The sequence below is a fragment of the Hyperolius riggenbachi genome, chromosome 4, assembly GCF_040937935.1.
Source record: "Hyperolius riggenbachi isolate aHypRig1 chromosome 4, aHypRig1.pri, whole genome shotgun sequence".
Lineage (NCBI taxonomy): Eukaryota > Metazoa > Chordata > Amphibia > Anura > Hyperoliidae > Hyperolius > Hyperolius riggenbachi.
Genome location: NC_090649.1, coordinates 301,144,075 through 301,216,163, shown reverse-complemented (window position 1 = coordinate 301,216,163; position 72,089 = coordinate 301,144,075). Strand labels below are relative to the sequence as shown.

Sequence of the window (72,089 nt, the reverse complement as noted above, 5' to 3'; positions counted from 1 at the left end):
CCACATTGCGATTTTTCTGGTGACTGCTGCCCACATAAGGATTTTCTGGTGACTGCTGCCCACATTAGGATTTTCTGGTGTCTGCTGCCCACATTACGACATTCTGGTGACTGCTGCCCACATGGCGATTTTCTGGTGAACTCTGCCCACATTACGATTTTCTGGCCCACATTACGATTTTCTGGTGAACACTGCCCACGTTACGATTGTCTGGTGAATGCTGTCCACGTTACGATTTTCTGGTGAACGCTGCCCACATTACGATTTTCTGGCCCACATTACGATATTCTGGTGAACGCTGCCCACATTACGATTGTCTAGTGAATGCTGCCCACGTTACAATTTTCTGGTGACTGCTGCTCACGTTACTATTTTCTGATGACTGGTGCCCACATTACGATTTTCTGGTGAACTCTGCCCACATTATGATTTTCTAAAGGCCCACATTACGATTTTCTGGTGAACTCTGCCCACATTACGATTTTCTGGCCCACATTACGATTGTCTGGTAAAATGCTGCCCACTTTACAATTAATTTACAGTGAAACGCTGCCCCATTACGATTATTTGGCACCTATGGGGGGGGGGGGGCCCATCCAAATATTCGCAGGGGGGCCCAGTGATTTCTAGTTACGCCCCTGCTTGCTACATGCAAGGAAACCTGTCACTTCCACTATCTATCTCAGGATTTGGAAAGTGTTTTGTGAACTTAACAAAGACACTCCAGAAAAGGGCTAGATATGGGTCTAAAATTGAACACCCTTAAAGTGAACATCCGGACTAAAAATCGACTCAGCAGCACTGAAAAGGCTTTGTGTTTCTTTAACAGTTTCACAGCATCAGAACTTTGTTTCTCTTATACAAACCTCATTTTTTAGCTGCACAGAAGAAAACTGCCCGGGCTTTTTTCCCTGATGCTGTGCAAAGCATGATGGGATTTCTGATTTTGTTGTTTCTATTTTGGTGCAATATTTTTTTTTTTTTTTTTTTTTTTACATTTTGAATTTGACATTTGAAGCCTAGCGTGTGCAGCTGGGAGGGGTAATCAGGACACAGGATAGTTGGAACTGTGTCTCCTGCTCCTTGTCACCTCCTTTCAACCAAAAAGATGGCTGCCCCCATGACAAAGATGGCAGCCCCCATGAATCACAAACATTTGCCTGTTCTTTTAAAACAGGGTGGGTAAGATATTATATTACCTATCTATTCTAATTAACATAACTAATGTAATTTGATGACAGTATGTTTGTTTAGACCGAAGTTCCCCTTTAAGGTGCAGTTAGCAGCCCTGGGTACATACTTTGATTTTTCCCTTTGCCCTAAATTCTTTGATTAAAAGGTTTATTAAGGCGGTTAAAAGAAAAACAGTGGTGAAGAAACCAACTGTTCCGTCTTGGAACTTGAATGTAGTCCTAAATTATCTTATAGCATTCCCCTTTGAGCCCATGGATCAAATTTCCATTAAGGACTTAACGCTAAAGAGGTGTTTGTTAGTAGCAGTGACTAACGCCAGGCATATTGGGGTAATACAAGCCTTAAGCATTAAGCCACCATTTATGACTATCCAACTGGATAGAATCACTTTTACTTTTAGAATCATAGTTACCTCCAAGTTTTTCTCCAAAAGTTGTCACGGATTTCCATACAGAACAGGAAATGTTTATCCCTTCTATTTGTCCGAATCCTTCAAACCGCAAAGAAGAGAAGTTTAGTTCCCTGGATGTTAGGAAAATGATTTTGTTTTATTTAGATAAAACTGTTGAATGGAGACAGGAGGATAATTTATTCAGTTTCAGGGTGATCGTAAAGGTTTAAAGAGAATCTATATTGTTAAAATCGCACAAAAGTAAACATACCAGTGCGTTAGGGGACATCTCCTATTACCCTCTGTCACAATTTCGCCGCTCCCCGCCGCATTAAAAGTGGTTAAAAACAGTTTTAAAAAGTTTGCTTATAAACAAACAAAATGGCCACCAAAACAGGAAGTAGGTTGATGTACAGTATGTCCACACATAGAAAATACATCCATACACAAGCAGGCTGTATACACCCTTCCTTTTGAATCTCAAGAGATCATTTGTGTTCATTTCCCCCTGCATCTCTCATGCACTGAAGTTTCAGGCTGCTCTTTTCTTCCTGCAAACAGCTTTGCCCTTGTCCGAATTTCCTCAGTATGTGAAAGCCCAGCCAGCTCAGAGGACGATTTATCCAGCTTGTAAAAGATAAGAGAGAAGCTGCCCTAATCTAAATAATAAACAGGCAGTGTGCACAGAGGGGCCTGGAAGGGGGAGTTAATAGCAGAACCACAACACTGAAGAACTTGGCAGCCTTCCAGACACAGGCCGACAAGACTGACAGGGGAAAGATACATTGATTTATTACAGAGGCTGTGATAGCAGACAGTGCTGCAGTAAGCCAGAACACATTAGAATAGCTTTTGGAACTTGTAGGATGATAAAAAACAAGATGCAATTTTTGTTACGGAGTCTCTTTAAGAGCATCCAAGAGTATTCTCAGTAACTGGTTAAAGTTATGTATAAGCAAAGCTTATGAAATAGCAGGTAAGCCAGTTCCTGTAAATGTCAAAGCACACTCCACTAGGGCTGTTTCCTCTTTCTGGGCAGAAAGGAATTCTGCGTCAGTACTCCAAATTTGTAAGGCTGCCACATGGTCCTCTTATGACACCTTAATAAAGCACTACCGTTTGGATTTACCAAGACTTGGGGTTTGGTCGCAAAGTATTGTCTGCGGTAGTCCTGCCCTGAGAAAGGTAATATTCTAACTCTCACTGTTCACCCAGCGTGGAGGCAAGCAGAAGCCAATAGTTACACTTACCGGTAATTGGATTTCTGCGTAGCCTCCACGATGTACCCACCCAAATCTAACGGTAAGTCTCCTACTGAGCCAAGTCTATGCACTGAGGCTAGGTAGGAGGATGTGGCTATTTAAATTGTATCTTGTGCTTCCTGTCCCCTAGGCAGGCAGGGCTATCTCACTGTTCACACATCGTGGCGACTACACAGAAATCCAATTACCGGTAAGTGTAATTATTGGCTTTTTGGTAGTGAGCTAATACAGTAGAATCTCTTTATAGTAAACTCAAGTCACCGGACAAAGTAGTTTACTATTTTAGAAATTTTCTATATTATGTCAAATTTTCTATATTAGACATTGTCATACTCACACATATAAAGTATATGTGTATAGTATTGTATCTAAAATCCCTTAATAACTGGGAGTCATTTTTTTTCTTTTCAGTGCTTCAGTAAGCAAACACAAACCATTTTCAAACTAGATCAAAATGCACAGTGCTCCATATGCAGACAGAGATTTGCATGCAGTAATCGCGCAACAGCTTGCACAAAAGACATAGATCTCACAAGTTTATGCAGGTACAGTACTTAGCTTCTCTGACCACATTTCTATGCAGTCTGGATGATGCTAAAGCGTTTGCAGCCATGCACAAGCAAATCACAGATGGTAGGCAAATAAACCTCATCAGTAAAGATGTATGCATAAGAAATTACAGACAAAATAAATGTATCTTGCTTCCCAACTCTATAACTAGGAAAGAAAGAGCCAGACACATTGTCAGTAAGTGATGTCCGGGATAACCTTGACATGACCCGCAATGGATAGTCACTACTGCCAAGTTCCATCCACACAAGCAAGAGTAAACAAAAAATGTCACAACACACTGATAAGGGAAATCTAGTCCATAAATGGCTACAGCTCTTCTATTAGAACATTGTGTTTCAAAACCTCAGCATACCTTAGACACACCCCTGCCACACCTGCAGCCGTTCCCAATCCATACCGCTGCCTACTCACACCGCGCAGAAATTATGTGAAATATGCAGTTTCCTAATTCAGTACTGGCAGATAAATATGTCAATGAATCGCACAGGTGGTGATTAGAAGTCTTTAGGTGTTTGTTTGTTTTTTAACCCCTATCTTAAAGTAAACCTGAAGCTAAGTAAACTCGGCCAACCTGCAGCCTGATTATCATATGACTTTAGTCTGTTGGATGATAATCAGGCATGTGTACACATGCAAACAACTTGATGAGCAACTGATAGCAGGCGGTTTGATCAATTCATCTGTTGGATCTATGTTGGTCTGATATCATGCAGTTGGTGCGTGTGTACAAGTTGTTTGAAAGACTTGTACTTGTTTTGAATGTGTAATCCGTCAGTCCTCTTGCGTGTGCAGTATATTAATTGAGTTGATTGTTTAGCTGTCTAGGCCTGTTAACATATAGGTCATGTGGTTTGTAATGTGGTTGTGTGCATGTTGGACGTGTGTATGAGCCTTGATTGAGATGAGGCATTAGAAAAAATGATAAATACCTGTGGCTTCCTCCAGACCCCTCCAAGTTTATCGCTTCCTCGCTGTCTTTCTGTGCCGCCTGGATCCTCTGCAATGTGCCCCGGAGAAAGCCCCAAGGTATGTATAATTGTTTTTCTCCTGCCCCATTTTATCTACACTTTAAGCACAAAGCAAAATTCATGCACTCATGTTGCAATAAGTGTGTGCTAAGTCACTAAGTAAAGTATAGCTCAAGGAATATGACCAAAACAGCACCACACCTATTTATAATCAATTATCAGAAAACATTTATTAAACTTCACAAGAGCACCATCATATAAAAACATCTAAAAATACATTGGACATCTCATATCGTAATAATATTGTATCATAAATGTTATGAATTGTATAAACTCTATTGGAGCATAGATATTCAAGTACAAAGATCACCTGGGCAGCTCAATATAAGAGCTGCCGCAGGGATAGAACCCGGGTTCAGATAACCAAATCTCAATTAAAGTGCATACGTGATCCAAAAGTGCATAATCAATATCTCATAACAAGGGGATTTGAAAATATCATACCATAATACATACATAAATCATGTGATAAAGTGCTAGTTGTGCTAAAAATGATCAGCCCCTAAATAAACATGGATGCTGAAGTAAAGTAAAGTGACTTGATGCTGAGACCCACGCAGCAATATTAAGTGGCAGATGGAGCAAGGCTTACGTGACTCGGGTAAGGATGAACCAATCCTTACCCGGGTTCATCCTTACCCGGGTCACGTAAGCCTTGCTCCATCTGCCACTTAATATTGCTGCGTGGGTCTCAGCATCAAGTCACTTTACTTTACTTCAGCATCCATGTTTATTTAGGGGCTGATCATTTTTAGCACAACTAGCACTTTAGCACATGATTTATGTATGTATTATGGTATGATATTTTCAAATCCCCTTGTTATGAGATATTGATTATGCACTTTTGGATCACGTATGCACTTTAATTGAGATTTGGTTATCTGAACCCGGGTTCTATCCCTGCGGCAGCTCTTATATTGAGCTGCCCAGGTGATCTTTGTACTTGAATATCTATGCTCCAATAGAGTTTATACAATTCATAACATATATGATACAATATTATTATGATGAGATGTCCAATGTATTTTTAGATGTTTTTATATGATGGTGCTCTTGTGAAGTTTAATAAATGTTTTCTGATAATTGATTATAAATAGGTGTGGTGCTGTTTTGGTCATATTCCTTGAGCTATACTACACTTTAAGCAGATCATTAAAACAAAAGATGTGCAATCTTGCGCTAACGCAGGTGAGAGGTCAAAGTGGACCGCAGACTGATCACACACTGGCAGCTCCTCAAACACTCGGCTGTGAGCGGACTACTGGAAAAGGAAGCAAAAGACAGGAGGAGCGCTCCGTAGTGTGATACCGTTTAATAAAATGAAAACTGCGCAATAAAAGGTTAACCTCAATTTGCTCTGGGAAGCCATTCCCTTGACTCCTGTTATAAATAGGAGCATAGTGTGCATGCAGGTACGTTAACTGACGAAGGCGTGGACACGCCGAAACACGTCTTGACGTAACCTGCACACAGTCACCCCGAAGGGACACCTGTCATCCATTTACCATCTGGATCCTTGCTGCCGCTGGCCACTGCAGCTTCAGGTTTCGCTTCCAAGAGGGGATGTCCTTTTTATTCTGGGCTATATGCCAATTTTAAATGCCTACTGTTCATACACATCTAGTAAGTGTATCTTTTATTGCGCAGTTTTCATTTTATTAAACGGTATCACACTACGGAGCGCTCCTCCTGTCTTTTGCTTCCTTTTTAAGCAGATAATTGTTTAGTTAGAGAGAAGTCTCTGGATCATGCAGAGGATTCCCTGGTCTTCCGCCACTGCCCAGGAACTTCTAAAGGTTTGCAGATGTCTTAATGCATGAGCGTGGCCGTACTACACCTGTGCAAGAATGGCAACAAGAGGGAGTACATTTGAAATCAGCGCCGGTAGACTTGGGCGCAGGATACAGCCGGTATATGGATGATCCTGCTTCTGCACAAGTCCGGCCGTTTTAATTACTATTCCCCCTCCAGGCCGCCATGGATAGTGGGGGAATGAAATAATTCGGCTTCCAGCGATTGCTGGAGGCCGAGTTATTGTGTTTTTTAAGCAACCTCGGCTCTGCCTTCTGATGTTACTCACTGAGCGCTGCAATAGGAGTGATTCCTATTGAAGTCTATGGAGGCGCCGGCTGCGCCCAAATCTAGCAGCGCTGAAAAGCATTGGTCCGACAAGAGGAGCTTGGTCACAATCACATTTCCAACAAGCTGGTCTAAAAAAAAATTTTTTTTTTGGGGGGGGGGTTCACTCATGATTATGGTGGGGGCCAGGAGGACATGGGAGACCACTTCCCTCTTCTGAGGTAAGTATATGTTTTATTGTATTTTCCCTCGGATACACTTTCATTTTTATTGAATATATTTTTGTGTTGATTGCAGTTTGGTATCGTTCTTATTGATTGTAGTTTTTTTGGTTTGCTTGAATAGACAGAACAGTCTGTCCTCATCAAGCTCTTTTACTCAACTAATGTACTGCCACCGCCCCACGTGTATTTGTTTAACTCAGCCAGGTGCTGTTGTGGAAATATGTGGCTGGTCAATGCTAGCTATAGCAGAAGATTCAAATGGAACGTATTTGTTAATTAAATGGATGTTCTAAAGAAATGAATGCTTACCTGAGGAAAACTTATGCGTGCTCTAACACCAAGTTTTAACCCTAGCAAGTCTGGCTCTGCAAATCTGGCTCAATTGGCTATTCATGAGGCAATGCTCATGCAAATATGCATTTGCTTTCGCACGCCAAACTATGCAGGGTCAAAAAACGAATACCGCAAAGCGGTCGCCCTGCGGGAATTAGTTCATGCCACATTAGCACTATCCAGGAGCGCCACGGGGAGGTTTCCCAATGCCCCCATACAACCGAGGGACAGCGGGGTCCAAGGCACTCTCACCGCCTGGGAACCACAGCAGCACCCCGAAGGGGGAGGCTGGGTGGCGCAGGCGACTCCCCCCCCCCCCCCCCCCCCCCAAGCGTGGCCAGCGCCGGGGGGAGCCGTCGGCTCCAACCTCCCAATATTAAAAACAGGCACTTACCTTAACGTCCATTGCGTTCTGCTACATGCGCATTAACTTGAGGAAGGAGTGACGCATGGGTCACCCCAAGCTTTAGAGCTCAGGGCTGGCTCACACACAACACTCCAGAGGGGGGGGGGGAGGGACAGGTGCAAACCACTCACTCCAGGGCTCACGCCACCAGAGCAAGCCATCTTCCATCTGCCTCCAAAGGATACAACTGCAAAAAATGCTTACCTGAGGAAAATGTATGCGTGCTCTAACACCAAGTTTTAACCCTAGCAAGTCTGGCTCTGCAAATCTGGCTCAATTGGCTATTCATGAGGCAATGCTCATGCAAATATGCATTTGCTTTCGCACGCCAAACTATGCAGGGTCAAAAAACGAATACCGCAAAGCGGTCGCCCTGCGGGAATTAGTTCATGCCACATTAGCACTATCCAGGAGCGCCACGGGGAGGCTTCCCAATGCCCCCATACAACCGGTAGATAAGCATTTTCCCTCAACAAGGCAATGAGCATTTTGAAAAAAGGTAAGCAGTGGCATTCTACATTATTCTGCCGCAAGTTTAATTTAAGAAGCTTACACATTTATTTTGAACTGTGGTTACTGTCTGCTAGTTGTTCTGCATGTCTGAAGCACATTAGGTTTGAAACTGAGACACATATCACTGATAATAGTGCTGGCTCTTGGTCTGAAGGAAAGTCATACTACCATGTATTGGGATATGGCTTCTGAGAGGGTCCAGACTAGTTGATGGCCTGCACTTGCTACAGAAAAGTAAGCAAGACCAGATACCAGCTGAAACCTACTGATACTGCAAAACCATCCCACAACAGAAAACTGGTGCAAGCTCCTCATTCTTGAAGCGTATTACCAGGCAGACAATCAGGGATGCTCATCTGGATATCCAGGTAACCCGGATATCCAAACTTTTTTACACTATCCGATTCGGATTCCAGATTTTTTTTTAAATGGACGCATAATCCGGATATCCGCGGATATTGCCGATATCCGGATCCAAAACCGATTACAAAGAATAAAATCCACCACCCTCCTCCTCCTCCTCATGGATCTTGTCTTCCAGGGATTTGTAGGATGTCAAAAGCAAGCTCACATACATTGGCCAGGAATCGAACCCAGGTCAACTGCATGGAAGGCAGCTATGCTCACCACTATATCACCAACATTACAGGCTGAAGCCAGCCAGTTCACTCATCTCTTCAACTACAAGAAAGGCCCAGGAGTAGTCTTAGCTACCGTAATATCTATGTTACGGCAGGCCCCTTATTACACTTTCTCTTACAGGGCTATGGAAACCGTTTTGTCCATGCGATAAAGCGAGGTGCAAAGTCTGCTCCAAGAAGTTTAGTGCTACTTTTTCCTACAACGAAGCATTCACTGTGTGGCAGCAGAGTGGTGCAGCGGAAGCCGAACTGGATCCAGATATCAGGGTATCCGGATCTGAATCAATTCGGATTTTAAAAAGTACTATCCGATCACCCCTGCAGGCAATAGAAAAATTATTTTCCGAATACAAACTTGGCAACAACACCGGTGTCCTTACTCAGTTAACTTTTTCTCCTAGGAGATAACTTTTCATCTTATCTACAAATTTTTCAGCACCTGGAAACTGAAAAAATAGTTAACCACCCTGGCATTTTATTTCCCCAGGATTACCGTGCAAAAAGGGATTCAATTAATTTCCAATAATTTTCAACCATTTTTTTTTTTTCTTAGCAATCAATTTTTTTTATATTGAATTCATTACAGGTTATTGGATTGAATTCAATTTAAAAAAAAGTTTTTTTCTGAGAGAGGTTGATGATGCTGTGTGACCCTGATGCCATCAACGCCGATCGACGGGGGATATGTGATCGACGGAGGAAAAGCAAAATCCCCCAAGGGACATGGAAGAAGACACCGGGGAAGCTATCGGAGGTACACAACGAGGGATCAGCACGCCAATGGTGAGTATAAGACCCAGATGTATTAGCCAAGTGTAGTTAGCCAAATGTATTAGCCAGATGTGCAGCCAGGTATAGTTAGCCAGATGTTTAGCTAGGTATATAGTGAGCCAGGTATATAGTGAGCCAGATGTTTTGCTAGGTATACAGGTATATAGCGATCCAGATGTTTTGCTAGGTATACAGGTATATAGTGATCCAGATGTTTTGCTAGGTATATAGTGAGCCAGATGTTTGCCAGGTATATAGGAGACATGTGCAGCCAGGTCTAGGGAGCCAGATGTATAGGGAGCCAGGTTTGCAAGTGCCTCTGCCCACCCCATTGCCCCTGATCCCTGTACTCCCCCCTGACTGTGGCTGGGTATCCTTGGCCGGGGACTCCTTCTGTGTGTGTGCGGGGGGGGGGGGATTTCCCTTCTATGCGGGCTGGTGGTGGCCTGCGGGGATCCCCCTTCTGTGGGGGGGGGGGTCCTCTTCTATGGGTGGTGTCTCCTTCATCTGGGGGCTGTGGGTGGCCTCTTCCCCCCCCCCCCCTCCTGATCCTTCGTGCCCTCCCGATCCCCATTCGAGCCCCCCCCCCCCAGTCAGGAGCCATGATCTACTCACCTGAGGGCTTTCTCCTGCGGCGGAAGCGGCGCACTTCCTCCTCCATCGCAAAGTCTTGTGTTCTCTGTAATTCGGCCGTTACGAGGCTTGGTGACATCACCAAGCCTCGTAACTGTAACGACAGAGACTGGGACTTCGCCGATGGAGGAGCGCAGCGCAGGAGAAAGCCCTCAGGTGAGTAGATCGGGGCCCCTGACTGGGGAGGGACGGGGATCGGGGGAAGAGGAGGGAGAGGCAACCCACAGCCCCCATAGAAGGGCACACCCCCCCCCCCCCCACAGAAAGGGGAGTCCCCGACCGGCCACGACCAGCCTGCATAGAGGGGGATCTCCCTCCCACACACACACAGGAGTCCCCGGCCAGCCTGAACAGAAGGGGGACATCCCCTCCCCGACACAGAAGGGACACCCGCCCGCAGAGAAAGGGTGATCCCGCACGCAGCTGAGCACATTCACTGCCCCACTGGCTTCCCAGGGGTTCCCCAGGATGGCTGGATGCTAGTTCTGCACGCTGGGGGTAGCACAGATCCTGGGGAATCCCTCTGATCATTAAAAAGTGCAGCGGGCGGTGCAGAGAAACATGAAATCTCCCTGTCGGCATGGACGAGCTCAGCTCGTCATTACCGCTTTTTGCATGATTTTCCTAGACAAACTCCGCTCATCCATACCGCCATGGAGGCTACGAGGTAATGGCAAACTTGTTTCTGAGTATTCTAATGTGCGCTGGAGACTCAAAAGACATTTTATTGAGAAGGCATGAAAACATCTGCAAAAAAAATCAGAAGACAGAAGCTTAAAGGGAAGGTTCAGGGACTGTTTAAAAAAAATAAAAATCCGCATCCACTTACCTGGGGCTTCCTCCAGCCCGTGGCAGGCAGGAGGTGCCCTCGGCGCCGCTCCGCAGGCTGCCGGTGGTCGACCCGACCTGGCCAGGCCGGCGGCCAGGTCGGGCTCCTTCCGCGTTCCAAAATGCGCCTCACGGCGGCGCGATGACGTCATCGGACGTCGTCCGGGCTTTACTGCGCAGGCTCAGTAGTTCTGAGCCTGCTCAGTAAAGCCCGGAGGACGTCCGATGACGTCAGCGCGCCGCCGTGAGGCGCATTTTGGAACGCGGAAGGAGCCCGACCTGGCCGCCGGCCTGGCCAGGTCGGGTCGGCCACCGGAGACCACCGGCAGCCTGCGGAGCGGCGCCGAGGGCACCTCCTGCCTGCCACGGGCTGGAGGAAGCCCCAGGTAAGTGGATGCGGATTTTTATTTTTTTTTAAACAGTCCCTGAACCTTCCCTTTAATGAATAAAGGCTGAGGTAGGTCTCAGCTTAAGGATCTTTACATGGGACTATTCCCTAAAACTCGTAAAGGAATCTGAGCACCTTTTATGTAAAATAATTTAAAATGCACTCCCACTAAGGGAAGATTGTGAATGATGAGTGCCTTGGAGAGGAGGGGGCAGCATTTAACTTGCCTACAAGGGGGGCTCTTTAGCCCCTTTCTCCACAAGGGCATCCATCTTGCAGCTGTCCATGCCATAATGCTGTGGTTCAAAGTGCCCACGATGTCCAGTGGGTCCCAGGCTGCTGGTGCATGATGGGAGATGTAGTCATTGATGTCTTTACATCTTCCAACCGGAAGATATAGTGACTATCTTTACCAGCATGCACCAGCGAACACACTGGCTGCTGGGGATGTGCTGTACATTGTGGGCACTTTGATTTAAACGGCAGCATTTAAAAGCTGAAAGACTGATGGCCTCGTAGAAGCACACATAATTTACAAACCTGCCTTAGATTGGTCTTAAAGGGGAACTGAAGTAAGAGGTATACGGAGGCTGCCATATTTATTTCCTTTTAATCAATACCAGTTGCCTGGCAGCCCTACTGGTCTATTTCTCTGCAGTATCTGAATAACACCAGAAACAAGCATGCAGCTAGTCTTGTCAGATCAGACTTATAAGTCTGAACCACTGAAACACCTGATCTGCTGCATGCTTGTTCAGGGGCTATGGCTAATAGTATTAGAGGAAGAGGATCAGCAGGGCTGCCAGGCAACTGGTATTGCTTAAAAGGAAATAAACATGGCAGCCTCCATATACCTCTCTCTTCAGCTCCCCTTTAAAGGATGCTAGATGCAAATCAACCTAGAGAGATGGGGGGAGAACGCATACAGTATACTTTCATCTATCCTGGTGCCTACCGATACCCCCGTTCTCCTCTCTGTCCCCGTGTTTTACCTAAATGCCCCTCCGGAAGCCTCTTCCGGGTTGCCGAAGTCCGGCACTACTGCACAGAGCTAGCAAGAGCTACTAAAATCACGAGCGCTTAGAAAACCAGCCAGTGTGAACCAGCCCTTACAGATTTAAAATGCATCTGAGTAGTTAATATCGCAGCTTTCGTTACCCTCTAATTAAAGTTGTCCTTTAAAGAGCACCTCCAGCCAAAAAAAGGTTTGAATGGCAATACATGTATGTAGTCTACGCACTGTGTACAGTTAGATGAACAAATAGTTTACAATCTGGTATATCGTAGTGGATAGAACAGTCCCACATTTATAACTATCGTAGAATTTCTTTCTTTCTTCTCACGCAGAAGCCTTGCTAAAGTACACTCTCAGCATTGGGTCCTCCCCTTCAAACTGGTTCCCCCACATCTACCCCTCCCTACCCTGTTCTCTGCCTTCTTGAATCAAATTGAATCTCTTTTCACAGTGTTTAGAAGACAGGAGACAGCAGAAAAGCTGCAGCCTGTTATCCTGTCTGTTTGCTATAATTCTTATTTCAGATGTCTGTCTGCCTGCCTAGATTTATATGGATCAGGTTTATCATTAGACTTTGGACGTGAAGGATAAACAGACTGTAGATTGGTGCAGATCTTTTAGTCATTAAATATTATTAGATTAAGTTTACATTTCTATTGACGGTCACTTTAGAATTTTCAAAAGTAAGCTCAAATTGCAACCATGCCAATTCTGTTTGGAGTACATATTTCCCTGACACCCTTACCTTACAGCACAAGTAACTGTTGTTGTTTTTCATTTTAAACACTTGAACTAATGCAGTAACTGACAGCAAACTTTGACAATCATTTCTGTTTGGGGCACTGTGGAATGGCATTGTTTTGATGGTCCTCAAAAACTGTAAGCAAGCTAAAATAACATTTTCATGATTTTTTTTTTCTTTAAAGGACATCCGAGGTGAAAATAAATAATGAGATAAACAATTGTATCCATTCTGCTTATTCTAAAAATGACTTTTTTTTAATTATCCCACAGTTGTCTTTTATATTTAAATCTACTTTTTAAGTTTTTACAGTTTCATTGCCTCTTCTCAATGACACATTCATTGAAGTATGGCAAAGCTAAAATCTATGAACTATTGACCCTTTTTTATCTTTTTTCTGCTCTCAGAAGCCATTTACAGCCAGGAAAGTGTTTATTGGCTGCAGTTCCTCATTAGTGAGGGTTACACTGTAGTCTGTCCCGACCCAAACAGAAACTGTCACTTGCATCTGTTTTGATTCCCTTTGTGTGAGGCACACTCCAGAAGACCCAATCTGTATAGCAATATTACTCCACACTGATTCAGAAACCTCCACAGGCAGGTCAACTCAATGAAATAACACTCCAAATGTAATCCAACGTACCTTTACTTGCATTTAAAGCATACAGGAATGTTTTTCAGAGCTTTTTCATATGTAAAAAGACGATGCGATTGCAAGGTACATACAGGATTACCTCACCAACTGACTCCAATCTATAACAGAATGATCTAGAAAGTAGCTGCTGAGCAGGGAGTGACAGTTGGGATAACCTAACTAGCTAAATCTAGCAAGGGAACTGGAATATACTAATGTAGAAAAAATATAAACAATGTTTAATAACATATAGAGAGGCTTTTGTGACGGCACACCTGATTTTTAACTCTTTCAGCTGGAGAAAGAAAAAAAGGAACCCAGCATAGCAATTTGTGTGCTTGGCACTGTACATACACAAGTCTATCTCATCATGTCACGTGTCACCTCGGATGTCCTTTAACCTCCTTGCCGGTTATCCCGAGCTCAGCTCGGGGTAACCTGCGCAGGAGGATTTCTCAGGCACCGCTGGGCCAATTTGCATAATTTTTTTTTGTTACATGCAGCTAGCACTTTGCTAGCTGCTTGTAACATTCGATCGCCGCCGCTACCCGCCGATTCGCCACTACCCGCCGCGCCGAGATGCCCCCCCCCGCCCCAGACCCCTGCGCAGCCTGGCCAATCAGTGCCAGGCAGCACTAAGGGGTGGATCGGTATTCCCTGTGACGTCATCCCGCCCCGTCGCCATGGCGACCGGCGAAGCCCTGCAGGAAATCCCGTTCTGAACGGGATTCGCCACTACCCGCCGCGCCGAGATGCCCCCCCCCCGCCCCAGACCCCTGCGCAGCCTGGCCAATCAGTGCCAGGCAGCACTAAGGGGTGGATCGGTATTCCCTGTGACGTCATCCCGCCCCGTCGCCATGGCGACCGGCGAAGCCCTGCAGGAAATCCCGTTCTGAACGGGATTTCCTGCTTACTCTGATCGCCAAAGGCGATCGGAGTGGGGGGGGGGGTGCTGTCGCTCAGCGGCTATCATGTATCGAGCCCTGGGCTCGCTACATGATTTAAAAAAAAAAAATTAAAACAAAGTTCTGCGCTGCCTCCTTGCGAGAATTAGACCGGCAAGGAGGTTAAAGGGAATGTGATGTGAGAGTGATATGAAGGCTTTATTCCTTTTAACAATGCAAGTTGACTGACTATCCCTTTGCTCCTGTGTCTTTTAGTCATAGACTTTGAATACGCCTACAGATCAGGTGCTCTGACTCAAGTCTGACTGAATTAGCCACATGCTTGTTTCAGGCTTGTGACTCAAACACTACTGATGCCAGAAGATCAGCAGGGCTGCTAGGCAACTGGTATTGTTTATTAGGCTGATATGGCAGCCTCCATATCACAATCACCTCAGGTTCACTTTAAGAGTGGTTAGTGGGTAGTGTAGGGTCTATTTCCACTAGGATATTATATTTTGCATATGTTTTTCCCATATTCGAATCTTAATGTGAATATTCTTATGCGGCTAACAATCATTACATAAGAATATGATGTATGGTCCATAAATCTGCAGCATGCAAGCCATAGTTTCTTTGCATCGCATCACTTCCAAAAATTAAAGGGGAACTGAAGAGAGAGGTATATGGAGGCTGTCATGTTTATTTCCTTTTAATCAATACCAGTTGCCTGGCAGCCCTGCTGGTCTATTTCTCTGCAGTAGTATCTGATTAAAACCAGAAACAAGCATGCAGCTAGTCTTGTCAGATCAGACTTATAAGTCTGAACCACTGAAACACCTGATCTGCTGCATGCTTGTTCAGGGGCTATGGCTAATAGTATTAGAGGCAGAGGATCAGTAGGGCTGCCAGGCAACTGGTATTGTCTAAAAGGAAATACACATGACAGCCTCCATATACCTATCTCTTCAGTTCCCCTTTAACATCCAAAGAAAACTACTCCATTGACATGCATTGGTTTCAGTTTTGATGCAGAAATTCAAATTTGGATGTAGTGGAAACGGGTCCTTAGGGTAGGAGGCTACAGGTGGTCAAAGTTTAGATGCTGGAGTTTGCAAATGACCAGTTAATAAATACCTTCAGCTATCCTACCATCTGCAGACTGGTGACTACATCCTGCAGGACAGTGTATGCTGAATCAGGGTCAGTAGCAGTGGTGTAGCAATAGGGGATGCAGAGGTTGAGACTACACCAGAGCTCTTCCACCAGCGGCGCTCATTAGGGGCCCTTCTTCAACCATTCCATTAGCTCTTTATTGGTGCCATGCTGGTTATAATCACCTCTGTATGTGCTTTCAGTAGTGGTAATTGTTAACAACCTGTTCTCACCTGCTTGCACCTGTCCTTGGCAGCTTTTGGTACTCAATATCAAATGTGACATATAGAAAGCCGAAGGGGCCCGATGTAAAAATCACACAGGAGCAGATCCTTAGCTATGCCACTTGTCTATGGTCCCGTTTCATATGATACACTATGCCAACAGTGTGCTGATGTAGCAGTGAATCAAGTTCAAAAATAATCCATTAAAGAAATCACGTCTCCATACACAATTTTTCAATCTGATAAACGAAGATCATGCTGACATCAGATATTTCAGCCATTCAAAGTGTCATGTCTAAAGCCTTGTACACATGCTACATGGTTCTTGGCCAAGGCGATTGATCGTGGGCCACCTTAGCCAAGAATCATAGCCAAGCATGTGTACAGCGGTTTGCAACCTCATTGTTCTATCCACTCACCCTGCCTGCTTTGTGCATGCAGTCAGTCCTCCCCCTAACACCAACTGCCACCCCACAGCCACATAGCAACAGAATGCATCGCCTCAAGGCTAACTAAGCATCTGTATAACCTCGGTCCATGCTGTTGCCTGAGGAATTGATAATATTATATGGTGATGGAATAAAACTACATACACAATTTCAATTACTTTCAACCACTGGGATCAGGACTACCGTAGGTCCCTCATGTGACAGATCTGCTCAGTAATTGCTGCCCCCTCCTACTTCGAGAGCCAACCTTGGTCAACCACTGTCTGCTAAGTCACATGACATTTTCAAAATCGTGACTGACATCAGCCAGTTAGGGGTCACAGAACATTGCTTCACTTTGCAGAGGTGCCCTGCTTCGCAAGAAAATATTTAGTTTGTTATAACTAGGCTAAAGTTTCTTTTTGAAGAAATGTAAAGATATGAAACCGAGAGCCCAATATAGTGCAGTACGTCTTGGTAATTGAAACAAGACAAAACAACAACGAGTAATATACTCACAAGTCTGGGTTACCACTGAGGCAACCACTGGAGATGCAGGTGGGGAGAATTATGACCTGACCCCACTCAGGTATAAGAAGTCGCTCTCTGTAGACAGGAAACGGGGATACCCCCCTCCACCAAGGGTGGACTAGATCAATGGAGAATGAGAAGTAACAGAGGCGCCAATTTAGAGTAAAATATTTAAAAACAATTTAAAAGGAGGGGGGTTGGTGGTTGCCACCCTCAAGTATAAAGTGACCAGCCAATGAGTCTTATATGAGTAGACAATATAATTTATTTTAAAAATCTCCAGGCAAGCAACGCGTTTCACGGGTCAACAGCCCGCTTCATCAGGCAATCAATTTTGGAGATATACTGAGGAAACAAAGAGATAAACTTTTTGTTTCCTCAGTATATCTCCAAAATTGATTGCCTGATGAAGCGGGCTGTTGACCCGTGAAACGCGTTGCTTGCCTGGAGATTTTTAAAATAAATTATATTGTCTACTCATATAAGACTCATTGGCTGGTCACTTTATACTTGAGGGTGGCAACCACCAACCCCCCTCCTTTTAAATTGTTTTTAAATATTTTACTCTAAATTGGCGCCTCTGTTACTTCTCATTCTCCATTAAAGTTTCTTTTTGACATTCACTGATGTGTAATGTATGGGAGGTAAGGCATAAAACACCACAGAAGATGCTGGTGCTATACTAATAAATAATAATACAGTATTTATTGGTTCTTTATAAATTGACCCTTTAAAATCGCCTGATGAAACAAGTATGTAGATCAAAAAGGTTTGCACACTTGATCTGTATGTTTGTATTACAGCCAGAGGATCAACATTATAATTAGTAAACTTCAATGACAACATTTATAATTCTAGTTTATTTTGAAAAAACTTACAAAATACAAATCAGAAGCGCTATCATTGAAAATCTGTTTTATTTGTATAATTATTATTAAATGTACAACAAAATAGCAAATAGTTTGACAAGGAAATCTCTGAGACCTAATTATAAAGAAGTCATGATATGATTACAGACAACCACTTCTTAGGGTAGCCATACATCTAGCAATTTTGCTTCAACTGGCTAAACGATCAACTTTATTGAGTGAGCAACTTCATTGTGGTTGATGGAAAGTCGAGTTTAGTGTGTCCCACACACTAAAAGCAATATTCTATGTGATTCACCTTCACTAATTGATCTGACTGATGTCCCTTCTTGCTCTGAATGCAAAAATCGATTCAGTGTCGATCCTATGATATGTGAACAGAAACGAATACCTGTGTGGTTGACTGATATCTTCCATCCTGCTCAATTGAACTGGAACACATTCGATTCTATAAAATTATCGAATTAAATGGTCAATCACATAGCCAAATTGCTAGATGTATGGCCACCTTTGTCTTTTTAAAAAAAAAATCAGACCGACCCTTTAAGATTAGTATATTAATTGCCACAGTAAAATGGTCAAACAAACAAAAAAGCGATAGTGTTTTACACTGATCTCCACTTTTATAAATATAGAAAAAAGAAAAATGGTGCCATTTCTGCTTGAGTAATGCTATTTTTCTGGCATTTTTATACATAGGTCCTTCAGAGAACAGGCTTTGCATTATAAAGTGCTTGCACTTAAAAATAATATGACGTTAAAATAACTTAAATATTATTTGAAATTGTATTCCGTACCTTATTTGAGTTTACATTTTTGACTAATATTAAACAAGTAGGCTGGGGCTTGTTACAGAAAAAAAAAACTTGAGAAATGATCAACGAAAGAAGAGCTCTGACGCGTCATGGTATATAACATGGCTGATGAATATTTGAAATTGATACCTTTTTGTTTACATTTGTTTTGTCCTTCAGAAGTTAATAGTTGCAGAAATTTTTAATATTACTTAACTGTCCTGTCAGCTTTTGAACATCTCCTGAAATGTTTGACTGACTGCCCCAGGGACAATAGGCTGGGTGTGTGCAAGTTTGACTTTAAGCTGTGAAGACAAGAGTATGGATGGGTTCTGACTGAAAAAAAAACTGCTTAACATGGTCTACATAGCTGCCAATACTGAGAAAGGCCCTCTAATGTTTTGTCTTTCCATGGCAAAAAGGCGCCCATATCCTGTTAACTTTTTGTTACCAAGGAGATATTTTTAAACCTTACCAATAAATATACCCACCAAGCCAGGCATTGCTCAACATAAGTTACTTTTACTTTAAATGTAACATAAGTTACTTTTTTATCTTATTTTGGTACTACTTTAATTGCTGAGTGCTGGAAAGTTATTTTTAAAATAATCTAATAGAAAACTCAGAAGAAAAGATAACTGGATACGTGCTAAAGGCTCATAACTTTTCTCCTGAGTTTTTTCCAAGGAGATAATTTCTTCATCCTCTAAAACTTAATATTTCAGTACTTAGCAACTGAAGAAGTAGGGGTAAAAGGCAATATCAAAGTCATTGGGATTAATGTCTGCCTTGATGGTAGCTTTAAATGTATTTTATTGATAAGGCTTCAAAATATCAACTTATGCTAGGTACACACCATACAATTTTTTGACAGATACACGTGTCAGATCGATTATTTCCAACATGTCCGATCTGAATTTCAATCGTTTTTTTCGATTTTCCGATCATTTTTTCATAATTTTTTCAATCATTATTTAATCGATTTTCATAGAACTGAACGAAAATCAATCAGAAAAAAAGATTGAAAAAGTGATCGGAAAATTACAAAAATCGATCAAAATTCAGATCGGACATGTTGGAAGTGATCGATCTAGCAGGTAAATCTGCCAGAAAATTGTATGGTATGTACCTAGCATTAGGGAAAACTCGAGAGCACTATTTAATAGGGTGTAGCCCAAAGCCATTACAGGGGCAGACTAATCTTTCAAAGCACATTCTAGTGCCAGGGAAATTTGAGGTCTGCTCAGCGTCTGGAAAATCTATAGATCTGCTGAATAGCCACTGCAAACAGTGAGCGGATTCTGAATAACTGCCTCCTGAAATAAAAGGATCATTAGCAGGCCTGGATCTATGTCACAACAGCCTATAAGCACAGATGTAATGGCACCCTAGACTCCACCCTCCATGAGCCTACAAACCTCCCTCAGCTGCACCATAAGTGTGCTGGCTGTCCCAGCTGTCACTTCTCTCGTACTTCCCTTGCCTGTCCTAGGTAGCTATAGGTGCCTCTCAGTAATAGGTAGCCAGAGGTACCCTCAGTATTAAGTTGCATTGGTGAAGAGGGAGGAATGCACTCGAAGAGCAGAGTGAGACATCTTTCCATCATCAGGTGCCTGTAGGTACATGCCTACAATGCCTTATGGTAAATCTGGCCCTGATCATTAGTGATCATTTCAGGCAACTGTTTTAGTATTGTCCACTGAACACAAAACGCTGCTTGGCTAAAAATCAAGAAGCCTTTTCTGCTCTATGGGGAGGAAAGGGGGGAAGGTAAGTGGAGAACAAGCACCAAAATAATCATTATCGTTTATTTTGGTCTTTTAGGGATTACTACATGACATCTTAAAGGATACCTGCGGTGATTCACCTAAGATGTCCATGAATGATTGTCTCTTGTGATGAAAGTCTGATGTGTGTGTGTATATAAGATGAGAAAGGGAAGGGGCAGGGCCTTGACCTTACAGTGCAGCATTTAATTGATCAGTCATCTTCTAAAAAAGACATGTATAGTGTTTGGTTTGGTTTTGCAAAGTGCTAAGTGGGTATGCATATTATGCGTCAGCAGTTAGGAAATGTCAGGAATACGCAGGGAAGAAGCATGGAAGCCTTCCCGTGCCTTCCCAAAGCAGGATAAGGTCATGTTGAGAGCCGTGTTCACAGTCAGCTGGATATCTCTCTCTGATTCTCCACGCGAGGGGTTCACCTCCATCATATCCACTGCAGAAAGTAAACCTGAGCAAGGAAAAAAATATTAGCTTTACTGCCATCTATTAGAATATACTGTAATATTTTCAAATTATAAATCATATAGGTTAAAATAATACTTATAAATTAAAATTACACATATTTTAAATAATAAAAGTTGACTGAAAAAAATAAATATAAAGATTCTTCCAAATCGTATCCTAAATCTGTTGTCTTTACATAAAAAAGGGTGTCTGACTCTATACACATCCAACTTAGATTGGCCAATTTTACCACTTCTATGTAGATTGAGAGCTTACCTACACAATCTGTTTATTGTACTGTATTGAAAATCCGATTGCACTCTTACCACATTGAAGTGGTAAAATTTGCTAATCAAAATTGGAGGTGTGTGCACACCCTTAAACTACACCACAGCTTGGCCCCTATTCTGATTTTCCTCATATGAGATATTTACACACCATATCAATAAAATAACTTTGAAACCACCAGCAAACAGAAAAAGGCTCAAAATAAATTTGCTAGTACTTTCTTTTTCTTTTCTTTTTTTAACCTCCTTAGTAGTATTTTTTATTTTCTTTTATTTTTTTAGATGCTGAAAAGTTATTTTGTAGGTGAGGTGAAAAATTACCTCGTCGGAGAAGACTGGAGAGAAAAGGTAATTGAATAGGGGCCCATGAGCAATGAGGCACTGCTAAAGCCAGTCCTCTCAGGCATCCAGGAAATATGGCTGCTCCTACTCTAACTGTTCTTGTGAAAAAGTACTTTTAAAAATGTCTCCATTAAAATGTTAGTTAACTTGTAGGGCGCTTTGAGGGCTCATTTCCACTATCGCGAATTCACATGCGTTTTTCGCATGCAAATTCGCATAGCAATACAAGTGAATTGGATTGTTTCCACTTGTCAGGATTCCTTTGCGTTTTTCTGTGCAGAAAAAATTTGCATGGCAGAGCCATCAGAATTCGCATACCGCATACCGCTATGCGAATCGCATACAATGGCCTCAATTCACGGAGCATTATCAAACGTTTATCAAACACTTTATCAAACGTTTGATAATTTACCTCATGGGTAAAATCTCATTTTAAATTCACTAAGGTGTTATATATTTATCGAATGTTTTACCGATAAAACGTTCAACAAATATAGAACACCTTAGTGAATTCAAAATGAGATTTCACCCATGAGGTAAATTATCAAACGTTTGATAAAGTGTTTGATAAACGTTTGATAATGCTCCGTAAATTGAGGCCAATGTATTTAATAGGAAATTCGCATGGGGTTTGGGTATGCAAATTTTCATGCGAATTCGCATAGAAACAATGGAAAAGCACACCAGCACTGCCATGGTTAAATTCGCATACATCGTCATCCATGCGAATTTGCATGAAAATTCGCATAGACCCGCATGCGAAATTCGCATCCGCATGCGAATTTTTACCGCGGCGATTCGCACCGCACAAGTGGAAATGCAGCCTGACACTTAATCAGTTGCTCTAAGAACTGAAAGAAAACTGATTTTCAAAGTAATGTCCATGTTTTCCTATGGCTCAGTTCCCACTATACACGTTTTAACTGAAAGCTTTTTCACAATGCACTGCTATGGAAAAACGCGTATCAACACACACTAATGCATACCAAAGCATTAAGTAAAAAAGGACCCATATATTTATCGAATGTTTTATCGATATATAATGTTCAATAAATCTATAACACCTTAGTGAATTCAAAATTAGGTTTTACCCATGAGGTAAATTATCAAACTTTTGATAAAGTGTTTGATAAAGCTTAGTGAGTTGAGGCCATAGTGTGGTTAAAAACTCTCAGAATGAGACTTTGATCAGTAATGCAGTTCTTATTACTGATTTTAGCTATTTTTTAAGGTATGTAACTCCCATTATTGAAATTAAGAAGGGACTCATCACTAACTGTACTGTCTGTAGGAAGTACATGCTGAAGTGACTAGTACAGGGATGCTAATGAGGAATTCAGAGAGACAATTTAGGGCAGAATGTGCATTTAAAGTGGGAATTGGGGTGTCAGTGTTATTAAATGGCAGAAAAATCAATAACAAGCAAATTGCATTTTTGATTAAGACCCATTTTAAGTACCCTTATATAAGCATTGCAGCTCTTTAAAGCCTCACTATTTATAAAGTAATACTAATATTATCAATAAATTGATTTTAAAGAGACACTGAAGCGAAAAAAATTATGATATAATGATTTGTATGTGTAGTACAGCTAAGAAATAAAACATTAGGAGCAGAGACATAAGTCTTATGTTTTCTCCAGTACAGGAAGAGTTAAGAAACTCCAGTTGTTATCTGTGCAAAAAGAGCCATTGAGCTCCATGACTTTCAAAGTCGCAGAGAGCTCTGTCTTCTGAAGCTTGTTATCTCAACTGTCAGTCATTATATCATATTTTTCTCTGCAGAGAAGGGTTCAAAACTTCTCTAGACTGCTCTGTAAAATAATTTAGAATGCTGAGTAGTGTGTAAACTGCAAATATTAGAGAATTATGCAATGCTATAAAAAAAAAAACTATATAAATGAAAATAAAAATATGGGACTGTTTTCTTTGCTACGAATGTTCTATTAATTATCTGTACTACACATCGAATTCATTATATCATATATTTTTTTCTGCTTCAGTGTCTCTAAGTTACAACAAGATCAGTATTTGCATTTTCTACAATCAAATTTGATAACTAATAGACAGCTCAACTGACAGTCTGATCTTTTATTTGTGACTGATGCACCTTGTGTAATCAAACAGCAAATACGGGCCTGTGTGCAATTAACTTTTGCTACTTAGTTTTCTCCAAGTTGATATTTTCACACCTTGTTAATAAAATTACTTTAAAACCACCAGCAAACAAGCAAATACACAAAAACATTTTGATAGTACTTTTTCTACTGAAAAGTTATTTTAACCTCCTTAGCTGTATGCCCGACACTGTGTCGGGCATACCGCTCTGTGGCCCCAGGAGTCCCCCATAAATAAATAAATGTAGCAAATGGCTGTAAATCCTCTAGCTAGCACTAGGCTAGCTAGTAAGAGTGTCCGGCACCCCTGGATCGCCCACAATCCTCCCGTTTATACGTTATCCCCCCTGGATCCAATTGCGCAGCCTCCCAGCACAGCTCCGGTCTCTGTATGGGGAGGATCGGGTTTGCGCATGACGTCATGACGTCATCTGCGATCCTCCCCATAGTGAAGACCGGAGCTTCCTCCCCATAGTGAAGACTCTGAACTTATCACCTAGGAAGTGAATTGCATATGGGCCACAGTGTGTTAAGTGAGCAATGCATTACCTGTATTGTAAAGCTGTTCTGTGATGTACATGCCCTCTCTGTAGGTAAGCCCTCCAGGGACAGGTGTTCCAGTAGCAGGCGCTGCACTAGGGTCCAAGCCATCTATATCAAAGCTTAAGTGGATGGGTCTTGATTTCCTTCAAAAGATGAAAAATTATAAAAATTTTGTATACACACAATAGTTAGTTATGGTCATAATTTTCTTCTAAATGGAACACGTTACTGAATTGCTTTTCTTGCATTTACATTGGGGTTGCTGCTCTCTTAAAGGCTATTTGCACAAATCTAAACATAACATCAAACACTCTAGTGAGCAAAGTGCAAAATGTTGCCTTTTTATGAAAACATTACTAAAATAACTACCAGTATTTTTAAATTGTGGTCATGTGACCGGAAGCAGCAGAACTAAATGAGTTACAGGTAGGCTTAATTGGCGGGACCACTGTTTAACTCAGCATCGTTCTGCTATAGAGATTCTAAAGCAATGTACACACCTAGAAAAAGGTTAATGCCTAATCATAACTGGTTAAAATTTAGGAGTGATGACTGTAGAGATCCACTTGTTGGCTTTCAGTTGCGCAGCCTTCTCTGTTCTATGGAGAGGGTAGGGGGAAAGGTGAGCAATAGTAAGACCACTGTGGGGGCAAAAAGACGGTGGGCAAGGATTTCCTAGCTTAGCTGATTGCACAGGAGGAGGCCATTGACATCAGATACCACCTGTAAACATGCTAGACTTTCACCAGAAATGTTCATGAACTAACGTTTTGCTGACAAAAATCTTGGTTGCGTACACACACAGCTTCATTCTGATACATAATACCATTTAAAATCAAACTCTTTATTCCATCTTCTTAACAGAGCTTAATAATTCCATAAACGTGTTTTCATATAGCATAACATTTAAAATCATCCATATACGCACAGGCAGTAATGCAGTATGTCGAGTCTGAGCAGCCTGGCACACTGGATTACTGACTGTCCCTATATGGACTTTAAGTTTTACACTATAAGAAAACACCATTATGAATGTACTAAGCTCTTTTAAGAAAATTGAATAAAGGTTTTGATTTTAGATGGAGCCCATCATTGTGTATCAGCACTGAATCTGTTGAATGCCTGTGGCTCTGGGGGTGGATCCTGCACAACTTTCCCACCACTCTATTGACACACCATGCAATTTTCATATCGTAGCCTACTTCAGGTCAAGAAAATCAGGTAAAAAGCATGTACAACCTACTGTTTGCCAGCGAATTATCCCAAGCTCAAAATCAATCTCTTTCTCAATAGGACTTATTGGAAAATATTGATCAAATTACTAGCTGTTGTTCTATGTGTATGTCCCTTTGATTCATTTTCGATCAATATCCAATCGGAAAAATTATAAGTCTGATCAGAATTGGAAAAATCACATGCATGTGTATGTTAACTTTCTTCTATAGCCGATTGATGTCAGATCTGAATATCAAACTGACCATTAGCTCTAATAGGATTTAAAGTGAAATTTGCCTGGTGTGTGTATCAGGCCTGCACACACAGCTTCATGGGAACCTTAACTGAGAGGGATATGGATGTTTCCTTTTAAACAATACCAGTTGCTTGGCAGTCCTGCTGATCTCTTTGGCTGCAGTAGTGGCTGGATCACACACCTGAAACAAGCATGCAGCTAATCCAGTCTGACTTCAGTCAGAGCACCTGATCTGCATGCTTGTTGAGGGGCTGTGGCTGAAAGTATTAAGAGACACAGGATCAGCAAGAGAGTCAGGCAACTGGTATTTTACAAGTAACAATTCATGTCCTCAGTTTATGTTCCCTTTAAGACACCAAAGCAGAAGTAGAACTCTCTAGGAAAATTACAGTCTGCTGACCATTTCCTTCCTATTTTGACGTACTTGACCTCAGTTAATAGAGGAGTTCACATTCCGGTGAAAAACAAGCTCTGCCTGGAGTACAGCTGTAATTGCTGCTACACACGTAAGTAGGTTATTTGGGGGAAAAGTCAGTGAGTCAGTCATCACCTGATTTACCGAGAGAAATGTACCAAATCTGATGTGTTACATTTACTCCAGAAGGTCTGAACGTGGGTGATGTTAATCTCATGCTTCTGAGTAATTCCACATACAGACAGGCATCCCATTTGCAGCACAGTGAGACTAATGTCTTGTAAATAAACAGAATATGAAAAAGAGGTTGGCTTGCTTGTAACGCATAATTTAAGTCACTTCGTAGTTTAGACCTTATAGCTCAGGGTCTCCAAGTGAACTAACAATTTCCTCCCAGGTCTACTCTAAAAACAAAACCCAAACACGGTATCAAGGAGTTCAGTAAAAAAAATGTCATTCTGATAAAACTCATGAGAGTTAGCATGAGCAAGTCATGGTAGCTAAGGTTCATTAAGATTCTGGCTGAACTTCATAAACATCCCCACATTCACTGGGGATGAGCAGTCTTCTATCATGCAAATCCTGACTAATCCAGGAAATCTAAGACATGCTAGCAAATGAAAGCCACACTCTGCAGATTTAGGTAGCTAAAGGCCCATACACACGTCGGATTTTTCCGAACGACGGGTCATTTGAGCGTGCCCGTCGTACAATCGTCCGCACGCCAAACCAAAAATCACCCGAACGACAGTCTGTACACACGCCCACTTTTTTTTCTCCCCTGATGACGCAAGACTGCGAAACCGGTCGGGAAGGTAACAGGCGGCACCATTGTCTATTGATCTACCATTGACCATTACATGCGCGCTAATCTTCCGGGGTTCCCAGTTTATGGGCCCCGTATGTGAGTTATTGTTTTTATATCTACTACCGTTTAAATAAATTTTATCTAAATAAACGGGTTACGCTTAGATATTGCCGTTTTTTGTTTTCCTATATAAATTCCTGAAACTTTACCTCCATACGGATGTCCACTGGATCTTCACGACATCTGATGTTCCCTGGACGCTATCTGTGACCTGAGCCATTTACAACCTTATAATGTGGGTTGTTTGGAGATGGTAAGCCTTTTCTTGTTTTGATGTTTGGCGGATAGCTACCTTTGATGTATTGTGGTGAAGAATTTATCATTCCCTATATACAATGACTTTCTAAACCTGCGCTGACCTTTGATGTATAGTTAATGGAAAATCGACTAGAAATCAGATCGCACATGTTGGAAATAATTGACCTGGCAGTGAATCTGCCAGAAAATCTCATCGTGTGGGCCAGGCATTACATCACATCCATCAGGAGAGGAAATGTATAAACTAGTAATTTTTTTCCCAAGCAAGTCGCAGACTACGTTTAACAGTTACAGGTAGGCTAATATAACAGCTTAAACATGCTGCAGGTGCAAATGTTTACTTGAAACAAAACTTAAAATAAGCATGGGGGGGGGGGGGCAACTTGAAAAGATAGACTTAGAATCTTTTAGGATGACCGTTTTGGCTCCTTTTACAGAGATCTGCCCATTTTATAACTGGCAAGAATTCATAGCAAGATAATGAATGAAAACATTTCTGTAACACCTACTTCTTATTTCAGTAATGTTTCAAGATGATATACATACCTGCCCACTAAATATTCGATTGTTTCTTCCATCACTTTTTTGATTGTCAGTCTGTCTACATCTGTCATTGAATAGCATCTAATCCCAAGACTCTTAAGTATATAGCTGTAAGAAAAGAAGAATTGATTAGATAATGTTTAAAAAAATGAACTGACTATGTTGGCTTCCATTTTTTATATTTTGCAGATGTTGAAAGGACCACTATCGCGAAAATGTAGGCAGTTAAAATCTGACAGAACCGACAGGTTTTTGGGCCAGTTTATCTCCTCATCAGGGATTCTCAGGGTTTTCTTTGTTTTCAACAGCATTTCCTGAACAGCAGTTTAACTGACAAAATAGTAAGATACCAGCCAGCCCTCGTACCCCTCAACCTGTGCATGCTTTGTGTGTACCTCATTTCTGCTCACTCCTCCCACCTGTGCTTTCCATTTCGGTTAATATCACTCCTTGTGCCCCTCTACCTGTTCACATCTCCACCTGTGACCTTCAGTTCTGATTTCTCACCTTCCTGGTCCCCCACTAAGTCAATGTGGTATAGATCGCTCACCTCATTTGCAGTTAATCTGCTTTCATGCTCCATGATGATGATGATGATGCTTATTGCTGAGACAACAAGTAATGCCCCATACTGGTGTCTACACATGCTAGAAAATGCCCAGAGCAGAATAAAGGCACAGTCATGTCAGAAGTGCGTCACTTCATTTCTGACAGAGGATGTGGTTATTCTGCTTGTAACATGTGTGATCACTTGTCAGGAGGATGCTGTCCCAGTAACTATCAACACAGCAAACGCAACAGTGAGTAATGTACTAGCTGAGGGGCTTAGCAGTTAGCCATGTTGTGGCCCATAAGCCAAATGTTGCACAAGTTTAATCTACAGGAATTTACCTTTAACTAAACCAAGTCAAAAACAAGCTAAATGACAGTTATATGATCTGATAAACTTACTGCTCTCCTGGGTCTACATCTCTTAATCCAATGTATACTATGTCTTTAGCAGAGATACATGGCTTCACCCACGAGAAACCTGGGATGTCTGGCATCTAGGAAAGGGGAGGAATAAACAGTTTTAATAGAATGATCATAAGATATGTATGTATGTATGTATGTATGTATGTATATGTGTATATATATATATATATATATATATATATATTTTTTTTTATTTTTTTATTTTATTTTTTAGAAAACTTGAAATGATAAGAGTACAGAGGCTACCTTCTCTATCCATGCTTTAGTGGTTAATGGGTTGCCTAACCTTTCTTATCGCTCGTCGGCCCATATGCAATTAAATTTTTCTTCTAAGTTTTCTCCTAAGTGATAACTTTTTATCTTCTCTTTAAAATAACTTTTCAGCATTTTGGCAATTGAAAAACTACTACTGGAAAAAGTACTATCGAAATTATTAATTTGTTCTTGCTTGCTGGGGTTTAAAAGAGATTTTATTGACAAGGTGTGAAAATATGAACTTGGAGAAAACTAAGGAGAAAAAGTAAATTGCATATGGGCCATGTCTTATTATATAGATCCTTATCCTTTAAAATACATACTTGTTGACCTCCTGACTTTTAACCATTTAAAGTTGTCAAATAGAGTACCATATACTAAACAATAAGTCAGTGCAAAAACAAGGCATTTCCACTCTTTTCATGGTCCACTCACAACAATTGTCATGTTCAACAAGAAGTGTTGTTAAGTCCCCCAAGTATTGTGCCTCCCCCCAAGTATAGCCAGGTCACACCACTGGTTTAGCCATGTTCCTCTTCAACACTGCTCCTCCCACGCAGAGTGTTTAAGGGAAGCATGGTATCGTAGCGGATATCCATGTGTCATGTTACAGGCTGCCTTTTCTTTCTGCTTATGTTTTTTACTCTCCCCGAAGCAGCCCAAGTGTAGGTTCCTCTCCTGTTTGTGTTCCTGTAAGTTGACTGAAGTGACTACTGGGAGTGTAGACAGAGATGGACATGAGGATATCCATCTGAGAAGAGGGAGTGCAGCCTGCAATGTGACAGGTAGCTATAAACGTTTTAAATATACTTTCTTTTCCACTCTGCATGAGAAAAGTACGTTTAGATACTATACACTCAAGTATAATGAATAAAATAAGGTGTCCTCCTCTGTATGGGTCGAGCAATCTCTTTTCTTCGTTGCAAATTCGATATCAAACTGAAGAGTTGCTACAGCAATGAAACTAGTTGAGCTAAAGGGCATGCAGAAACTAGTGGCATGGCTGAGGAGAGACTTGGTATGAGACAGCAGCGGGATCTAAGTCGGCAGAGCAGCAAACGCACAGGGGTTGAGGCCGTTAAAACTCAATGCTGGTTCACTGGATGTGTTTGTAAGTGTGCACTCTTTATTATTAAACTGGTTTTACATTTTTGTGCTATGGTGGCCTCGAATACGTTTATTTTGAGGTGATTTGATCTACGTGTCGGTGGCGGAGAACATAAAACTTAAAGGCAGTGGGCAGCCAGATGACCCCGTAAGCGCTGCAGACCCATCTAATTGAGGGTCAGATCCAAAGGGTGAGTGCATAAGGTGTGGTGGTGGGTTGTCTCACTAAAGTAGTCTGGCTGATTATATGCTTGTCGGGAAATTAGTGTTGAAAGCACATTGTCTATATGTGGAACTGTGTTGGCAGCATCTGAATTGGTGGATCAAGAGTGCACAGTTTGGGGTTGATTCATTCATTCATGAAAAGAAGAACAGGAACACAGCAACGTTATATGTGTGCTTAGCACTGTTCATACACAGGTCCATCTCATCATGTCAAATGTGTTTTGTTTTCCAGGTGGTATAATGTTTGTAGGTATAATAAACATCACTACAACAAACTATTTAGAGGAAGTAGGTGCCTGTGTTTACACATGCAATGAAGTTACTTATAAATGTTTCTATTACTGTTGCAACCAGTCTGATTAAGTATTTCCTGACAATGTTGTTTGCTCTTTCTTTATATATTGCAAATAAATTACAGTCAGCATTGTTCTTAAAGGTTTCACCATGGTGACCATTTGTTAAGAAAAATGTTCTCCCATAACAATATTTACAGCAATGTTTACACACAAAATGACTTTCAAAATAAGCAATGTGTACTGAAAGTTGGTGTACCTTGTTTTTCAGCTCTTTTATTAAGAAAGAGACAGGTTGTCCATGAAGGTTGCCACTTGGTGATGTCATCGGGGTGTTGATATCAGCATGGGCATCCACCCAAACTACACACAGATCAGAAGCAACCATGGCATGACCTGCGATGGTCCCAACTGCCAAGCTGCGTCAGCACAAACAGGAAGAAGGGTAAACAAAGACAATGTCACAACAGATTGATAAGGGATATGTAGTCCATAAGTGACTAAATGCATCTGCTAGAACATCATGTTACTATTAAACGTTTTCACAAACATGCAGACTTTTCACAAACATGCAGACTGATGAATGGGCCTAAATCAGCCCATTCATTCCTATTCTTGAGATAATGGATAACTGAAAATTAGCATTTTATTTTGAGTTGCTAAACTGACAACAGAAATATTTTAAGGCAAGAATATGTTTGCAGACTGAGCTCAGGAATGTAATTTTACCCTTCTGAGTCACCTTCTCATGGGTCTATATTTCCTTCATGACACTATTTCTTTTTACCTACTTTCATGATCAGAGCATATTTTGTACATGCTATTGATTCTGAAATATTTTTGGATAAGTAAACAATCCATCATGTAATTTCCAAACAATGATAAACTAATCCAGGGCCGGGCCGAGGCAGAGGCGAGAGAGTCTCCAGTCCCAGGGTGCAGTGTATTAGGGGGTGCACAGCTCACTCAGCTATCATTTCCCTATTGTGTTTGAAGCAGAGAGAAATAAGAAAACAGGATACATAGCAGTGACTGCAAGCCAGATAACTAGAGATTAAGGGGTTGGGGGCCCTGAGGTGCCTCTTAGTCTAATAGCAATCAGTGTGTGACGGCTGGGGTGGGAGGGATGGAGAGGCGCACTTTGGTGTCTCAGCCTTGGGTGCTGGAGGACCTTGTCCCGGCTCTAAACTAATCATCTAGTCATGTGATTCTCCTCAGTGCTACAAAAAGTGCCTTCACTTCAGGAGTCAGCTTTCAGGTTTACTTTAAATGCCAGTTTAGGCTCAATGTTATTTTGTAATAAAGTTGTAGTTTTTGCAAAATAAAAATTTTAAATACAAGCTGTGCCAATTCATAGATACCCCACCTGCAGCTCCCTGTTCCCTCCCATAGCAGAGCATGTGAAGCCATACCTTCCTGCTAGACAACCATGATAGGCTACTGCTCAGCAGAGGGGCGTGGCTTCAGGTGAGTGAGCAATCACTTTCAGTGAAAAGGAGTGAGTATTTCCACGTTTTGGTATGCCACCAGTTGTAGGTCACTGAGAAGGAAATGAGGATCTAGGCATTTGTACAGCTGGTACTTCCTTTTTTATTCAAAAATGCTATATTTTTTTTCAGTTCCAGTCAGTCTAAAAAAAATCCTTCTTTAGTAACACGAGCATGCAAGGGGGAGTGATTGCCATGTCAGCTGAACTCATGTATTCCTACTGACTAGCCTAGGAACAAGATGCCCTAACAAGAAGGCATCGGTTAAAATGAAGCTATAGGTCACTAAGGCAGAGAAGAGGTTTTGGAAAATGACATATTTTCATTTTGAAAAAAAAAACCAAAAACATTTATTTAACCCTTAGACTGCTGCCGAGGTTAATAGGTGTTTTGTGTGTTTGCATCAATATGCCATGGATGTCTTAAAGCTTCTTAATACAAAACTAATTCCACCTGCAGCCAGAGCTATATCATCCACAAGGCACACCTAGGCAATTGCCTAGGGCATGGAGAGGTTCTAGGGGCCTAGTGGATGCTAGCCCTCACCAAATCTTACTAAAAAAGCCAGGTAACCATCAGCGGTGGACAAAAACTGCTGTCTTGCCCCATTGCATCTTAATCCATTTCTACCTGCAGCAGATGTCTATAGGTATTTTTATGTCCCAATATTCCTGTGCCATAGACATCTAAAAGGCATTTAGTAAAAAAAAGTTTTGGCTTATTGCCAACTTTGTACTTTACTTGAAATATGCAAATAACTCTAAGACGATGCAGAATTATGCAAATATTACAGCTTGAATATGGACCAGTGAAATGTTTTTACTGCAAGATTGTATAGTCCATTTTACAATAGATTTTCATAAGAATTAGTGTAATTCTGTAGCATAATAATTAGCTAAATTTTCTATCATCTCAGATTGCACCTCAGTGACATCCCTACTTACTAATGTAGACAATGGTAAATGTAGATTTAGGCAAGACTAACGTAGCTGGCACTGGCATATACTGTAGCTTTTGTAAAAAATAGCTGGCAGTCTAAATGTTACAAACACTGCCTTGAGAATAGCTAATTTTACATAATGTTGTTTTAAAATGCATCTAGATGCTTTGCCTGAACTTAAAGAGGAACTCCAGTAAAAATAATGTAACAAAAAAGTGCCTCATTTTTACAATAGTTATGTATAAATGATTTAGTCAGTGTTTGCCCATTGTAAAATCTTTCCTCTCCCTGATTTACGTTCTGACATTAATCACATGATGATATTTTAACTGCTGGCAGGTGATGTCAATGGAAGGAGATGCTGCTTGCTTTTTTGGCAGTTTGAAACAGCTGTTATTTCCCACAATGCAACAAGGCTCCCACAGTGTGATATCATAACCATGGTCCTGACATCACACTGTGGGAGGGATTTCACCACAATATCAGCCATACAGAACCTCCTGATGATCCATTTGTGAAAAGGAAAAGATTTCTCATGGGAAAGAGGCTATCAGCTATTGATTGGGATGAAGTTCAATTATTGGTTACAGTTTCTCTTTAACTATAAACCACTACACCATGTACCATGATTGTTTGAGCATTCTTATGTCTTTTGTTTTGCAAACCAAACACATTATTCACCTGTGATCTCCGCCAAGTGTTAGACATACTCTTCCAGATCTTTTGACTTCTGACACAACATTGGCCAGTTTCTCAGTAGCTTGCCCAACTGTGCGTGGATTCTTCACATTCTGGAATGGTTCATCACGGGGCACATCCGCAAAATGGAGGTCACCATAGTCTTTCACATCATATTCTGCAGGAAATGATAATAGTAGCATTGTGAATGTGAATATAATGTAAACACAAGATTCAAGCGGCTTTATTTCTTGCTTTATTGTCTTGGGTTTACACACAGCCCCTTGTGATGCCAGCATGCTTTGGTACTATACCAGGCTTAAAGCTAAAGTGAATCAGTTTATTGAATCAGTTTATTTTCTGATTTAAGTGTAAACTTTTTGGCAATTTTTTGAAAAATGCAGCTAACCGAAAGTGAAGTAGGAATTTAACCATTATAAAGGTAAATAATTAAAAAAGTGCAAGTGCATAAGAGTTATTTTGAACTTCTTATAAAAAGCTTATCTAGTGTTGTGAACTAGTAGAGTAGTAGAGTCTTTTACTACTTCATAATACTTTGCTCTCGCCTTCTAACCCTGTGACCACTCCATTAATTGACACTAATACTAAGATGACAGCATGGAATTCATACGACTCTTGGGGCCATATGCAATTCACTTTTTCAGTTATCTCCTAGGAGATAGTTTTCATCTTTTCTTTAAACTAAATTTTCAGCTTTTTAAAACTACCCAAAAGTTGGTTAAAAAAGCATTTTATGGCAAGTTGTGAAAACATCAACTTGGAAAAAATGAAGGAGTAAAAATCAATTGCATATGGGCCCTGGTGACATATCCTATTACGTTTTCTCTTGAGTTTTCTCCAAGGAGATATTTTCAAACCTTATCAATTAAATACTTTTACAGCTCCCACCAAGAAATAAATTACTCAAAATATGTTTGATATTACCTTTTTACCTACTTTTTTGTAGTTTTTCAATTGCTAATTGCTGAGATGAAAAAATGACCTCCTTGCAGATAACGCAGAAGAAAATTAATAGAATATTGCCCTTTATGTAATACACTTGCTGTACCAGACCCACAGCTTGTCATGAGCTTATGAATATTCTATAATATGCTTTGTGACCTTGCAACTGATCAGACTGCTTTGTCAAAATGTCTAGAAGTCTACAGCAGACATCTGCTCACTGCAGGCTGATATTATCTACTGCAAATACCGCTGGGCCAATCAGTTCACTGAGCTCTACTGACAAACATTCTCAGCCGAAGTTTGGCACAAAATAATGTTTAGAGATGAGAACTCCAAGAGACAAACTGCCTGAGAAATCTAAAAATATTATCAATAATAATATGTCAGTGTTATTTGTTTTACAGATCAGTGAATGGTAATAGATTTAAAGGAACACTTCAGCGAAAAATGAAAGTAAGCTGTTAAAATCTGACAGAATCGACAGGTTTGGACTAGTCCATCTCCTCATGGGGGATTCTCAGGGTTTTTCGATTGTTTTCAAGAGCATTTCCTAAATGGCAGTTTAACTGCCAAAATAGTAAGATACCAGCCAGCCTCCCTACTCCCTTGCACACTATTTTGTCAGTTAGACTTAGCAACTGCCGTTCAGGAAATGCTGTTGAAAACAAAGAAAACCCTGAGAATCCCCCATGAGGAGATGGATTAGTCCAAAACCTGTCGGTTCTGTCAGATTTTGAAACATGAAAAATGCTTTATTACTCATTTTAAAAAGATAACAAATTAGTAAGCTTGATTCAACAGTTGTATAAATATTTCAAATATATTAATGGTTACAATCTGTGGCTAAGTAAAGTGAAATGACGATATGCAAAGTAATGTAACCCAGAGCAACCACTCAAAATGGTGTAATATGTTCATAGCAATCATATTAGTGATTTCATAACTTTGTGTGCTTCATAGGATGTGCTAAGCTCAGATTTATATAACAATAATAACACTGGTATGTAATATGTAGTGACACTTAGTGATAGAGTATACTTCATCAGCTTATATACAATGAGATTTGAAAGCTGCCTTATTTGGTTGTGGTTAGATATTGCTTTTTTAATTCTGTTCTTATAGACTGCTGTTTAAATATGTTAAGATTTTTATCAGGGTTACCACAATCTTTATGACAATCACAACTGAAGTAAATATATGCTGTTTTTGTTCAAATAAATCATCTTTATAAAATTACTTTGAGTGAGCAGTTTACAAAACCAAATAATTCAAATAATAAAACTCATGCCAATCTGTCTTTCACATAATATTTTAAACTAGGGAACTTTCACAATACAGTAGATGTAAAAAAAAAAAAAAGAAAGAAAACACGATTTGCACGTATTCTAAGGCACCATATGTGACAAAGGATTTATGAGTTATATCCGTGAGTTTGAGTCAATGGAAATTCCTTACTACAGGCAATGTGGTAAGGCTGGTATTGTCTGTGAATATTAATGTCATAAGAGTTCCGCTGAGCAATTAGGTCATATTTATGAGTCATATATATTGGAAGCAAAAACATGAGGGATATTGGCCCTCATTCTATTAACTTTTTCACCCAAGTTTTCTCCTAGGAGATCATTTTTTAACTTCTTTTTAAAATAACTTTTCAGCACTTTGCAATTGAAGAAGTACCAAAAGGTGGAGAATAAAGAACTGTCTAAACTATTCTGAATATGTTCTTGCTTGGTGGTGGTTTAAAATGTATTTTATTGTCAAGGTGTGAAAATATCACTTAGGAGAAAACTCAGTAGAAAAGGTGAATTGCATATGGACCATTGAGTGTAAAAATTAGAATTTTAACAAGATGATACTTGAATATAATCTGCCTAACTGACTTAAAGTGGCTCCGAGATAAACTTTTACTCATTGCATAATTGTGTTCCTTTCATATAGTTTATAGGGCATTCCTCAAGCCAAATACTTTCTTTGTTTTGTTTTAATACGAAGGGTCCCCCTTTATCAAGGCGTGTGGTTACCGTAAGTGGTAACCACACGCCTTGATAAAGGGGGACCCTGTGTGGCCCCCAAAACAATTGTCGGCTTAACTACCTTTGTGGACATACATGGCTCAATAAAAGAGCATGATTGAACTTAAAGTGGTGTGCTGATACGTTGGATTGCAGAAATGATTTATCGACCCATCTAGCTGATGGGAAATTACATGGTGTGTACCAGACATAACTGTGCCTTAAATAGTTTTCTGGATTGCTTACCAAGGTCTTCAAGTTTTTCCAGTAACCCTGCTCTTCGAATGTGTATTGGACCTTCTTCCACACCTCCTCTTGGCTGGCAAAAAAAAGCAGATGAAACGAGGATTACATTTTACCCATCAACAAATTTGTCATGCTTGTTTTCGTAGCTTATTATTATTATTATTATTTTAACATCAAAATAATATATCAACAATATTATTTAAAGCTTAAAATGCAAGACATCAAACCCTAGAAGAATGTATATGTGAATTCTCTATAAAAAAAAAAAGCAGCAAATAAATACAATTCAAATTAAATCTGATGCCCTACTATCCAATATTTCTTTTTATCTTTCATTGGATTTTACATCAGGGAACTCATAACATTAGGAGGATGTGCTTAGTATATTCTAAAGTCAAAAGTAGATCCAACAGTCAGATTTTGTAATAAGAGGCACTGTCACTGTTTGCAGGTGCCTCAAGGTCATATCATCTTTGTGGTTACTGTGCAGATAACACTTCTCTAACAGGAACCTCAGCAAGTGGATTGGTGCAGTCACTTGAATGTACGTCTGATTCATTACTAGGGAATTTCCTGACCCCCCCCCCCCCCCCCCCACCAGAAAGATTTTGGTAAAAGGCATTGCTCACAGGTACATCTGATGTGTGTTTCCTTTGGTTACAAGGAAGTCAGAAGTTAAGATGAAAGGATAACACAGTAGATGGTGGGAAACTGAGTAATTTAGGAAAGGTACCAAAGTAAATGCTTTTGTTTATTGAGTGAAGAAAAATGTTCTGACTTGCTCTGATTTTATTGGCTCCTGATTTGATAGAATAAGGCTGGGATCACACTTGAGCATTTCAAGGTTGTGTAGACATGTAATTATTTTCTATGGGGCTGCTGCGTTTTCAGGAGGCATCTGCGATTTTCCATAGCATTGAAAAAAAACCTACAACCTGCACTACTTTTCCGCACAAAAGCATGTGATTCCTTAGGGCTGGTTCACACCGGTGTCTGCCCCGCGTTTACCGCCGGCGTTCGGGACTCGGCGTTAAATGCTCCCATTCAAGTGAAGGGGAGCGTTTGTAAATGGGCTTTTACCAGCGTTTGCGCGAACGTGGCGTTCAGATCCCGATTTTCCCTGGCGTTAGAGGCGACCCTGGACAATACATGTAGCGTCCTGGGACGGTTAACGGTCCTGACTGCAACTGAACGCCAGGGAAAGCCACTGGAAGCTCGACCGCAACGCCTCAGAAAGCCGGGCAGACACCCGTGTGAACCAGCCCTAACTTAAATCAATGGCTACTGTAAAAAAAATAACAAAAAAATGTGTTAAAAACGCACATAAAACACAATAAAACACTTGCGGGGAATTATTTGTGGTCCCCACAGACACAAATGTGATCTCTGCCTTACTCTCAGAACTGATTTATCGAGACAGGTGCAAAGAAAACTAATGCAAAAGAGAGGAAATTTCCCAAGGCAACAAGTTAGGGTCAGGTGCTAAATTAACAACTTATCTGATTGGTTGTTCTGCAATGCATAACTACTATTTCCACTAGTCTGCATGTACTCCAACATTTTCTGTCCACCTCTTAGTAAATCAGCCCTCAGGTCATAATTGATATAAATAGATACAAAGCAATATTCAGCACAATAAATAAATAATGCTGTATACATTTATGAACTCATCAGCTTTTATTATTTACTGTTACACACTAGAATTATTCCTAAATTAACAGTGTCTGCCAAGAGTTAAGGTTGTATGATCTGACAAATAAATAGACAAACTATACATTCGTTCTCTACAAAAAAATGTATAATACAGAACTCTAGTTTTCTACAGTACTATGAACTGTTATGGGAAGAATCTCACCTGCCCTTTAGAGAAGGGTGCTCCAATTATTCCCACTGCTCTCCTGGTCCTCTCAGTCATTGTGCCTGTCTGCTCTTGTTTGCTGGTCTGCTCTCTGTGGCTTGTCCCAGCTCCTTTTGTACCTGTCTATCAGGCATCAACTGTGATGTAAAGAGGCGTAACACCTCCCAGAAAGAGAAGTTATGCAACTTTTCTTTAGAAAGCATCAGCGTCTGCAATGCTGTGTTTTTTTTTTAGTGATGCAGTACAATCAGGCTGTTACAGGACCATACGCGCTTCCTTCCTTCCATGTTACTCTAGAAACCATGTGCCACACTACAACAGAACTTAGGCTCCGCACTACACTAGAAATTATTTGTCACACGTCACTGATATAAAAAGTTATGTATTGTAAAGTAATTGGTATGCAAGCTTTAAATATATTGTCTTTTTAGCAATATTCTGTTCTTGTGTTCTTGTATAAATGGAGATATACTAGGGGCATCCAGAAAGTAAAGACCATTTTCATTTAATCAATGACAGAAATATTTTATTTATGGTATTTTATTTTAGACACACTGGCCCATATGCAATTAACTTTTTCTCCTGAGTTTTCTCTTTAGTGATATCTTCAAACTTGCCAATAAAATGCCTTTTAAATTATCAGTAAGCAAGAAAATACTTAAAATAATTTTGATAGTACTTGTTTACCTACTTTTTGGCACTTTTGTTGGAAAGTTATTCTAAATAGAAGATAAAAATGATCTCCTAGGATAAAACTCAGGAGAAAAAGTTACGGTAACTGCATATGGGCCTCTGGCACTCATTTAATTCACTTTTTCTCCTACATTTTCTCTTTGATGATATTTTCACACCTCACTAATAAAATGCCTTTAAGCTACCAGCAAGCAAGAAAATACTCAGAAAATACTGTTTGGTACCTTTTCAATTGAGTGCTGAAAAGTTATTTTAAACAGAAGATGACAGATTATGTCCTAGGAGAAAACTTAAAGTGAACCTCCAGACTAAAAATCTACTCAGCAGCACTGAAAAGGCATTGTGTTTCTTTAACAGTTTCACAGCATCAGAACCTTGTTTTTCTTACCCAAGCCTAATTTTTAGCTGCACCGAAGCTAAGCTCCGCCCCATAAAAGAAATCTGCCAGAGCATTTTTCCCCTAATGCTTTGCAAAGCTTGATGGGATTTCTGATGTTGTTCTTGTTGCCTAGCGCGCACAGCTGGGAGGGTTGATCAGGACACAGGACAGTTGGAACTGTGTCTCATGCTCCCTGTCATCGCCTTTCAACCAAAAAATGGATGCCCCCATGAAATCACAAACATTTGTCTGTTCTTTTAAAACAGGGTGGGTAAGAAATTACCTATCAATTTTAATTAACATAACTAATGTAACTTAATGACAGTATGTTTGTTTAGGCTGAATTTCCTCTTTAAAGGGGCCCATACACTGAGCTGATTAGCGGCCGAACGATCGAAATCAATCCGACCGATTGATCGAACGCAAACCAATTGACTGGCCGATCGATTCGCGGCCGATTTCGAACGATTTCAATCGCTCTGACAATTACAGCACCCTGATACTGCGCTCATATGCTGAGTCAGGTGTTAAGTGGGTCACCTCTAAAATTTTATAAAAGATAATGAATCAAACATTCATCAAACATTTATATTACAGGTGCTAAATTCTAAATAAAACACATTGGCAGGTAGTAACCACATGTATAGTGTCCTTGCTCATATAATGGTTATCATGTGGGAGCGCTCTTCCTAGATGCGTGCAGCCATCAAAATAGAGTTCTTCTGTGAAATGGTTAAGCGCTCTTCTCTGCCTGTTCCTTCTTAGACACAGCGAATATGTCATATAATGAAAAAGCCCCCCCTTCGGGGAAAGACTCACCAGACTTCTAGGCCTCCAAGGCCAATGCTCGCATTCGGGGTATTGGCCACCCCGCAGCCTCTCTGGCAGTCCTCTCTCGGCTATTCTCAGTCTGTGTAATCAAAAAAACGAATTCCACATCGCGTAAAAGCGTACCAGTTTATTTAAAAAATGGTTAAAAACAGATCAGTGGTGTATAACCACTCATTGGGTCAAAAAACTTCATCAAGAAAATGAAACACAGCCAGCCCCTTGTTTGACAAGCTACCTGATTCCAGGTACAGGGGTATGCAGAGATGAGATGCACTAAGCTTGTGACAAGGCGCACGCCTCTGTCATTTAGCGTCCCTCTCCGCAATATCTTACTGGCTAGTGCTCTAAAAGATACAGAGCCTACTGCACACAGACAGTCCCGCCGCGACCAGCGAGCGTCGTGCGCTATGATGTCACTCCGTAGCTCCGCCCAACGTTTCGTTGCCCTAGCAACTCCTCAGGGGCTACGGAGGCACGGAGAGTGACGTCCTTTATCCTCTATTGTGCAGACATTCACCTGCGTTCTATAATCAAGCTCATAGCTAGATCCTATTCCAAGCTGTTTGAAAGCCTAGGACCCGCCCCCCCCTTTGCTCTCTGCAATAGCGCAGCAAGTCTATAGGCTGCTGGGAATTTGAATTCCTCCTATCTCACTGTTTCCATTCAGATTCATAGCTTCATGCAGCAACCCCTGCATACCCTTTACATGATATTATAGAGCAACCCCTGCATACCCTTAGCATGATGTTATATTTACCCATTAGCTAATAATGCAGCAAGTCTATAGGCTGCTGGGATTTGAATTCCTTCTATCTCGCTGTTTCTATGCAGATTCATAGCTTCTTGCAGCAACCCCTGCATGCCCTTTACATGATATTATACAGCAACCCCTGCATACCCTTAGCATGGTGTCATATTTTGCGTGCACTAGCATACTCATAGGCTCCATGCCCTTTTCATATGTCACTCTTATTATCGTAAGTGTTATATAACCCCATTCTCCATTCCTTTAGGTGAATCCCCTTTTCCCCCCATACCCCCCGCCCTCCCCCCCACCACCCATCCCGGTGGCGATCCTCCCCAGCTAACTGAAGCTACCCATTCGCTATAAAACAATTATAGCGAATGGGTAGCTTCAGTTAGCTGGGGAGGATCGCCACCGGGATGGGTGGTGGGGGAGACAGATGCCGAGGCGGGAATACTACTTCCGAGACCGCACGTGACCCCTGAGCTATTGGTGAAGGGGTTGGATCTCTCACCAGTGATTAATATCTCTACTTATCAGCTGTCCCCTGATGAATTATCTGTATAATCAAAGGGACTTTCGTTCAGTCCAACGGCTACCCCTGACTTTTTTTCTTTGGATATTGAACTTGAAAAATTCTTTAACCAACTTAGATGGAAAAGTTTTTTCTCTAGACAAATCACTGTCCCTCTTGGTGGTGGTCTCTCTTGTGCGACAGTTTTCTTGTTGCACTTGATGAACTGTATTTTGTGTTTTTAATATGTTGTTATATATCTGTACTTTTTTAGAATTTGGTATTACGGCCTGATGAAGGGCGCATACAATTTTACATAAAAGCCCGAAACGAACATGTGTCGTTGCCTTGAAGTTCAATACCTGCCAAGCTGCAACCACTTGTCGAATTAAATATCTTTCTTGTATTCCCAAGACCAATCACTGTGATACTGAAGAAACATGTGCTTTTGATGTTTTTCTACATGTGTCAATAAAAAAATTTTCACAATATTTTTGCCGTCTTTTGAGATTGCACCAATCTATATAGTCCTCTTCTAAAGCTATAAATGAGTGTTGGTGGGTAAGGTGGATTACCCTGAAAAAGGACTGTGTTTTTGATCCTTCACAATACAAAGGACCATACCTCTAGATTATTTGATAAAGATTTAAGAAGGAACAGGCAGAGAAGAGCGCTTAACCATTTCACTGAAGAAATCGCTCTGACATGCTGGGAAATCTAGGTCGATCTGTTGAGATTGCTTATCGTTTTGCATTGGACCTAATGGAAATCTAATGGCAAAAAAAATGCCATCAGATCGATTTTCAATACATTTCATACTGAAATCCATTGGAAATCTGTTCCTAGTAAAAAATGTTCCTAAACACATCAGATAGATCAGAAATCTATCTGATGATCTATCTGCTGCTAATCTAACGAGTGTATGGCCACCTTAATGTTGGGCATATACGGCCTCGATTATGCGCCGGATCGAGCCGCTGGTGAGGACTTAACAAGTTACCCACACCTCTGGGGAGGTCTTAACAATGCAAAGTGCAGGGAGCCGAAAGTCTGTGCAGGGAGCCGACGTCTCTGTGAGTCTGTGCAAGGAGCTGAAGTCTCTGTGAGTCGTCTGTGCAGGGAGCTGAAGTCTGTGTGAGTCATCCGTGCAGAGAGCCGAAGTCTGTGTGAGTCATCTGTGCAGGGAGCCGAAGTCTGTGTGAGTCATCTGTGCAGGGAGCCGAAGTCTGTGTGAGTCATCTGTGCAGAGAGCCGAAGTCTGTGTGAGTCATCTGTGCAGGGAGCCGAAGTCTGTGTGAGTCATCTGTGCAGGGAGACGAAGTCTGTGTGAGTCATCTGTGCAGGGAGCCGAAGTCTGTGTGAGTCATCTGTGCAGGGAGCCGAAGCCTGTGTGAGTCATCTGTGCAGGGAGCCGAAGTCTCTGCAAGTCTGTGCAGGGAACCGTAATTACAGCTTGTAACAAAAGAGAGATATTGCCACACTTCTGCTGTACCGCTCAATGGGCTGCTGTAATTTATCGAACTTCAAAGGCAGCTGTGAAAATCTTTATGAATTAGCACACAAAGGTCTAAAATACAGAATGCGTTATTTTCCATCCCAAATTTTTCTACCGCAAAGCCTTTTATGAATTGAGGCCAATATCAATAATTCTACTGATATTCTACTATCACTTTACCTAACCTACCACTCACACTAACCCTCCCCATACCTAAATACTCCTTACACTAAACTAGTGTATTTACTAGATTGTAAGTTCGCACAGGCAGGGTTCTCTGACCCTTTTGTGCCTCTGAAGTTGCTCTAATATATACTGTAAGTTGCATCATTTTGTTCATCATGTTACATTGTAACTACTATAATATCTAACAATTATGTATCAGGGTCTATGTGTTGTGTATGCCATTATCTGTATTATTATGTACTCCATTATGTACTCCATGTTTGTTTCTTACTCTGTACAGCACTATATAGAATATGTTGGTGCTTTATAAATCAATGAAAATAGCCCTATGTTTTGTAGCCATAGCATTCCCACAATTATTGTACCCCTATTATGTGTCCTCATGTCTCCATTTTAATTGCCCCCATTAAAATGTCCCACCATTATAATACTTCCTATAGTGTACTCGGTATAGTGTCTTTATATATATTGCCCCTATGCTGTTCTCACTTATAGTTGTTCTTATGCAGCGTGCCCCTTTTATAATGGCCCCTGTTTTGTCCCCCCACCATTATAGTGGCAATAGCGCAGGGCTCCCAAGTAGTGGTTCCTGTGCTGTGCCCCTCTATCATGGCCCTGTGTTGTGTCTCCATATAGTGCCAAGTGTGGCCTATAATAGTTTTCCCTGGTAGCCCCCACTCCCCCTAAAAGATATTCTTGATGATTGGTGGTAGAAAGCATGCTGGGTGAGTAATAGCTCACCTCTCTATGTTCCATCAATGAGCAATATCATTAAGCCGGAACCTGGTACATGTGGCTATATGAGACTGGCTGCAGTACAGGTCTCAGGATCACTGCTATAACAAGGAAAATTATGAGAGGAATGGATATTTATATCAGCATTGCGTCCTGCTGTCAGACTTTGCTTGATGGGGGAATTAGACACCAGAGCATCCTGTTTAGTCCTGAAAGATTCTCACCTTAAAGGGAATGTCCAAGGAAATAAAAAAAAATATATATCTACTTCCTCCAGCCCCTGGCAGCCAATATACCCCTCGCCGCAGTTCCGGTGTCCCGGGATCCCCTCCGTTGGAGATGCCGATCTCGCCAGGTTGGCATCTACTGCGCCAGCGCAAGCACTGGTGGTGACAGCACTCACATGGTCTGGAATGCTCTGCGCAGGTGCAGAAGTACTGCGCCTGTGCAGAATGCTCCAGGCACAGCAGATGCCGACCTGGCAAGGTCGGCATCTGCACCGGAAGGGGACCCCAGGCCATCGGCTGGAAGCAGAGCTGTGGCGAGGACACAGTAGGGCTGCCAGGGGCTCGAGGAAGCCCCAGGTAAGTAGTTTTTTTCTTATAAACCTCGGTTGTTTCCTTTAAGGACGGAAGCAATTTTCCCCTGTAGCGCTCCTCCCATTCATTCGCCAATAACTATAGCACTACTTATTTTCACACCTAATCTTGCTATATCTCATTTTTTTTTGTCAGAACTTAGGCTTTTTGGTGTGATATTTGCATTCAGTAATTACTTTACTTTATATGCGTTTGAAAGAGAAAAACAAAGAGAAAAAAATTAAAAAATACACTATTCCATCCCCTATAGTTTTAAAATAAACAATGCAACTGTAAATAAAAGCCACAAATTGTATTTGCCCATTAGTCCTGGCTATCACAATATTTAAATTATGTTCCTAGTACAATGTATGGCGACAATATATTATTTGGAAATAAAGGTGTATTTTTTCCTGTTTCTACCCTATCAATAAACACAACCCCCTTATTTGTTAAAATAACTGTAATACACCTTTATTACATACATATTAAAAATGCTCAGACCCTAAGGGAACTATCTATTTTTTAAACGGTCACTTTTTTTTAACGTGTTTATTTTTGGTAGCTATGGGGGAGGGTGGGGGGTTAATGTTTTATAAATTGTTTAATTTTTTTTTTTTTTTTACTCTAGTTTTACTTTTTGGCCACTAGGTGATGCTAAGCAATATCTTGGTAGTTACCAGGAAGTGCTTAATCTTCTTCTTTTTTTTTTTTACAACGTTTTACTTTCATTCTTATGAATATGCATGCCTCGCAATTCGAGGCATGTTAAATAACTCACATGGGCGTCAGTTGGCTTGGGGGAACACTTGTACCCCTTCGCCAATCGATCCCCTGTAAGTGCCACAGGGAAGTACAAATTTCACTGGGGAAATGTAAACTGCAGCCATTCTTACAGCCATTCTTACACTGTTAATGGGAGGTTTCTCAAACTTTGCACAGTTGGTCACTGGGTGACTGAGATTAATATTCAGAAAAGTGGGTGGAGCCTACAAAAGGCAATCAAAATTAACCTATTGATTTTCAAGGGGATATTTCATTGCTGCCATTCTTGCACTGTTAATGGCACAAGCCTCACACCTGGTACAGTTGGTCACTGGGTGAATGGGGCTCAAATTCATAAAAGGGAGTGGAGCTACAAACGGCCAATCAGATTTGATACATTTCAATGCAAATGATTGATGCCAAAGACCGCAAAGCTCACAAACTTGGTTATTGAGTAATTGAATGTTAGGGTTAGGAAAAATGGGCATGGCCAACACCAGCCAAATAGATATCCGGCCAATGCTGGGTCATCAGTGGGCAGAGACAAATACAAGGGGGTGGAGCCACAGCCAATAAGATTTGTTTCATTTCAATGCAAATTATTTATGCCAAAGACCACAAAGCTCACAAACTGGCAAATTTTGACTTAAAGAGAATCTGTATTGTTAAAATCGCACAAAAGTAAACATACCAGTGTGTTAGGGGACATCTCCTATTACCCTCTGTCACAATTTCGCCGCTCCCCGCCGCATTAAAAGTAGTCAAAAACAGTTTTAAAAAGTTTGTTTATAAACAAACAAAATGGCCACCAAAACAGGAAGTAGATTGATGTACAATATGTCCACACACAGAAAATACATCCATACACAAGCAGGCTGTATACAGCTTTCCTTTTGAATCTCAAAAGATCATTTGTGTGTTTACCTTCTGTCCCCTTCTTCTCCCATGCACTGAACATTACAGGCTTCCTGCAGACAGCTCTGCTTGTGCCTGTGTTTGTAATCCCTCAGTATGTGTCAGCCAGCTACTTTCAGATTTTTATCCAGCTCTCTTCTATCACTGATAAGATAGCAGAGAAGCTGCTGGCTTATGTAAATAAAACACACACTGGAGTGTGCATAGAGGAACAGACCAGCACTGAAGAGTTGGCAGCCTTCCAGACACAGGCCGACAAGTCTGACAGGGGAAAGATACATTGATTTATTACAGAGACCTTGATAGTACAAAGTGCTACAGTGAGCCAGAACACATTAGAATAGGTTTAGGAACTTATAGGATGGTAGAAAAAAGTTGTAATTTTTGTTACAGAGTCAAAGTTTTGTTACAGAGTTTAAAGTTACTTTTATTCAACCATGAAGTAATTTTTTGACGGGAAATGACATAGGTGTCTCCCACAAATAATAAGACGATGTACAAGAGGCAACTCCATCCCTGGAAGTATTTAAGTCTAAACTGAAAACCCACCTCTTCAGTCTGGAATTCATGAACATCTGACTATCTCCTCTGTAACACAACCCAGCCTGCAACCCTGTATTGATCTGAGACACAACTATGCGCTTTGAGTCCTATGGGAGAAAAGCGCTTTACAAATGTTATTGTATTGTATTGTATTGTATTGTGGGAAAAAAAACTATTTCCCAGCTTTTATTTACATTTGGGCAAAAAGTGTTCAGTCCAAAATAATTCATACCCTTCATAAACTGTCACAATCTGTGGGAAAATCCAAAGTTCTATACCATTCCAAATAGTTCAAGCTGTTCTAAAGCAGCCTAATTACCCTGATTAATTGGAAACAGTTGTTTTAATCAACTCAACAGGTGAAAAACAGTGGCTCTCTGCAGTTGGTTTGTGGACAGTCAAGGCTAAGACAATGGAGCTCGGTGAATACCTGCGGCTGCACATTGTGGCTGCTCGCAAGTCGGGAGAGGGCTACAAGGCCATTTATAAATGTTTTCAAGTTCCAGTGGCTACAGTGCAAGAAGAATGTTCCGCACTGTGGAAAATCTCAGAGGACGTGGTCGGAAGCCAAAGTGACACCTGTGCTGGCCAGGAGGATAGTGAGAGAGGGGAAAAAGAATCCAAGGATCACCACCAAGGAGATTCTGGTGAATCTTGGTTCTGCTGGTGGCAATGTCTCAAGGCAGACAATCCAATGGACACTCCACACTGCTGGGTTCCCCGGATGCAAACCAAGGAGGACGCCACTTCTCCAGATAAGGCACACAAAAGCTTGCTAGCCTTTGCAAATGCACATCTGGACAAAGAAGAAGACTTTTGGTCTTCTGTGTTATGGTCAGATGAAACAAAAAATGTCTTTGTTTGGTCAGAATGAGGTTTCCTTCATTTGGTGTAAAAAAGGAGAAGCCTTCAACCCAAAGAACTTCAGCCCCACTGTCAAACATGGTGGTGGGAACCAAGTGTTTTCCAGCCAATGGACCAGGGAACCTAATCACAGTAAACGGCACAATGAAAAAAAAAGCAATTACTGAGGATTCTCAACGACAACATCAAGCAGTCTGCAGAAAAACTTGGCCTTGGGCACCAGTGGACATTTCAGCATGACATGACCCAAAACACACAGAAAAATTGGTGAAGAAATGGTTAGCAGACAACAACATTAACGTTTTGGAGTGGCCCAGCCAGAGTTCTGACTTCCAATCCAATTAAAAATCTGTGGAGAGAGCTACAGAATAGAGTGATGGCAAGGAGACCCTCCAACCTGAAAGATTTGGAGCTCATTGCTAAAGATGAATAGGCAAAAATACATGTGGAGACATGCAGAAAGCTGGTCTGCAATCATAGGAAGCATTTGATTGTTGTAATAGCCAATAAAGGCTTTTCTATTGAATTTTGAGAAAGGGTATGAATAATTTTGGACTGGACACTTTTTGCTCAAATGTAAATGAAAGCTGAGAAATGCTTCCCCCCCCCCCCCCCCCCCCCACACACAATAATGCCTTTCACCACAATAATGTCTTATTATCTTTTGGGAGACACCTATGTCATTTTCTGTCAAAGCATTACTTGCTGGCTGAGTAAAGGTAACTTTGAGTCAAAATTTGCCACGGGTATGAATAATTATGGGTAGCACTGTATATATATATATATATATATATATATATATATATATATATATATATATATATATATATATATATATAATGTATACCTATTATGTGTGAACACAGCCATAGAAACACATACAAAACTGGTGCCAACTGTCAAAAATGACAGGACAGGAGTGGTCACCTTTTTATGTGTGAACCAAACCTTATTGTTGCTTGCTGGGATCAGGGCTCAATCTCTTAGGCAAGTGCTGTACAGACATCCCAATAGCCTAGAGGCTATCCACATGTCTGTTGCTCTAGAGGAGGGAGGAGGGACAACACATGGTACACTACGGAGCTGTTTTTGGCAGGCAGGGTGAGTAGGAGTACAATGTGCTTGAGGGTCTGGCGGGCATTGAATTTAGGCTCCTGTACGGTTCTAAACTGCCACCTCGGCCAAGATTAATACAGATTGTGTAATTAGCCTTGTAGCAGCACACAATCTAATGCATCTCTTTGATTCTAGTAGACAAATAACCGCATAATATTTTCAGCATGTGGAATGAAAACAGTACACCTAGTGTAGATCCATAAATCAAAACACTGTGAGATGTATATAGGTGGGTATGGACCAGACCAAACAAAATCTACTCAGATTCTTTTTATGAAAATATCTACAAAAAACTTTTATTGATTAATATATCAAAACACAACCATTTAAAAATGTGAGCCTCCCAAACCTCCCCAATCAAGCACCCACCCCACCTGACAGGCCCCTCCTCTGCAACCTTCAATCTCCCTTACTCAATGGTCCCAACTTAACCTATAATCAAAATTGCAGTGATGCAGTGTGCTTACATGTAGATGCAGTGTGCTTACATGTAAATCCATGTAAGCACACAAAAAATAAAGTTATGCAGGTAGTTTCCTCTACAGTGATTGATCCCAGCACTTGAGAGCAGAAGGTGGAAAGCTAACCATGTGCTCAGTGTGCTGCATAGGAGGTACTGATATCAAGTAATTGTTTGGATGTACACAGGGCTACAATACTATACAGTGGTGTGAAAAACTATTTGCCCCCTTCCTGAATTCTTATTATTTTGCATGTTTGTCACACTTAAATGTTTCTGCTCATCAAAAACCGTTAACTATTAGTCAAAGATAACATAATTGAACACACAATGCAGTTTTAAATGATGGTTTTTATTATTTAGTGAGAAAAATAACTCAAAACCTACATGGCCCTGTGTGAAAAAAAAATTGCCCCCTGAACCTAATAACTGGTTGGGCAACCCTTAGCAGCAATACCTGCAATCAAGCATTTGCGATAACTTGCAACAAGTCTTTTACAGTGCTCTAGATAAATTTTGGCCCACTCATCTTTGCAGAATTGTTGTAATTCAGCTTTATTTGAGGGTTTTCTAGCATGAACCGCCTTTTTAAGGTCATGCCACAACATCTCAATAGGATTCAGGTCAGGACATTGACTAGGCCACTCCACATCTTCATTTTGTTTTTCTTCAGCCATTCAGAGGTGGATTTGCTGGTGTGTTTTGGGTCATTGTCCTGCTGCAGCACCCAAGATCGCTTCAGCTTGAGTTGATGAACAGATGGCCGAACATTCTCCTTCAGGATTTTTTGGTAGACAGTAGAATTCATGGTTCCATCTATCACAGCAAGCCTTCCAGGTCCTAAAGCAGCAAAACAACCCCAGACCATCACACTACCACCACCATAATTTACTGTTGGTATGATGTTCCTTTGCTTAAATGCTGTGTTTCTTCTACACCAGATGTAACGGGACACGCACCTTCCAAAAAGTTCAACTTTTGTCTCGTCGGTCCACAAGGTATTTTCCCAAAAGTCTTGGCAATCATTGAGACGTTTTTAAGCAAAATTGAGACGAGCCTTAATGTACTTTTTGCTTAAAAGTGGTTTGCGCCTTGGATATCTGCCATGCAGGCCGTTTTTGCCCAGTCTCTTTCTTATGGTGGAGTCGTGAACACTGGCCTTAATTGAGGCAAGTGAGGCCTGCAGTTCTTTAGATGTTGTTCTGGGGTCTTTTGTGACCTCTCAAATGAGTTTTCTCTGCACTCTTGTGGTAATTTTGGTCTGCCGGCCACTCCTGGGAAGGTTCATCACTGTTCCATGTTTTTGCCATTTGTGGATAATGGCTCTCATTGTGGTTCGCTGGAGTCCCAAAGCTTTAGAAATGACTTTATAACCTTTACCAGACTGATAGATCTCAATTACAGTACTTTTGTTCTCATTTGTTCCTGAATTTCTTTGGATCTTGGCATGTCTAGCTTTTGAGGTGCTTTTGGTCTACTACTCTGTGTCAGATAGTTTCTATTTAAGTGATTTCTTGATTGAAACAGGTGTGGCAGTAATCAGGCCTGGGGGTGACTACAGAAATTGAACTCAGGTGTGATAAACCAAAGTTAAGTTATTTTTTGAACAAGGGGGGCAATCACTTTTTCACACAGGGCCATGTAGATTTGGAGTTTTTTTTCTCACTAAATAATAAAAATCGTCCTTTAAAACTGCATTTTGTGTTCAATTATGTTATCTTTGACTAATAGTTAACAGTTTTTGATGAGCAGAAACATTTAAGTGTGACAAACATGCAAAAGAATAACAAATCAGGAAGGGGGCAAATAGTTTTTCACACCACTGTATAACCATTATTATGGTTGCTGACCCAAGATTTAAGCTAATTCTTCCAGTCAAAGGAATCATAGAGTGAAAAATGTAGTATAAGGAGGTGCCAAATCAGCATAAAGTGATCAAAACATATTAAAAGGAAAATGGGTTGTGGACTTACCACTTCCAAAAAGGAAACACTTTGTAGAGTATAAATATGTCTCATTCGTGTGCACCTTTCTTAATGGCACAGATGACCTCCTCCATCTCCCCTTCTAGCACATTACTTAGGAGCAGTGTAGAACGCCACCTTTTGGGCTGGGGATGTGCATTTCCACAAATCTGGGACAAAGCCAGGGCTATTTAGAGTCTTGCTCCAGTATCGCTGTTGTGTCTATCAGTCCAGACACCCCAACCTTGTTTTAGTTATCTCTGTCCCACTTTTCTGTCTGGATACCAGCCTTGGTCCAGTTTACCTTGTCTTACCTGTCAGTCTGGATCCCAGTCAACCTGCCAGCCTGTCAGTCTAGGTATGGACCTGTGCTACCAGTGCATCTGTATAGTCTGTACCTGTTATCCCTTGTCCCTATCCTTCTAGTTTGTCAGTGCTGTCTACAATTTGTCATTCTTGATCCTTTTCTGCCAGCCTGTCAGTCCAGTCTTGTACGTGTAAAAGGCACCCGGTAAAAAGGGCACCAGAGATAGCCGCTAGTTGAATATTGGTGGTGCTTAACCTTAACCTCTCCATTGCCTAACCATACCCTCACCCCTTCCACCCAGGGGGCCATATGCAATTTACTTTTTCACCTGGGTTTTCTCCTAGGAGATAATTCTTCATCTTGAAATTAAAATATCTTTCCAGCACTTTTTAACTAAAAAAGTACCAAAACGTAAATGAAAAAGTACTATCAAAATTATTTTGAGCATTTTCTTTCTTTCTGGTGGCTTAAAATGCATTTTATTGACAAATTTAAAAATATCACCTAGGTGAAAACTCAGGTGAAAAAATGAATTGCATATGGGCCAGGGTGCGTAACCTTAACCCTTAAGGGCTTCTCCACACTCCTAATGTTAAAGGCCAACGCCTCCTAACTCCTAATATACGGTGGCAATGTTAAAAGCTGCGATTAGCTGCTATAAATGGTAAATGGTGGCTTCCCACCTTTTGTGCCTCTGGGCTCTCGAATTACCACTTATAGCCATTAATTGCCGTCTGCTTTGCCAGACTTCATCCCTTTCCTGCTCGCTGTCAGACCTATCTCAGCCTGCAACTTTTGCTTGTCCAGATACTAGTTTTCAGTGCAGGGTTAACTTTCCTGATCTTGTTGCCACTGGTAGTGGGAACTCTGGGACTTAAAATTTGGTGGTAATTTTCAGCAAAGCTGTCTGCTAGAGGTAGCAACCCATCTGGTGAAAACCGATGGCTAGTTAGATTTCATTTCATGAGGGAGCCCCAAGTCTTCCATCTTTTTCGAGGTCATATGCATTCTAATTAAAGGAAAAATCATTGACTTTTACATGTAATGCCCATGTAATATCAGGTTATGTGCAATAGTCTTCAGATTTGGGTGTAAAAGTACTGGTTAGGCATAGTTCACTGAAGCCTCCATAACAAAATGGGCTATATACAAGATGACCTTTGGGATAACTGAACTCCTTGGGTATCACACAACTCCGGCCCCTTAAGGACCAGAACCTTTTATTTATCATATCCCCCCTGATGGGCTCACAATAATCACAGGGCTAGGGGGCAATTAAATTGGCTCCTGACCAATGCATGAAGCTCAGCTTTCATTAGACAGCTAAGTTTAGTGGCGGTAGGCACACGCAACCACATTGGGAGTGTGGGAGATGGTGTCATAAAATCTACACTGCGTCAGACTTAAGCAGCCACAAGTGCATCCTATATTTTACTATGCACTGCCCCCAAGGAGTTAAAAAGCTCCAAATATGCAACTATTTGACTTCAATGCATTCAATCAAATTATGAATTTTCGACAAAGCCATCCAATTACTACAAATATCTGATGAACTGAATTTCACCCACATCACTACTGCCTGAAGAAAGTTACTGATCAGAAGTCAGAAGTCTGCCTTTAGAACCAGCTCTAACCCTTTTTGTTGTCATAGATGAGATGGCTCCCAGCAGGATCATCATGTCAGAGCTGTCAGATAAGCTTGTGACAGCATTAGGTGCCGCAAGCTTGTTTTATTTCAATAGATAAAGGAAGAGAGAACCGAGAGCCCAATATAGTGTAGTAAGTCAAGGCAAATGGTATATTCAAGAGTAAAAGATAAACTCACAAACCAGGGTTACCTCCAGGTAACTAGAGTTGGGCCGAACGGTTCGCCTGCGAACGGTTCCATGCGAACTTCCGTGGTTCGCGTTCGCGTCCCGCAGGCGAACCTTTGCGGAAGTTCGGTTCGCCCCATAATGCACATGGAGGGTCAACTTTGACCCTCTACATCACAGTCAGCAGGCCCAGTGTAGCCAATTAGGCTACACTAGCCCCTGGAGCCCCACCCCCCCCCTTATATAAGGCAGGCAGCGGCGGCCATTACGGTCACTCGTGTGCTGCCTGCGTTAGTGAGAGTAGGGCGAGCTGCTGCAGACTGTCTCTCAGGGAAAGATTAGTTAGGCTTAACTTGTTCCTGTCTGGCTGCATACCTGTTCTGTGAACCCACCACTGCATACCTGTGCTGTGAACCCACCACTGCATACCTGTGCTGTGAACCCACCACTGCATACCTGTGCTGTGAACCCACCACTGCATACCTGTGCTGTGAACCCACCACTGCATACCTGTGCTGTGAACCCACCACTGCATACCTGTGCTGTGAACCCACCACTGCATACCTGTGCTGTGAACCCACCACTGCATACCTGTTCAGTGAACCCACCACTGCATACCTGTTCAGTGAACCTGCCACTGCATACCTGTTCTGTTCAGTGGACCCGCCACTGTATACCTGTTCATTGAACCCACCACTGCATACCTGTGCTGTGAACCCACCACTGCATACCTGTTCTGTGAACCCACCACTGCATACCTGTTCAGTGAACCCGCCACTGCATACCTGTTCTGTTCAGTGGACCCGCCACTGTATACCTGTTCAGTGAACCCGCCACTGCATACCTGTTCTGTTCAGTGGACCCGCCACTGTATACCTGTTCTGTTTAGTGAACCCGCCACTGCATACCTGTTCTGTTTAGCGAACCCGCCACTGCATACCTGTTCTGTTCAGTGGACCCGCCACTGTATACCTGTTCAGTGAACCCGCCACTGCATACCTGTTCTGTTCAGTGGACCCGCCACTGTATACCTGTTCTGTTTAGTGAACCCGCCACTGCATACCTGTTCTGTTTAGTGAACCCGCCACTGCATACCTGTTCTGTTCAGTGGACCCGCCACTGTATACCTGTTCAGTGAACCCGCCACTGCATACCTGTTCTGTTCAGTGGACCCGCCACTGCATACCTGTTCTGTGAACCCGCCACTGTATACCTGTTCTGTTCAGTGAACCCGCCACTGCATACCTGTTGTGTTCAGTGAACCTGCCACTGCATACCTGTTCAGTGAACCCGCCAATGTATACCTGTTCTGTTTAGTGAACCCGCCACTGTATACCTGTTCTGTTCAGTGAACAGTTTGGTGTGTCAGTGTGAAGCAGTACCTTAATTACACTACCTGATTGATGTATACACATGCAAGATGTTTGAAAGCACTTTAGGCCTGTCATTTAGCATTCAATGTGATTTCTGCCCTTAAAACGCTGCTTTGCGTCAAATCCAGATTTTTCCCGGGGACTTTTGGCATGTATCCCACTCCGCCATGCCCCCCTCCAGGTGTTAGACCCCTTGAAACATCTTTTCCATCACTTTTGTGGCCAGCATAATTTTTTTTTTTTCAAAGTTCGCATCCCCATTGAAGTCTATTGCTGTATACCTGTTCAGTGAACCCACCACTGCATACCTGTGCTGTGAACCCACCACTGCATACCTGTGCTGTGAACCCACCACTGCATACCTGTGCTGTGAACCCACCACTGCATACCTGTGCTGTGAACCCACCACTGCATACCTGTGCTGTGAACCCACCACTGCATACCTGTGCTGTGAACCCACCACTGCATACCTGTGCTGTGAACCCACCACTGCATACCTGTTCAGTGAACCCACCACTGCATACCTGTTCAGTGAACCTGCCACTGCATACCTGTTCTGTTCAGTGGACCCGCCACTGTATACCTGTTCATTGAACCCACCACTGCATACCTGTGCTGTGAACCCACCACTGCATACCTGTTCTGTGAACCCACCACTGCATACCTGTTCAGTGAACCCGCCACTGCATACCTGTTCTGTTCAGTGGACCCGCCACTGTATACCTGTTCAGTGAACCCGCCACTGCATACCTGTTCTGTTCAGTGGACCCGCCACTGTATACCTGTTCTGTTTAGTGAACCCGCCACTGCATACCTGTTCTGTTTAGCGAACCCGCCACTGCATACCTGTTCTGTTCAGTGGACCCGCCACTGTATACCTGTTCAGTGAACCCGCCACTGCATACCTGTTCTGTTCAGTGGACCCGCCACTGTATACCTGTTCTGTTTAGTGAACCCGCCACTGCATACCTGTTCTGTTTAGTGAACCTGCCACTGCATACCTGTTCAGTGAACCCGCCAATGTATACCTGTTCTGTTTAGTGAACCCGCCACTGTATACCTGTTCTGTTCAGTGAACAGTTTGGTGTGTCAGTGTGAAGCAGTACCTTAATTACACTACCTGATTGATGTATACACATGCAAGATGTTTGAAAGCACTTTAGGCCTGTCATTTAGCATTCAATGTGATTTCTGCCCTTAAAACGCTGCTTTGCGTCAAATCCAGATTTTTCCCGGGGACTTTTGGCATGTATCCCACTCCGCCATGCCCCCCTCCAGGTGTTAGACCCCTTGAAACATCTTTTCCATCACTTTTGTGGCCAGCATAATTTTTTTTTTTTCAAAGTTCGCATCCCCATTGAAGTCTATTGCTGTATACCTGTTCAGTGAACCCACCACTGCATACCTGTGCTGTGAACCCACCACTGCATACCTGTGCTGTGAACCCACCACTGCATACCTGTGCTGTGAACCCACCACTGCATACCTGTGCTGTGAACCCACCACTGCATACCTGTGCTGTGAACCCACCACTGCATACCTGTGCTGTGAACCCACCACTGCATACCTGTGCTGTGAACCCACCACTGCATACCTGTTCAGTGAACCCACCACTGCATACCTGTTCAGTGAACCTGCCACTGCATACCTGTTCTGTTCAGTGGACCCGCCACTGTATACCTGTTCATTGAACCCACCACTGCATACCTGTGCTGTGAACCCACCACTGCATACCTGTTCTGTGAACCCACCACTGCATACCTGTTCAGTGAACCCGCCACTGCATACCTGTTCTGTTCAGTGGACCCGCCACTGTATACCTGTTCAGTGAACCCGCCACTGCATACCTGTTCTGTTCAGTGGACCCGCCACTGTATACCTGTTCTGTTTAGTGAACCCGCCACTGCATACCTGTTCTGTTTAGCGAACCCGCCACTGCATACCTGTTCTGTTCAGTGGACCCGCCACTGTATACCTGTTCAGTGAACCCGCCACTGCATACCTGTTCTGTTCAGTGGACCCGCCACTGTATACCTGTTCTGTTTAGTGAACCCGCCACTGCATACCTGTTCTGTTTAGTGAACCCGCCACTGCATACCTGTTCTGTTCAGTGGACCCGCCACTGTATACCTGTTCAGTGAACCCGCCACTGCATACCTGTTCTGTTCAGTGGACCCGCCACTGCATACCTGTTCTGTGAACCCGCCACTGTATACCTGTTCTGTTCAGTGAACCCGCCACTGCATACCTGTTGTGTTCAGTGAACCTGCCACTGCATACCTGTTCAGTGAACCCGCCAATGTATACCTGTTCTGTTTAGTGAACCCGCCACTGTATACCTGTTCTGTTCAGTGAACAGTTTGGTGTGTCAGTGTGAAGCAGTACCTTAATTACACTACCTGATTGATGTATACACATGCAAGATGTTTGAAAGCACTTTAGGCCTGTCATTTAGCATTCAATGTGATTTCTGCCCTTAAAACGCTGCTTTGCGTCAAATCCAGATTTTTCCCGGGGACTTTTGGCATGTATCCCACTCCGCCATGCCCCCCTCCAGGTGTTAGACCCCTTGAAACATCTTTTCCATCACTTTTGTGGCCAGCATAATTTTTTTTTTTTCAAAGTTCGCATCCCCATTGAAGTCTATTGCGGTTCGCGAACTTTAACGCGAACCGAACCTTCCGCGGAAGTTCGCGAACCAGGTTCGCGAACCTAAAATCGGAGGTTCGGCCCAACTCTACAGGTAACCACTGTATAAGCAGGTGAGGAGATTAGCCTGTCCCCACTCAGGATTAAGAAGTCGCTCTCTGTAGACGTGAAGAAAGAAAGGGGTATCCCCCTCCACCAAGGGTGGATATATGATGCAATATAGGACTGAACAGAGGCGCCAAAAGGTTATAAGCAATAATTAAAATATTAAAAAATGCTTAGGAGGCAGCGGTGGACTTACCTCCTTCAAGCAGACACAGGCAACTGTGTATTTCAACAAAAATGAATTTAACCACTTCCCAACTGAGGGGTTTTACCCCCTGACCACCAGAGCAATTTTCACCTTTCAGCGCTCCTTCCATTCATTCGTCTATAATTTTATCATTACTTATCGCAATGAAATGAACTATATCTTGTTTTTTTCGCCACCAATTAGGCTTTCTTTAGGTGGGACATTATGCCAAGAATAATTTTATTCTAAATGTGTTTTAATGGGAAAATAGGAAAAAATGTGGGAAAAAATTTATTATTTTTCAGTTTTCGGCCTTTATAGTTTTTAAATAATGCATGCTACTGTAATTAAAACCCATTAAATGTATATGCCTATTTATCCCGGTTATAAAACCGTTTAAATTATGTCCCTATCACAATGTTTGCCGCCAATATTTTAGTTGGAAATAAAGGTGCATTTTTTTCAGTTTTGCGTCCATCCCTAATTACAAGCCCATAGTTTATAAAGTAACAGTGTTATACCCTCTTGACATAAATATTTAAAAAGTTCAGTCCCTAAGGTAACTATTTATGTATTTTTTTTAAATTGTAAATTTTTTAATTTTTTTTTAATTACAAAAAAAAAAAATTGGGGAGTGTGGGAGGTAAGGAGTTAATTTTTTGTGTAAAACAAGTTTACTTGTGTGTAAAAAATGGTTAGGGTGTAGTTTTACTATTTGGCCACAAGATGGCAACATTACCAATTTGTTTCATACGACCTGCAAGCGTCCTTCCGGACTCTTGCAGGAAGTAGAAAGAGGCTGGGACTTTGTTATTTTTTCACAATAATCGCGCTGCTCAGCCGAGCGGCAGCAGATCATTGCGGGGCTGAGATCAATGAACGGGAATGGATTTTCCCGTTCATTGATCTCTGGGCGAGCGGGCGGCGGCGTGTATACTAGCGGCGGGCGGCGTGTTTACGAGCGGGAGCGCGGACAGCGGCGGGAGTGCGCAGAGTACGGATTTCTCCGTCCCTGGGGGTGAAAGGATGGAAAAAGGGGCGGAGAAATCCATACGCGCGGGGGTAAAGTGGTTAAAGGCGCCAGGTGCGATTCCGACACTTTGCTGTGTACTCCTACCTATACTGCCTGATGAAGCAGGGTTAGTCCTGCGAAACGCGTTGTAAGCAATACCCTGGAGTGTACCAATAAATTCATTTTTGTTGAAATACACAGTTGCCTGTGTCTGCTTGAAGGAGGTAAGTCCACCGCTGCCTCCTAAGCATTTTTTAATATTTTAATTATTTCAATAGTTTTTATTAGTTTTAACATAAACAAGAACAAGATCAACAGCCAAAATAATGAGCAAGCTTGTAACAAAGATAGTTTGGTGTGAACTGCGTGACTCTTCAGCCAATTTACTTTTAGAGCTAACTTTTTTTTCCTGAGATGGGTGCGGGAGCTCAATGAGAAGTGGGTAAGACAAGATTAAAAGTATTCATTTCCTAATTATTCCTTTTCTAATTATTATAATTGTGCACATGGGAAAAAAAGACATGAAACTTCAAAGAATACTGGCTGTGTTACAAATGTCACTATAAAAGAATATAGAGCTTAACCAATGAGAAAAGAAAAATCAAAGAACTTGCATTTGCATCAAGCATTTCACCTCACTTAGCCCTACACTTTCCTTTCGGCTGCATCAGCTATAAACTGGTTCATGACCAACAGCAGTTACCGCAAATGGAAATTCTCTGCTACAGTCAGGGAGGAAAGGCTAACCACGTAGTCAACCACGTACACAAAAAGGGAAACCTAACTCATAACATCCTTAGAACAATTACTGTACATGGAAGTTACAACTTCAAGTCAATATGACATCATATTTAGGAGGAATACATGTTACGTAGCTGGAGTTAAATACAAATGTACTGAAATATGATAAATGTAAAAAATAAAAGCATTTCTGTTTGTCTGTTCAAAATTTGATGTGTAATTAGGTTTTTTTTTTCTGTCTTTTTTTTTCTTTTTTAACAATGTTGCGTTAAACAAAATTAGCAGCTTTAATACACAATAAACATTGTCTCTAAAAGACCAACACATTGCTAACAACTAATAAAAGAAAAGGAATAAAAATGCTGCATTAAAATAATATGCATTGAAAATGTAACAAAAAAGGACCTAATTAAAATTCACTGCAGAAGAGAAAACTAGAGAAAGTAATAATATGATGACGCTTGCTTAATCAGACCGCAAAAGTGATGTATAATCTGTCTTGTGTTGTTGAGTAAAAGGATGTATGTCCAGGCAGGTTCGGGCTATGCAATTCTCAAGGCTAGACACTGTTTGTGTGTGCAAAATGCACTTGTGAAATCCTGTAGAACTGTAAAAAACACCTAAAGTATGAAATACAAAATGTAATCAAGTAAACATTCTGTGGTTTCAATTGAATAACTGAGCAATTTTTTTGTAACGAGTTACTATACCAGATTAAATTTATAGGGCTTAGAATATACAGTATTTACAGTGCTGCACTGCTGTTTCTGAGCTCTCAAGAGTACTATTCACAATACTGGGTGGATCAAGTATATTCTTGCAAGTCACTGCACCTTGCAGGTATTGGCAGGGGATTGGCAGTGCCTGTGTCAGCTGATTTGGGGTGTACAACTTTAATTTTATTGGAAAAAAAAAATATCCAAAAGAAGTTTTTAAAGAGGAGCTGTCAGCCATACCATGAAAGCCATACTCAGAAAAAAAACACACAAGTAGATAAAGATTTGCTCTACTTGCATAACAGATGTATTGCACTGTCCACATATTGATTCTAGTGATTTTTCTATAGTAAAAAAAAAAGAGAAAATCCTTCTTAGGATTTTCAATTTTCACTGTGTCTACCTTGAAGCCAATCCTGACATAATTTCCTCCCTTTCTCTGTTTGTGTATCATTGCCTGACCCCTCCCAGTCTTTAGACACTCCCACCCAGCTCTGCAGTAGAAAGTGCATTGTCTCAGCATGAGAAATGTTGGCCAATAAGAGAGGAACAGAGGTGTGGGAAGGGAAAATGGGATGGAAAGAGGCTTCAGCCAATTAAGCTGCATTAGTTATGTCTGAAGGGGAAGTAAAGAAAAAAAAAAGAAAACCCAGCATGCCCTGCAACTTCCTTTGTGCGGCAGATATATCAGATAAGAGCCAAGTAAACTAGGGAATGATCTTTTATGGAGAAGAAAAGTAAGAGTGTTATTAAATTTTGGATTGCTTGATTAGCGTCCTTATTACTTGTTTACCAGATAAAATTAAATCATTGATTTTTGATTTTATGCCTGACAGTTACAATTTAAAGCACAATTCCTTTTTGTAGGGACTGAAACTCTAACAGGTCTGCTCTAATGTTTATGCTCAACCAGCCTGGAGTTAAAGCGATGTACTGATGTAGAGTTTTTAAATACTTGCTTGGTAGTAAATATTTACATGGAAGTAAAACTGAGATTCTACATCCCAGTAACATTTAGAAACAGGTAGGCTCGCTGTATGTAAGCCAGGGTTCCTTATACTGCACATTGCTACTCATCCCATCACGTATCATTGTCGCTTTTGCATACCGTATGCACTTACATATAGGCCAAATGTTTCAGCACAGAAAATGTGCTGAAAAGTTGCCCACTCGGTATATACGTGAGTCTCCAATTTGCTGTGTCTGTGTCTCAGTCATAAAGTTGATCCCCTAAACTGGGGTGACTAGGACACTGAGTGAAGTGACTCCATCAAATAGCCAAAGAGATCTTTGAGTCTTCTTCTAGAAGGTAGGATCACACTTGCCTTGTCTACTAAACTGTTTTTTTAATATTTTATGGGTTCCTCCAGTCACTCTACTGAACGTGTAGAGAGCTTTATGGCATGACATGGATGAATAGCTGCATTCAAACCTTAAATTACCAAGTACAATGTAGAGCGTTGGATGCAGTGGCGTAAAGCACGGCACCACTGGCCGTAAAAGCAGTGTAGATATGTCTAGCAATCCAATGCATGAGTCTGGGTTGGGCAGATACCAAGAGAAATACTTCCCTGACTGCATTGTGCCAAGTGTAAAATTTGGTGGAAGGTGAATTATTTCAGGAGTTGGACTTGATCCTTAGTATCAGTGAAACAAACTCAAATACTTCAGGATACAATTAATTACATTTTGTATAATTTTATGTTCCTTTGTGGGAACAGTTTTGGGATGGCCAACATTACTGGGAACCAGTGTACAAAGAAAGGTCTATAAATGCTTTGTGCAGCGCCATAGAATATGTTGGCGCTTTATAAATCATTAATAATAAGAGGTCTGGATGAGTTTGGTGTGGAGTAACACCTTTGGGATGAATTAGAGCAGAGACTGCAAGCCAGGTCTTCACGCCCAACATCAGTGCTTGACCTAACTAATGCTCCTCTGGAAAAGCAGTCAAAAATTCCATAAACACACTCCAAAACCTTGTGAAAAGCCTACCCAGAAGAGCTGAAGCTGCTATATTTGCAAAAGATGGGCCAACAAGATATTAAAGCCTATCGAATATACATTTTCAACAAAATGACTACTTTATTATAGTGTAACAGAGTCTTGAGGCCCCTTACCCTTTTTCACAGCAGGGTAATGCTAAAGCATTTAAAGCCTATGGGACATTTCATACCTGATGAGGTGCAATGTTATGCACTGGAAGTATCGCATCTGATGCAAAAGCATCAGCGCGTTATGGGTCAACATGTATGGTGACGTGCGTTGAACGAAAGTCATGTAAGTCAATGGCGCCACAGATATTTTTAAATTTTTCTTGTTGCATTACTCATGCGCAATAGCAAGTTTTGTCAATACACTTGCTTGTGATGCGTATTTCCGCCACAGGAAGTGAGCACTAGAGAGCCTCACTTACAGTTTGGTTTGCTGCCATAAGTTATATTACCATGCATTACCGCCGGTATCTTCAAAGCCTGTTTTTAGCGGTGCCGCGCAATCATCTGATGGTGTGAAACAGGCCTTAGAGAACAGATGGAGAACCTTTCAAGTTTTTTTTTGTTTTTTTTTAAAAGGATTGAATCACAATTTCCTTCTGGCATTGTCAGGAATAAACTGATTTATAATCTACAACAGTCAATGGTAACTGGAACTGTCTGTTACAGTCAGTGATAGAAAGACTTACCACATACTCAACCACGTACAGTGCGTAAAAAGGGAATGTCATAACACATTCTCAGAACATCTACGAGGAAGCTGGAAATCAATATGACAATGTGTTTAGGAGGAATGTGTCTTGCATGCTGTAAGGTAACAATAGGGGCAATTAGAAGAAGCGAAAAGAAAAAGAAGAAGTATTGCTATTTGTCAATGAATATATGCATTTTGAAACTAAAACCGCATTTACTAGTGATGTGTCTAACAATTAATAAAGTAATACAAAACACATGTCAATAAATATTTATTTTACATTATTTCAGAAATGTATTCAAACACTAATGGAAACACCTAAAAGAAATATACTGAAGAAGAGAGTAAAACAGCAAAAATAATATGTTCGCATAATTATTTGCAAAATATGGGCCAACTCAATATTAACCGGCTGCTTACCCCCCCCCCCCTTAAGGACCAGGCATTTTAGATGTGAGGGGGGGCGTTTGGGGGGGGGGGTCAGGCAGCCGGATCCCTACTGTGGGCACGTAGGTATCGTACTGAAGCTAAGTTCCGGCTTGCTGCTTGATGACGTCATCAAGCCGGGACCCGGTACTTAGCGTATATACAGCAGGGATGCCGGCCAGAGCGGAGGGGAGTGCCAAGTAATCACTATGATCCGCCGGCAATCATAGTGATCACGTGATCAGCAGCCATACGCGATGGCTGCTGATCACTGAGGGGAGATGTCAGCTGTCATATGACAGTGCGCGCGATCGCATCGGGACATTTCGTTAGCGCGGACGTTGAATCAACATCCAGTCAGGGCGGCAGCACCACCTGCTGGACATAGATTCAAACTATGTCGGTCCCCAAAAGGTTAAAGCCTATTGAATATACATTTTCAACAAAATGAGTACTTTAATATAGTGTAGCAGAATCTTGAGGCCCTATTTTACATTAGCGCATTTTCATTGAGTTGCATTACCCTTTTTTACCGCAAGGTAATGCTAAAGCAATGAAAGCTTATGGGACATTTTATACCTGATGAGGTGCAATGTTATGCGCTGGAAGTATTACATCTGACGCAAAAGCATTAGCACATTATGAGTCAACATGCATGGTGACTAGAGATATTGCGAACATAGAATCTTCCATTCGCGAACATGCAAATCTGGTGAACCGCCATAGACTTCAATGGGCATGCAAATTTGAAAGCCTACAAAGACTGGCCACAAACATGTTTCTGGCCACAAACATGAAGGAAAATTTTTCCAAGGGGTCTAACACCTGGACTGTTGCATGCCAGAGGGGGATCCATGGCAAAAGTCCCACCAAAAATTACATAGTTGACCCGAAGTCAGGTTTTAATCCCTAAAGGGCAGAAATCACATTATGCACAGCTCTGGGTGTCAGTGGGCGGTGGAGTGTCACACACAGAGAAATGCAATAGTACTGTCAGAATACAGTGAAATACCACATAACACATTCTCAGAACAGCTACAAGGAAGCTGGAAATCAATATGACAATCTGTTTAGGAGGAATGTGTCTTGCATGCTTTAAGGTAACAATAGGGGCAATTAGAAGAAGCGAAAAGAAAAAGAAGTATTGCTAATATGTTAATGAATGTATGTATTTTGACCCTAAAACCGCATTTACCAGTGATGTGTCTAACAATTAATAAAGTAATACAAATGCATCAATAAATATTTATTTTACATTATTTTAGAAATGTATTCAAACACTAATGAAAACCCCTTACAGAAATATACTGAAGTAGAGAGTAAAACAGAAAAAATAATATGATGTTCGCTTAATTATTTGCAAAAGATGGGCAAACTTGATATTAAAGCCTATCGAATATACATTTTCAACAAAATTACTACTTTATTATAGTGTAGCAAAATCTTGAGGCCCCTTTTACATTAGCGCGTTGTCATTGCAATGAAAGCCTATGGGACATTTCATACCTGATGCGGTGCAATGTGATGCGCTGGATGTATCACATCTGACGCAAAAGCATCAACGCATTATGAGTCAACATGCTTGGTGACTAGAGATTCACACAGTGTTAGACCAAGCACTTCAATGGAGATAGGAGTGTGCTAAAGCTTATATGACCATGATGCCCAAGGGTCACCGATTCAAGAAACCAAGATCAGCAGCACCACTCTTGAAGAAATAGCTCTTTATTCAGACATGTATTTAAAATCACATGCCAAAAAAATGGGCTTGGACGCAGCTACAGCCCGCTGTTTCGTCATCAAGCCGGGACCCGGCACTTAGCGTATATACAGCAGGTATACCGGCCAGAACGGAGGGGAGCGCCGATCATCGGGGGAACGGCAGGAAGGTGAGTGGATCCTCTTCTTTCCCCCCTACCGCCGCAGCTCTGAGTGATCACTATGATCCGCCGGTAATCATAGTGATCACGTGAGCTGCAAGTTCGGCAAAGAAGCATTAGAAACAGCGGGCTGTAGCTACATCTAAGCCAATTTTTTTGACATGTGATTTTAATTATGTGTCTGAATAAAGAGCTATTTCTTCAAGAGTGGTGCTGCTGATCTTTGTGACTAGAGATGTCGCGAACATAGAATTTTCCGTTCGCGAACGGAACCGCGAACCGCATTTACCAGTGATGTGATTAACAATTAATATAGTAATACAAATGCATCAATAAATATTTATTTTACATTATTTCAGAAATGTATTCAAACACTAATGGAAACACCTAACATAAATATACTGAAAGAGAGTAAAACAGAAAAAAATAATATGATGTTCGCTTAATTATTGTATTGAGTGATGAGAAATTGGGCTTCAGTGAAGTAAAATATGCCCAGACAGGTTAGGGGCTATGCAGTCCCCAAGGCAAGACATTGTTTGTAGGTGTAAACTGCACTGTCTAGTGAAATCCTCTACATCTGTATATTACATGCCTGCAGAAGGAAAACACTTTAGTATGAGATACAACATAAAGCCAAGTAAACAGTTTATATTATTTCAAAACAGGAACTGAACAAACTTTTTTTTGTAGTGAAGTAACTATGCCAGATGAAATACTATATATACTTAAAGAGGCACTTTAGTGATTGAAAAATGGAAGGGAATGAAAACTTTGTTTTTGTATTTAATTACACCCCTATGTCAGAAAAAAATAAAGAAATCATCTTAAAAAAATGGCCTATTTTAGAATGAGATACAGGCCTGGGAGAGCACCAACTGTGGCCTACAGAAAAGGTTTCACCCTTGGATCTATGGTTACACAAAGTGAACATGTTCACCAGCATCAGGAAAATTGGTTAGGTGGTAGGAGAGCCATAGAAAGTTTTCCGTGTGGTTTCTGCCCCACTTGCAACCAAATGCTGAGAGCAGCAAACTTTAGGATAGGACACCTTGACTTCCAGGTCAGACACTTCATAACCTGCAGGACGGCATTTGTTGTGTATGTGCTCTTCTGTCTCTGTCTTCGAAATTACATTGGTGAGATCACGCGTCCTATGCGTGAGAGACTCGTGGAACACATCAGGTCAATACGTAAAGGTGGAGGAGGACCTAGACTGGTCGAGCACTTTAGATCAGTCCACGACAGTGATCCTTCACTACTAAGAATGGCGGGTTTGGTACATGTCCCAAGTCCCAGGAGGGGAGGGGACCGCAAGATAATTTTGCGGCAACGTGAAGCATATCTCATTTCTAAAACAGAAGCCATAGGTCCCTTAGGTTTTAACGATAAGAATTACCTTGGGGTGTTCCACCAGAGATAAGTCATAATTGTTCTCCTATAAAATGTAAATATTTGCTCCTATACTTCCTATGTAGCTGATTGTTAGAATTAAGTGGAGGATTTTGTATATAAAATGTAAACAAATAGTTATTAATAATGGATAATTGTCCAGTTTGTATTTCCTTTCCTTGAACCTTTCTGCTGGGTCTAATTTGGTGTCTCTCTTTTTCTCACGTCACTAATAAGGCTGCCTTCTATTCTATTTCAAGTACCTTTTCTTGAAATGAAGCATAATATTGCTGATTTTCTCTTATATTTGTGTAATATCCAAGCTTGGTAACTGCTCCTCCTGGTGGATTTGCTGCTCCATTTGTTTGCATAGCTTTGCATCACCGGTCTGCAGCATAATTGGTCGCTTGAGAGTGAGTGTGCGCCCTTTGGAGCGCACCTCTAGTCACGGGACGCAGCAGACCGGAAATAACCATCACGCACGCATGCGTACGATCGTCCGCGTGGAGTCGCGTCATGCGAATGGAGCAAGCTGATTAGCCAGCGGGAACAGGAGAGCACACCCTGAAGTGCTTTAAAGGGAAACGCTTGTTTGTCAGCGTGGAGCCCTGTCCCCCGCTGCTGAGACTACAAACGGTCCATGAGGATGCATACTTAAGGCGAAACAATTGTCGACCAAGGGGTCTCTATGCTGGGTGTACCCGGATAGGGTGATGTATTGCCAATCTATTGCCACATCTCTTGGAAAGTTTGATGAATCACATTAAATACAGGGGTTTACATTTTACTGGTGCCCACAAGCTTTTTAACTGTTTTTTGAAACATTTTTATTGAATGTTATGTCGGAGTTTCAGACCACTTTAAGGTTTAGGCACCATGGTTAGGCGTCACCGCGGGGCTAGGGTTAGGCATCAAAAGTCGCAGCAATTACATTAAAGCTGGAAGCAGGTAGGCGCCTGATGAAATAGCAGGCTCTTAGTCTTCCCGCTATGCAAATTGCGGATTTGCATGGCAGATGCAGCTCTGTGGCAGGGGGTGAAGGTTTAGGTAAGGGGGCGTGGCGGGGGGGGGGGGGGGGTTAAGGTTAGGCATCAAAAGCTGCGATTTGTGGCAATTACCGTAAAGTTGGGTGCAGGTAGGCGCCCAATAAAATAGCGGGCTCCGAGTCTTCCCGCTATGCAAATTGCAGCTTAGCATGGCAGATGCAACTCTGTGGTGGAGGGGAGTGTGACACGCGGTTGCAGCCAAAGTCCAATAGTTCAGCAAAAAACTCCTCAAACAAGTAATATATCTCTTCAGAGTAAACTCAGTGTTCCATCACCACAGTAAAAATTCTTGGATTAGGCTTACCAGATATGATTAGACCTGAATTACAGAGTCTATCATAGGCTCAAAAGGATCAGCAGCTCGCCTTCCTCCTGCTAATCTCCCTCTCCAATAAAATGTTCTCAGAAGGATTCAGGCTATCCAATCCAGGAGTACCATATCATGGGATAAATAAAAAGTAGAATAGCCTCTAAGTACAACTTTTTAAGATGATTTATTGTATATATAAAAGCACAGGTATAAAATAGTGTATGACACTTACATATGGGCCCCTATAACAGGGACCCAGATCGATGTACAGCATATAGAATAACTGCAGGATGCCGTCCAACCGCAAATCCGCCTCACCTGGATGGCGACCTGCAGTTATTCTATACGTTGTACATCGATCTGGGTCGAAAACATTGTTCTCTGCACCTACCCCACCCGCCGCATGATGTCACTCCCGCACTGCTGTCACTACCCCTCCCCACCATAACCCCCGCTCCCCCCCCCCCCCTTAAATATTGAACAGAATACATCACTTGCTTGCAAGTGAGAGACACATCTGCACATTCTCGGTCATGAAAAGTCACCCAAGGGATCGGTTCCTAACCTCACCAGGGGACATTGTTTGAGCGTGTGTATGGTTCCCTTTCTCACATGGCTTGGGAAGGAAGTCTATCATCACTAGTTTTAGTTGAATAGCTATGTGTTTGATTTACTGGCCATTTGATCGATCAGGCTCATATTGTTTGGGTTGGTGAAGAACCCAAACGCAAATCCTCCTCAAGGAGGGTTCCCATTTGGCTGTTATTAATGGTAAGTATTCATGGTTAGGATTTTTTGAGTGGTTGCATTTTTATTTCATTTTTAACTTTCTGTTGAAATTAGTAAGGGGTACATTAGTATGAAAGGCACAGTATAATAACTGACTCTTGGGCGCATGCATAATCACTTTATTAAATACTTATACTTAATATTTAAAGCTAAATATCAAAACATATAAATATAAACAAACAACATACATATATATAATTAAAAAGCAGCATAGAGCCTGAGCCCTATTTAGAAAAACAGAGGCTGCATTAGTACCCCCATGCTAATATTTCCTAGGGTAGGACAGGTATCTGGGGGTCCCCTTGTTAAAGAGGACCCCCAAATGCCACCATGAATCTTCCCAGGCCCTCACCTCACCTTCACCTCCTCCTGGGCACCGGAGGTGGGGAGGAGTCCTTTATCCATTGACCGTGGGCTCTGCAGGAGGCCCCCGATACCATGGATCATGCGAGCTGATATAGCTCAGGGTGCGGTCCGGGCTCTGCATTCTGACTATACAACCCTGCATGGGTGACAAGGGGTTAAAGAGGTTTGGTTGGGGGATCCCAAATAATTTTTTTGTGTGCAATTAACCACTTCACCACTGAGGGGTTTTACCCCCTGACCACCAGAGCAATTTTCACCTTTCAGCGCTCCTTCCATTCATTCGTCTATAACTTTATTATTACTTATCCCAATGAAATGAACTATATCTTGTTTTTTTGCCACCAATTAGGCTTTCTTTAGGTGGGACATTATGCCAAGAATTATTTTATTCTAAATGTGTTTTAATGGGGAAATAGGAAAAAATGTGGGAAAAAAATTATTATTTTTCAGTTTTCGGCCATTATAGTTTTTAAATAAAGCATGCTACTGTAATTAAAACCCATGAAATGTATTAACCCATTTGTCCTGGTTATAAAACCATTTAAATTATGTCCCTATCACAATGTTTTATTTGGAAATAAAGGTGCATTTTTTTCAGTTTTGCATCCATCCCTAATTACAAGCCCGCAGTTTATAAAGTAACAGTGTTATACCCTCTTGACATAAATATTTAAAAAGTTCAGTCCCTAAGGTAACTATTTATGGGTTTTTTTTATTGTTTTTTTTTTTTTTTTAATTACAAAAAAAAATAAAAAGTGGGGAGTGTGGGAGGTAATGAGTTAATTTATTGTGTAAATGTAATGTTTGTATATGTAAAATGCTTTTAGGGTGTAGTTTACTATTTGGCCACAAGATGGCCACAGAGTGTTTGTTTACATGCGACCTGTAAGCGTCCGGAAGGACGCTTACAGGAAGCAGTAGGAGGCTGGGAGACGCACAATGATCTGGCTGTTTCTGAAAGAAGCAGCAGATCATTGCGGGGGCTAGATCAACGAACGGGAATGGATTTTCCCATTCATTGATCTCCGGGCGAGCGGGCGGCGGCGTGCACGAGCGGCAGGTGCGCGCGCACGAGCGGCGGGAGCGCGGACAGCGGCGGTAGCGCGGAAGGTACGGATTTCTCCGTCCCTGGTTTTTTAGGAGGGAAAAAAGGGGCGGAGAAATTCGTACCTCTGGGGGTAAAGTGGTTAATATGTGTATTTGCAAGGGATCCATCCATATACAGCACTACCACTGCAGTTTCTGGGGAAAAAAAGGTAAATTTTCAGCATGGATAGGTAGATACAGTATCTGTCATTTAACCGCATTTAAAAAACCTTTTTTGCTATCGTAACTTAAAAATGTATTTTCCTGAAAACTACTACTGAAAAATCCCCTTGTTCCCACTGTTCTCCTTAACATACCTAGCAAATTTTGTGATTCTAGTATGTACGGGGTTTTACTATTAACCGCTAATCTCGGCAGTCATTTTGCTGATTTTTTGCAGCTGAATCAGGTGTTTTTTGGGTTGGCTAGGTCTGAATGCGAATAGCCATATTTGGGCATTCGAGAACAATAAAGATTTAGGTCAGTTTTATTGTTGTTGCTTTTTAATCTATCAAAGCATTGCTTGTACAGATATAAGCTGAAGTTTATTTCAGGGCAAGGACATTAAACATGCAAAATACCCAGGAAGCCCGCCTGTGTGTAGAAACATGATTTATAGTAAGCATCTTAGTTTTTGTATCTTTCATTGTCTTTCACCACAGTGATTGAGTGTGTTTTTTAATTTGCATAAGTAAATGAGTAAAAATGTAAACACATTGTCTGTGAAATCAATTACAAAGCAACAAGGTCTGTACAGGCTGTAGATGACTGTCATCTGCTCCAGCTGGTTAAAGTCTCATAATCAAATACCGCCACTGCCAGCCTTGCATGACTTCTCTGAAATGACTAGGTTGATTTTCTTGTAAATAAATACATTTAACAGTGATAAGTGGTCTTCAATTACTTACATTATTTAACAAAACAGGTAGCCCCCGGTTAACGAATGAAATAGGGACTGTAGGTTCCTTCTTAACATGAATCTGTTCAGTCGGAACACTGTGCCATCTCTATCCCCTGTACCTCCTCTGTGCTTTCCTGCCCCTTCTTTAAAGAGAATCTGTACTCTAATATTCTTACACTAAAAAGCATACCATTCTATTCCTTATTTTCTCCTGTGCCCCTCTGTGCTGTTTCTGCCACTCTCTGCTGCAATCCTGGCTTGTAATTAACAGTTTTAGGCAATGTTTACAAACAAACTAACCAGCTTCTAATAGGCTCAGCTAAGCATAGTGTGTGAGTATGCAGGGGGCCTGCAGAGGGTGTGTATCACTTCTACCAATCACAAGCAGCCCTGCACATTCCACACAGTCAAAGCCTTAGCCCGACAAACAGGACAGAGGAAAGATACATTGATTTATTACAGAGACAGTGTAATTAGGAAGAGCTGCAGTAAGCCCCAGCACATTAGAACAGGCATATGAACTCATAGGATAGAAGAACTAAGGCTGAAAAAATTGTTACAGAGTCTCTTTAAGATCGATTTTCAGAAAAACCAATCTGAAAAAAAATCAGTCAATCAATGAAATGTATCACTTTTAGGGAAAAAATATTTGCATTGCCTTTTGTTTGCTGCCAGTGCTTTTACAGAATACCTCATGGTGATTCAGAACCACTAGGAAAGTATAAGGATCTAAAGACTGAAAAGTCCTCGTAACCTCCCTATCGTTATTGACGGATATACACGTCCATACAAAACATGCTGTGAACAATATTGATGTGCATACACGTCAATACTCTCCTGCACTGTATACTAGACCCTTGCTTGA

At 41.5% G+C, this 72,089-nt stretch overlaps 1 protein-coding gene across 1 annotated transcript; it reads right to left on the bottom strand.

Moving 5' to 3' along the window:
- Positions 1-17,775: 17,775 nt before the first annotated feature.
- On the bottom strand, positions 17,776-38,755 carry ARG1 (arginase 1). The gene is made up of 8 exons (XM_068231570.1): positions 38,651-38,755; positions 36,796-36,868; positions 33,575-33,749; positions 30,726-30,885; positions 28,563-28,657; positions 27,615-27,719; positions 24,063-24,199; positions 17,776-20,772 (listed from the first exon to the last, which is right to left on the bottom strand). Exons 1-8 carry the CDS (start codon positions 38,708-38,710, stop codon positions 20,606-20,608), a joined length of 972 nt encoding a protein of 323 aa, XP_068087671.1. The 5' UTR covers positions 38,711-38,755; the 3' UTR covers positions 17,776-20,605.
- Between the last annotated feature and the right edge of the window lie 33,334 nt (positions 38,756-72,089).

Excerpts from the sequence above, each read along its gene's own strand:
- ARG1 (XM_068231570.1), bottom strand. The coding sequence starts at position 38,710 with ATGACTGAGAGGACCAGGAGAGCAGTGGGAATAATTGGAGCACCCTTC. Across the intron at positions 30,886-33,574 it reads ACACTTGGCGGAGATCACAG|CTTGGCAGTTGGGACCATCG; the intron begins GTGAATAATGTG and ends GTGCTGACGCAG. Across the intron at positions 28,658-30,725 it reads TAAAAGAGCTGAAAAACAAG|ATGCCAGACATCCCAGGTTT; the intron begins GTACACCAACTT and ends CCCCTTTCCTAG.